At 57.6% G+C, this 68,920-nt stretch overlaps 2 protein-coding genes and 2 long non-coding RNA genes across 5 annotated transcripts; 1 reads left to right on the top strand and 3 right to left on the bottom strand.

The window, feature by feature from the left end:
• Nucleotides 1–18,608: 18,608 nt before the first annotated feature.
• On the bottom strand, nt 18,609–28,655 carry MATN1 (matrilin 1). Its single transcript, XM_070511461.1, has 8 exons — nt 28,153–28,655; nt 25,996–26,342; nt 23,568–23,790; nt 22,236–22,361; nt 21,351–21,767; nt 20,617–20,769; nt 19,778–19,858; nt 18,609–19,118 (listed from the first exon to the last, which is right to left on the bottom strand). Exons 1-8 carry the CDS (start codon nt 28,241–28,243, stop codon nt 19,069–19,071), a joined length of 1,488 nt encoding a protein of 495 aa, XP_070367562.1. The 5' UTR covers nt 28,244–28,655; the 3' UTR covers nt 18,609–19,068.
• Nucleotides 28,656–31,005: 2,350 nt separating this feature from the next.
• On the top strand, nt 31,006–34,342 carry LOC106829077 (uncharacterized). The gene is made up of 5 exons (XR_011503508.1): nt 31,006–31,201; nt 31,957–32,230; nt 32,336–32,486; nt 33,222–33,279; nt 34,148–34,342. It is a non-coding gene; the product is annotated as an uncharacterized lncRNA (long non-coding RNA).
• On the bottom strand, nt 31,854–35,980 carry LOC139045334 (uncharacterized). 2 transcript variants are annotated; one of them, XR_011503509.1, is made up of 4 exons: nt 35,537–35,980; nt 34,219–34,307; nt 32,868–32,968; nt 31,854–32,206 (listed from the first exon to the last, which is right to left on the bottom strand). It is a non-coding gene; the product is annotated as an uncharacterized lncRNA (long non-coding RNA). The 2 variants fall into 2 exon arrangements; XR_011503510.1 differs by having other exon boundaries at nt 31,854–32,465; nt 35,537–35,818.
• A 3,330-nt stretch (nt 35,981–39,310) lies between these two features.
• Nucleotides 39,311–63,325, bottom strand: LAPTM5 (lysosomal protein transmembrane 5). The gene is made up of 8 exons (XM_014837984.3): nt 62,843–63,325; nt 48,353–48,446; nt 47,641–47,717; nt 45,950–46,081; nt 45,124–45,246; nt 43,854–43,949; nt 41,937–42,029; nt 39,311–40,710 (listed from the first exon to the last, which is right to left on the bottom strand). The coding sequence occupies exons 1-8, from the start codon at nt 62,921–62,923 to the stop codon at nt 40,621–40,623; spliced, it is 786 nt and encodes a 261-aa protein (XP_014693470.1). The 5' UTR covers nt 62,924–63,325; the 3' UTR covers nt 39,311–40,620.
• Nucleotides 63,326–68,920: the final 5,595 nt, after the last annotated feature.

Here is a 68,920-nt window from a genome sequence, read left to right as displayed (position 1 = left end):
CAGCCGTGGGGAGGGCAGGGGTTCGAACCTGGGTCTGTGGCTCTCAGGCCCCTGCCCCCTCCCCACCCCCTGCTCCCTGGGAACTTGGGAGGAAAGAGGGAAAGGTGGGCAGAGAAATCAGCCCGATCCAGGCGGATGCCCGCCAGGCTTTGGCTTCAACCCACTCCTCTTTAATTTGCATATATTTGCATGCATCCCTCCAGGGGCCGCAAGTATAAGCGACAATCAATTAATTAGCGCAACCACCAGTGGGCACTTAGCAGCAGAATGCCCTTAGTCCTCTGTATCACACAGAATGCATTTTGAACATGATCCATCTGCTGACCTCCTGGGTCAGCCGAGGTGACTCTGAACTGGGCCCAGGCCCCATCATCAGCCCCTCCTGGTCAGAAGTGAGACACTCAAGGGAAAATGACCCTTTAATTTTCTGGAATAAAGAAAGAATCTGCCATTTTGTGTTCTTACGCTATAATACATATCAATAAAACGCGGGCTGTGACAGGGTGGATGAGGGGCCTCGGTTCTCTGCACAACACAGAACCTTCTCCCAGCCCAGGCATCTTGGTGCTCAGACACCCTCCCCGGGGGTGAAGGGACTTCCCGGGCAGAGCAAGGGCAGGTGGTCTGGCCCAGGTCACACAGAAACCACTCAGAGGCAGCACGTTCCCCTGCAGAGAGGCTGTTCTGACCAGACCTCCAGGTCCACCCATTCACGGGTCACTCTGTCCCTGAATGACCAGGGTGGAGGAGACGAGCCGGGGATCTGGGGCCATGAGACCCAGATGAAGTTACACCCCAGACCCTGACAATTCCCAGCACCTTTAAGTGACCTAGAAGCAATCACAGGTTTTCTACCAGCCCCAAGGCCAGAGTCATTTCCACACCCCAGGCTGTCTGCCCACAAGCTGGAGAAAGGCTGGACAGCCCGCTTGGGTATTCCAGGATGCACAAATGAATTAACGCACTCAGGAGTGGAGGAACCAGTGAACTTGTTGCCTGAATGAATGAATGAATGAATGAGGAGGATGGGTGAGATCAAGAATAAGTGAATGCACTGAGCCGATGACCGTGTGGATTACCGGATGGAAGGAAGCAAGGCTGCCTGAGTGAACCAGAGAGCATCCTGGATGTATTCTCAGATCCTTTCCTCAGAGGAGGGAAAACTGAGGCACAGAGAGGTTAGCAACTTGCCTAAGGTCACACAGCTAGTGTGAGGCAGAGCTGAGACTCCAACCAGGTAGTCTGGCCATAGAGCCGACACTTCAGCTCTGTATCATGGCCTAGGCTAGTCAGAAGAACTGGGCCTTCCCATCGTATCTCGTGCCACCTCACCCCTAGTTGACATTCAAAACAACCTAATGAAATCCAGCTCCACAGTCGGAAGGGTGTTCGGCGTCACCATCAAATCGTGCTGCTTCTTGATGGCTGGGATTGGCTGGGAGCAGATCTTGCCTTTTCCATGATCGTTTCCAGTGGTTTTCGCTTGCTCAACTTTTGCCTCTACAGAGCTTCAGGGGCACCATGAGGGCCGGCAGGCTGCAGATGGCCTGTTCTCACCCAGGCAGGGCACCAAAGGAAGGGGTGAGTGTCATTGCCAGGAGCTGTCGTGGCCTCCGCCTTCCACAGCCCCATTGCCCTGGAAAGGCATTGTTTTTAGCCAGGAGATGGTTTCCGTCTTGTGTCTGTGTCACTTGTTCTGCCCGTTCAGCTCTCCGAGGTGGACAGGGGAAGGCAGGGAGTCGGGCCAGGGAAAGAGAGGTGGATGACTCACACGGGGACAGATTCAGGCTCAGCATGAGCAGCCAAATCTGCTCAACAGTGAGACAAGCTGCCCTTTTGGGTGATGAGCTCCCCGTCCCTAAAAGTGATCAAGTCACTACAGGGCAATGAAGGGAGGGCTTCCTGTATTACAGGAAGGCATTGGACTAAGGCCATTTCCTGTGCTAACCTCCTGATTCCAAGATTTCTACTTCAACTCTCAGTTTCTCGGAATGCTTCGATGTTGTTCCAAGTCTTTTATAGAGATTCTTAAATCCTAGGATTCTGTGGGCCCACGAGTCCAGGATGCATCTGTGATCCCATAATTCCAGGAACCTGGCTGAAGGCAAGATGCTCAGATCCTGCAATTCAAAGACTCTAGAAAACGCATCTGTGAGTCTGTGAAAGATGTTCTGATTCCAAGATTCTGTGCATCTCAGATGCTATGACTGGTACTGGCATATTCCAAAGGGCCCCTGCTGTTGAAGGAAGGGAAGGGAAGGTTCCAAGAGCCTGGCCCTCTTACATTTCAGTGTCCTCACAAGGAGGCGCTTCAGCGGTTTATCTCCAGGGACCTCCCAGCTTTAAAAAGCGGAGCCCCTGGGAGTTCCCACTCCATCCTCCCCTCCCTCTCATCCTCTGCTGGCTCACCCCCGTCTCTCCCTTCAAGGACCCAGAGCCTCAGAGTTGAATGAAATATTCCAGAAGCACCCCCTCAGCCCCCTCCCCACCTCCACCTGGGCTTGGCTAACCTGCCCACAGATGGACCCCGCGCTTAGAACCTGATATTAGTCTACAGTCTGCTTTTTGGGTTCTCCCACACACGCTTCCCCTGGGGACCACCCCCCAAGCTTGGAGATACAGGGCTGGACACACACACACATGCACGCACACACACCCCGGATTCTCTCCTCCTGCCCTCCCCAGCCCCCAGCCCCAGGGTGGCGAGTGTGGGCTGCTGTCCTGCCCTTGGGACCCTCACTGTGGGAGCTGTCACCCGTTATAACCCAGGTAAGGTCACCACAGGGACCCTGCACCGGCTCCCAGGTCTAGAGTGGGCTAAACGGGTCTTGAAGCCCCAGGTTAAAAACCATTAGAAACAGCCCTGGGCAGCCATGGTGGCAGCGGGTCACTTTGGGAATTGTTCCTTTAGGGTTAATTATGACAACAGCAGATGCAGCCATCGGAGGCCAAGGGGATCCTTCTGGTGTGTTTCACTCAAAATAAGCAGCTTAGGGAGCAAGAAGCCAGGAGCCCACTTCCATCTCAGTTGTCTGTTTCTCCCGATCTACGCGCCCCGCCGCCATGGAGGTCTTCTCTACAGTTGCTGTTTAACCTGGGGGGCTCCGGGTGGGCTCAGGCTGGTTTCTCTGGAAAGAAACTGGACCCCTGGGAGGAGAGAAATGGATACCAGGCAGGAGGGGCTGGAATTCTGGAGGAGGCCAGATCTGCAGTCGGTCCCCCAGGACATCCCAGGGCGGCCCTCCCCACCCGCCCAACTGCGGCAGGACGGTGGGGGTCCTGGACACCTGCAGCAGAGAGGGACCCCAAGCCCAGAGCCTGCAGATTTGGCCATGGAGGAGAGGAACAGGGGTAAAGAGGTGAAACATTTCACAGCCAGTGCAAAATCCTGCATGTGAGGGGAGGGGAGTCGCTCGGGCCGGGCAGCCCAGGGCACCCACCAGCCTGCTCCCTGTGGCCTCAGCTTGGTCAGCAGGAGCATCTGGCAGTTGCTGCCCCACCACTCTGGCCAGATATGAACAGAGGGGAGCCCCGCACCCACCCCGGCCGAGGCAGGACGGGCCTTTGGCTCAAGGCCCAGACGCAGGGCCGCCTCGAGGTGGGAAGATGCCTCGCGAAGCTGGAGCTGCCATCGGGGGACAGAGCAGAACCTGCAGCCTTGTGGCTGCTCCAGCTTGTTCCCACTTGGAGCCCGGGCAGTGGTGGCAGCTATAGTAACCGCACAGCCCAACGAGGTGACACAGGCAGTTCCAGGACATGACCCACGTGACCGAGAGGGGGAACCAGGGCCTCAGTGGCCTAAGGGAGGGGCTGGCCTGGGCCGTGGGGTCGGAGGAGACGAGGGAGCTTGTGTGTGGAGGCCCCACCCCTCCCCAGGCCCACGATGGGTGCTCACAGGCTTTGCCTCATGTCATCCTCACAACAACCCTGAGAACCTCTGTTAATGTCCCCATTTTTCAGATGAGAAACCTGCGTGTCTGAGGTGGCATAGCACACCCAAGTCCCCCGCTGCTCAGTGACAGCATTCCCACCCAGACCTGTCCAGCTCCAATGCATATGATTTCCCTTGTGCCCCGATCGACAGAGACGCGGAATAAGCAAGAGGATGGGCTCCACCAGGCACGGGGCGCAGGATGCAGGCCCACAGGCGTCAGCCCAGGGAAGAGCCCTGGACTGCGGGTGGGGAAACTGAGGCTCAAACCGTGGTGCTCTCACTTCTAGATGCACGACTGTGGGCCTCTCTCAGCCGCAGTTTCCTCGTTTGTAAAATAGGAGCAATGCCCCCACCTGTGGACCTGGCAGCCCGGGGGCCATCTGTGAACTTGAGCTGAGGCAGGATCTAAGGTGGCCTCTGAGCTCTCTGCGTGCTCCTGCTTTTCCTGGAGATCTCCTGGCTCCTGACACTGTCCATCCATCCATCCGTCCATCCGTCCATCCATCTGTCCACCCAACCATCCATCTCTCCATCCATCCATCCATCCATCCATCCATCTGTCTATCCGTCCATCTGTCCATCCGTCCATCCATGCGTCCATCTGTCCCTCCATCTCTCCGTCCACCCATGCTTCCACTCACTCTCTAGCTGATGGATCAGACATGAACTTAGATGCTCTGTGCCGGCACCAGAGGGTAACACTGTGAAGAACAAGACACCATCACTGGCATCCTAAGGCCCTTGCAGTCCAGTGAGAGTGGTCGCAGGCAGAGGAATGACTGGTGACTGGGGCCAGGATGGAGATCTGGTGGAGTCCTGAGGGAGCACTGGGGAGGGAGCAGACTCTCCTGGGGAAATCAGGGAAGACAGCAGGAAGGAGGGGCGAGGTTGTCACCAGCCTCAGCAGAGGGGGAAGAGCATTCCAGGCAGGGGCACAGCATGTGCAAAAGAAAGGAGGAGCAGAAGAGCCTGGCTTACTGGAGAAAGAGCTCAGCGTGGCTGGACCCCAGGTACGGCACACAGGTGGGAGTGTCAGGAGGGAGAGAGGGAGCGGGGAGAAGACACAGCCTGAAAGGAGGCAGGGCCAGACTCTGAGAAGCCCTGCATCCCAGACTGAGAAGGGGGAACATGATCCCACAGGCAGCTGGGAGACAGTGAAGCCTCTTGAGCTGGGGCATGGCAGGATAAAGCTCACATGTTAGAGAACGCCCTGGCATCAGCGAGCAGGAAGAGTCGAGGGGACCAGCTGGCAGGTTGGGGTATCTCCTAGGCCCAGGGCTTGAGGGCCCTCCTCTCCCAGCAAGTTCCCTGGCACACGGGACACCCCAAGTTGGTAACATGGGTTCAAGTATTGGGTGGGGGACAGGCTTGGGTCAGTCTAACCCAGAGCCCAGCTTGCGACCCAACGCACAGATACACAACCCACACACCCCCAGAAAGCCCAAAGAGTTCCTGGGGTCAGTGCCCGGACCCCGCCTGCCCCAAGGGCCTCATCCCAAGGGGACGTTTCAGCCTCTGCTCCCCTGCCCCCTCCTGTCCTTCTCAGTGGTTGACATCACTTCCTCTACCCAGAGAGAATCCAAACCTCCTAAGAGGAACCCCCAGACGCCCTGGCACCAAATGTCCAAACCTCCCAGCTCACACAGGGCACTCTGCTTCCTCCCCTCCTGCTGCCTGGGGCCTGGAGACCTGCCCCTCCCGGCCACCACCACAACCTGTCCAGGGGGCGGGCAGGGGCCGGGCTGGATCTCTCTGTCTACCTACGTTTATTTATCTCTAGCTCCATCCCCCCATGCTTCAGCACCTGATGAACCTACGATGGTATTCAAGTCTCTCTCACTTTACAACAAACAGACCTGAACCTGATGCCCCCGCCGGCCGTCACCCTCCCCTTCCCCTCGCAGCTGAATTCCTAAACCAGTCGTCCACACTGGCTGCCTCCTCCACACACACTCTTGTGCCCACTGCAGTCCTCGTGACACTGTCCCTGTCCAGGCCACTCCGCCCTCCGCTGGTTCAGCAGTGGACCGTCCTGCAGCCCAGATGTGGCCTCTGGGCGACACCCAGGCTGTGCTCCTTCCCTCCTTCTCCTCTCGGCCCTGGGACCCTCCTCATTTCCCTCTGGCCCCTCTGGCCCCTCCTCAGCCTCCCTTGCTGGTCCTTATTCCCGTCCCCTAAGCGCAGGGTCCTGGGGCTCTGTCCCACGCTGCCTCCCTACCCTTCCCTCCTGCTTCCCTTCCATCGCCCCCTGAGGCCTCAGTCACCTGCATATTTACCGATGACCCCAAACCTCTACCGGAAGCTCAGGACCTTCCTCCCACCTGCCCCCTGGACACCCACAGCTGCCTCAAGTCCCTCGACACAGCCACACCCAGCATCTCCCCCCACCCAAACCTGCCTCTCTTCCCAGGGACCTCCGTGAAGGTCACCCCATCAGTCACTTGGGCCAGAAACCTGGGCCCCCCTCGCCTGACCTTTGTGTCCCTTGCTGAGCTCACTCCCTTCATAACAGACCAAGACTGAAGCCCCCAGCTCCTCCAGCCGGCAGTGCAGTGCCCCCCCTCCTGACTGGCTTCTTCCCCCTCGGCCCTGTCCACACCCGAGCAGTGCCCAGAGGAACCTTCAGACCCAAGTCTGCTCGGGTCCCTCCCCTGCTCACCCTCTGTCCTCAGGATAACATCCCAACCCCCCACAGGGCTCCCACGGCCACTGCCCTCACCCCAACCACAGCAGCCACAATTCTCTTCTTGGACCTGCCCCACCACCCCATCTGCACCTCCCATGGGAGGCTGAGCCTCCACCAGGACAGTCCCTACCCACCCACCCCCCCTTCACTGGCGAACTCCTCCTGATCCTGCAGGTCTCTGCCCAGATGCCCCTTCCTCCAGGCAGGCTTCCCTGACTATTGCAAGGGGCACCCACAGCAGCTTGTCTCCCCCTCCACAGCCATCCTCACACTTTGGGTTATCAGTGCTTCATGATGGTTTCTCTGCTGAACTGAAGCAATGTGAAGGCAGGACCTCAGCTGTCTATTCAGTGCTGTCTGCTCCATGGCACCTGGCACTCAGCAGGCACTCAAACACCATTTATTGGATGGATGGATGGATGGATAGATGGACGGATGATGAATGATGGATGGATGGTAGATGGATGGAGGATGGATGATGGATGATGGATGGATGGATGATGGATGGATGGATGGATGGATGGCAGATGGATGGATGGATGGATGGATGGATGAATGATGGACAGATGGATGGATGGATGGATGTTAGACGGATGGATGGATGGATAGATGGAGGATGGATGGATGGATGGATGGGGGATGGATGGATGGATGGATGGATGGTGGACAGATGGATGGATGGATGGATGGATGGATGAATGGATGTTAGATGGATGGATGGATGGATGGATGGTGGACAGATGGATGGATGGATGGATGTTAGACGGATGGATGGATGGATAGATGGAGGATGGATGGATGGATGGTAGATGGATGGATGGATGGATGGATGGATGAATGGTGGACAGATGGATGGATGGATGGGGGATGGATGGATGGATGGATGAATGGTGGACAGATGGATGGATGGATGGATGGATGGATGTTGGATGGATGGATGGATAGATGGAGGATGGATGATGGATGGATGGATGGAGGATGGATGATGGATGGATGGATGGATGGGGGATGGATGGATGGAGGATGGATGGATGGATGGGGGATGGATGGATGGAGGATGGATGGATGGAGGATGGATGGATGGATGGATGGATGGAGGATGGATGATGAATGGATGGGTGGATGGAGGATGGATGGATGGAGGATGGATGGAAGGATAGATGATGTTGTCAGGGACAACACACCTAACACTCAGAAGTGGTCCAGAGACGCCTCCACCCCCACAGATTGCACCAAACAGTCCCTGCCTGACCAGCAGAGCTTTACCCCACAGAAAGACAAAACCTCACACAGGATGAAGCCCTACTATTCTGGGGACCTGACCTGCCTTTTCTTGTTGCTCCTCACAGCCACTCCCCCACAAGGTGGGTCTCTTGGTCTCAGTCTACAATCAAAGATGTGGTGGCTCCAAGAAGCTGTCACCACCTAGTGGGTGGCCCAGCTGGACACCCACCCAGGCCTGCGTGGCCCAGGGCTGTGAGGTAGGAGCAAGAAGCCCTGCTGGGGGCTGCTCACGTGGGGCTGTGCTGAGGATCGGGGTGACCAGCTCTCTCCCCCGATGAAAGCCATTGGTACCCTCACGCAGAGTAAGCTTCTGATGACAACAGTGGCACTACTGCTAATAATAATAAACCCCCGACCACTGCTGCCACCCTGGGCGCCGCCCTCCGCCCTCCTCGTCTCATCTCACCCTCACCACAGCCCTGCGAGCTGCTCCTGCTCCCCCTACGTTACAGATGAGGAAACTGAGGCTCACGGAGGTGCGGGAACTGCCCGAGGCCCCTCAGCCACAGGCAGAGCCAGGCTGGACGCCCAGGGGTCTCACTCCGGGCTCATGGGCCTCGTCAGCAGCTCCCAAGTTCCGGTAGTTTCTCTGGCCCTTCCTGCTTTGTGCCGTCTGCAGCCTCCACCCACACGACATTGACTTAGTCGTTCCCTTTAAATTGACTCCAAACAGGCTCCATTTTTCCACTTGCCTCACTCTGAGCAATAATATCCATGAAATCAAGGGTTCAAAGCAGTAATTTCTTGTGGGTTTTTTCTGATACTCGCTAAAATAAATACATGACTGGTAAAATATAAAATATTAATGTTTGTCCATGCACCGCTCACAGTCACCTCTCAGACCCCCAGCGAGCACGTCCCACGCCCTGGGAGGTTCCTGGCTGCTGGAGAGGCCGGGAGGAGGCGGGAGGAGGTGGCATCTGGGCAGGTGGCCATGGCCTGGCCTCTCCCAGCCTGGCCCAGCCCCAGGCAGCAGCGGTTTCTCTTTCTCCCGGGGAGGCCCCACCCTTGCCTGCTGCCCCCAGGCTGGGCCTCAGCCATGGAAACACCTCGGCAGCTGGAGGGGGCCCGGCTGACCCCAGGCCCCGTGAGGGAAGGCCCCAAGGGGAGGGGATCAAAAGGCTGTGGCGGGCCCCGGAGCCCCTGAGAACGGGGTGCATGGTGGGGGTGCTCACCACATGGACTCCCCGCCCGTCCTGGCTCCTGGAGGAGGCCCCAGGCTCGGGACCGGATTCCCAGCTCTGCACCACCCACAGGAGAGAGGCTGGAGGCGCGTGCCGTCCACAGGCCAAGGGCTCCTCCAGGAATAAAGGCAGGAAGCGGCGAGGGAAAATCTGACACCAAGAAAAGGGAAAAATCCTTCCCATGTGGTGGCCACATGCCCAAGCAACAGTGTGGCCAAGCCGGCGAGGACGGGGGCGGCCAGCAGAGAGCCCTTCATGGGCCAGCAGAGGCTGCAGGGGCCGGGCAAGGAGTCTCTACCAGCCAGCTCTGCAGAAAGGATGTGGGCAAGCTGGAGGGGTCCAGGGGCAGGGCCAGCGGGGCCTGGACCCCAACCTATGAACCCCAAAGAGCACTTGGGGCAACAAAGGGGTTTCCCCCTGGAGGAAGGAAGGCTCAGGGGCTGTGCGGGGCAGACAGCGGTCAAGTCCCAGAGCCTCCACTTGCCTCTGCAAGTCCCTTCTGCTCTCTGAGCCTCACTCTACCCCACCAGTAAAATGGGGAGAGCCCCATCTCCCAAAGGAGGTCACCGCTGTCGGGACAACGCCGAGCTTGTGGTAGGCACTGAAATGTTAGCAACTCAGAGATTTACATTCACAAGTTACTACTTATAGTTATGTAATATGCTGTAGGTATATTATATAATAATGTATTTATTAATATTTTCTATTTACATTGATTAGTTGTATGGTTATATTATGAATATATTTTTATTTATATATGTTATGTAATATATAAGTATATAGAATATGCTATCTATACTGTCATATACTATAAATCACTGTTTATCAATTATTTATTATTATGGCTGCTGAAGGGCCACAGAAAGCAGAGGGAGCAGATACATTGTGTGTGGGATGTCCTTCATCCTTTCACACGTTCCTTCAATGCACCTATTGATCCAGGCCCTAGAGGCAGAGCTGAGCTCCTTCTGGGGCGTAACTGAGTGCAGGCCGGGCCCCTCGGGCGGAGACCGTAGAAAGGACGGAGTGGCCGTGCCTGTCCGGGTGCTGGCGCTTCAGGGTCGGCTCATACGGATGAGGCGCCCACTGCGTGCCCGGCACAGACCAAGGCACCGTCAGTGAAATGGGGCTCAGAAAGGTGAAGGAGTCGCCGGGGTCACAGAGGGCCGAGGGTGCGGCCACGCCTGGCTCCCAGGCCTGGGCGCGGGCAGAGAGGCTGCTCTCTAGACCATCACCCTTCAGACCCCAGATTCCTGTCCCCACCACCGAGTAGGGCAGCCACTCGCACTTCACGAGGAGGGGGACAGACAGAAGGACCCCCTTCGGGGACTGTGAACTGAGGGGCAACGGAGGGACAGCCCTGGCCTGTCAGCAGGTCTTCGAGGAGAGAGGAAAGGACAGGGCTTGATCGGGCGGGGGTGCCGTCTCCTCCCGGAAGCCCTGCTGGGAGGCCTGTGACCTGAGGTGGCGCCTGGACCCAGACCCAGCGAGGACGCGGCTCCCGTCCTGAGCATCGTGGGCTCCCCCCCGCGCCCGGCACTGACACACTGTCTCATGTCATAGCCCCTTGCCCCAGCAAGGTGGGGACTGTTCTTCCCATTTGCCAGGTGAGCAGACTGAGACCCAGAGGGGCGGGCATGTGCCCGAAGCCACGCAGCACGTCAGGGTCAGCGCCCGGACTCGCCGCAGCTGTTTGCCTTGCAGAGTCCCTGTTCTCTCCAGGATGCTGGAGTGGGCTTCTTGGGGACCCTCAGTCATCTCTACTTCGGGGTCTCTGATATCCCCCTCCCGCCTCCAGGCTGCAGTTATCTTGGCTCAGAAACACTTATGTCTGAATTTGGGGACATGGGCCTGAGCCGTTTCCCCATAAAAACAAGCGAAGGCAGGGGACAGTAAAATATTTCATTGGGGTGCTCCTACCCAGCTCCCCAGCCAGCCCCAACATTTGGGTCAGAGCTGCCACCCTGGTCCAGCAAAGCCCCTGCACAGGCCCTGGGAGGCAATAGATGCATCCAGCCCAGGCCCCTCCCAGAGCATCTCAGAGCAAGGAATAGGAGAGGGCGGCCCGGCTGGGGAGGGGAGATAACGACCATCCCCAAGGAGACCCATATCCATGGTCTGCCCCAGGAGAGAGGCCACTGCCCCCTTGGGAGCCTGTGTGTGCAAGAGAGAGGGGGCAGTTTATGGGGATTCGATTAGGTGCACCGAGAGCCACAAGTGAGGGAAACTAGCCCAGCTTGTAGAGATAGTGGCTGATCCCGGTCCCCCAGCAGGGCCTGGCCACCCCATTCCTGGGCCAATGGTGCCATCCCGTGGCCAGATTCCTCCATGGCAGCCTCAGGCCTGCGATTCCAGCCCCACTAAGATTGCTACATCCAAGGTCCAAGGCAGTCCTAGAGATCGTCTTGCCCGGTGTCAGGGGTCCATTTCACAGATGGGGAACTGGGCCACCAGGTAGCAGCAAAGGGCAAGTGGGGATAGTGGGAAATTTGGAGTCCAACAGGCCTGGGCATCAGCCAGATCATACACTGCCCATGGTGTCCAGCCAAGTTTGAATTTTATATTGCAGACAATAGGGAGCCAGAGAAAGTTCTTGAGCAGGGATGTGACCTGATCAGATATGTACGGTAGGATCATCACTCTGGTATCAGTGTATAGAATGAACTAAAGAAGCAGACAGGAAGGGGAGTCAACCTGCTATGGTCCCAACCTGCAGAGAAAGGACTAGAACCCCCTTCCAAATTACAGTGAGTCTGAACCTCAGAGAGGCAATGGTCTGGACAGAGCCCTGACTTTCGAGCCAGAGATTCCAGGGTTCAAATCCCAGCTGTCTCACTTGCCGGCTGTGTGACACTTTACAACTGGCAGCCTTGGTTTCCCCATTTGAGAAACAAATTTATGAAAAGTATCCCTGAGACATTTGAATGAAAGATTGTTCACCTGTCACCCAGCATCTAGTGGAGGATAAAAACATGGTAACTCAGCGGGTGGCCTAAATCTGATTCTGACCCCAAACGCTCAAAGGTTGCCGTGCCCCCATGAGCAGAGCTGTCCCCTCCCCATGTCATCATACCCTGATGCCAACCGAGCTCCATGCCCAAGCCTCCCAGCCCCGCGGCAGCTCGGAGAGGAGGCCCGGCCCATCCTCAGGCGGCAGGAAGCCGGGGAGCAGCTCCCCCCTCCTCCCGTATTAATTGCATTCGCATCTGGAACAGATGGGGTCTTGGGAACTCCCCACCCCCGCATTTTTCACAGCGTATTGGTCTAGGAGAAAATCATGTAATTAAAAAGGAGAGATGCAGAACAATCCCCTTAGCAGACTTTGCCATCCTCCCTCCCTTGTAAATCCAGTAATGAACCGTAATTGCGAAGACAAACCCCTTATTGAAACCTGGTAAGCAATTCACTGTGGGGCCAAGAGACTCCCATTGTAGTCCAAGACCTGAGGAAAGAAAGGAGAAAAAAAATCCTAATTAGTTTAGTCCTGTTTATCTAGACAAAAATCAAAAAAAAATATCCATTACAAAGTAACTCGCCTCTGTCCATAGACCATGGCTGCCCGGGGGAGATGCCAGTTTTCCTTCTTTCTGGGACTTGTTTATAACCGTCTGTTAATCAAAGGGAGAGCAGAGAGACGAGGCAATTACACGGAGAGGGTGGATTTCACAGGACCCGTGGCAAACGTGGGCAGAATTGGGATGCGTTAGCAGCGGGAGTTTGGGTTTGACAGACCCCAAGATGCCGGGCCCGCCTTCCTCGGAGCCTGGCAACATGGCCCTTTAAGAGCTCGGTCCCCCAGCCCCAGCCCCCTGCAGAGAAGAATGATCCACAGGATCTATTCCAGACAGGGCTTCCACCCATCTCTGACCCCACCACTGGGGACACCTGTCAGTTCTGCCCACCCCACACCTGGTATCAGATGACCAGCCCTCCTCCTTGAGGAACCACTGCTCAGCCTTCTCAAGCCTCGGGGGTCCCGTGCGGCTGATCCACCCATCACCGAGGGATAGGAAAACCCCCTGGCTCAAGGGTGGGCACAGAACCCAATATGAGCCAGTGAGGCTGAATTCTGCAAACCTGGAGCCGGGAAGGTGCGAGTAGAAGGCTGTGGGGTGGTCTCCAGGAGAGGGCCTGCCTGGGTGTGAGGCTGTTGTGGTGGAGACCAGAGTCAAGCAGGGAGAGAGCCAGAGGCCTGAAGACGAGGCTGAGCACAGCACCTCCCCCAGCACCTTCAGCCACGGGATCCCATCAAGCCCCTTCCTGCGCTGAAGCTGGGCGGTGTGGAGTTCCTCTCCCTTGCAGCCAAGAGCCCCGGCTCACCCATTCTGACCCACGGCTCCTGCGGTCCAGTGTCCGGGTGATTGACTTACCATTTCTCCCGCCAGCTGCGTCTTGCACACTCCTTCCTGCCATGGAATTCCTCCAGCAGGAATGCTGGAAACAGGAAACAGCCCACCCCCCAATGGCTGTGTCCTAGGCAACGCCCCCCTCCATTTGTGACTTTCATGAAAAATCCTGAGGCTCAGCCCACAGGCCCCAGATCCCCAACCCACCTCGGCTCAGCCTGCACTGGGGCCTGAGCCGGCAGGAGGCCCGAGCGCAGCCTCAGGCCCGCCAGTTCTCAGCCTCTGAGCTGCGGCCTCCCCCAGCCTCACTCTGTGGGCTCCTCCCTGGCTCTGGACTCGGATCAGTCTCTCCGTCCAGCACCTTCTCCAACTCCCAGTCTGCTTGGCGGGGCGCTCGCTCCCTGCCTGGCCCCACCAGCCCCCTCCTCTTGGGTCCAACCCTGCCCACTCTGCCCTCAGCCCCCTGGGCTCAGCTCCTCTGGGAGCAGGTTCACCCTCTGCCGAGCTGTGAGCCTGCTGACTGCCTGGAAGGACGATGCGGGAGAGAGAGGACCATGGGAGCTGCGGAGCACCTGCCATGCACCTGGGGCTTGATGTTCACGACCACACGCAGCAAAGCTAAGCCGTGTAATTAGGAAAGGCCTCTGCGTCAGGCAAACCGAGGAATCTGGCTCCTCCACATACTCGGACAAGTCCCATTGCTTGTAACCTGGGTGACGCTAATGCTGCCACACAGTGTCCCTGGAAGGATTCATTGGGGCCCTCAGAGCCACCATCATGAGCAGTTTCCCCAGTCTCCCACAAGTAAGGATTTGAACCCAGCCCGAGCTCTCACTGCCTCGTCCCAACAGGTGGGTCAGGCGCCCTGCCTGTGACCCAGCAGAGCCAGCCTCGGGGTCCCTGCACCTCCCCCGGCGTGTGTTAGGGAGTTCTGGCCCCTGCCCGTCCCAGCTGAGGCCTCTTCACAGCCAACCTCACACCCCATCCAGGTGTTTGTGGGAGAAGCACAAGTCCCATTTGTCATTGGAGAATCTGGTCCCATCATCTTACTTAAAACGCTTCAATGGCTGCACACCACCCTCCCGATGGAGCCCCTGCCCAGGCTGATCTTGGGCCTCCTCCCTGCTCATGGCTGCTCTCCTGCCACATGGAGCCTTCCTGCCTCAGGGCCATCGCACATGCTGCTCCCTCCACTTGACATGCTCTTCCCCACCACCGCCTTTACCTTCCTAACTCCTGAAGAGCCTTTAGATCCACACTTAGGTCCGCCTCTTCCAGGACGTCTCCCCACCTCCCCAGGGCTTGATTGGACCCTCTGTTACATGCCCCTGCAACACACCCTGATCCCTCCATCCTGCTGTCACAGCCAGATTCCCGTGCAACTTCCCGTCTAATGCTGTCTTCCCCACCAGGCTGTGAGTGCCATGGGGCCAGAGACCATCTGGGCATTTTCTATTCTATTCCCAGTGCCTGGTGTACGCTGTGGCTTTTTGCAACGCTTAATAACTGTGGAAGGGGAGAAGACGGAAATCAGACTGGGACTGGCCCTAGAGCCCACAGCCTAATTGCACTGCTTCCTTCCCGCTCCCTCTCTGCCCCTTTTCGGCTCCCCTCTCCCTCCCCACACACCTCACTTTCCAGGTTTCCCCTGCAGGTCTTTGCTCAACCACTGGGCCCCCTCCAGCCCTCACGTTCCCTGCAAATCCACCTCTGTCACCTCCTCCAGGGAGCCCTCCGGGGCTGACTGCCCACACACCAAGTCCTCTGTCTGTCTGGGTGCCCTCAGCGCGACCACTCTGTGAGGAGAATGCTGTTGCTCAGTTTACTGTTGAGAAAGCTGAGGCCAGAGGGTGAAGGAGTTTGTCCAAGGTGAGGGGGCCGTGCGGAGCCACACTCAGGGCCATATGACTCCACAGAAGGGGCTGCGAACCCCTCCACTACCATCACCTCCCGACGAGATGCTTCCTGGAAACTCAGCCTTGGGCTTGGTCTCTGCCAGGCCGGAAGGGTGGCCCCGGCACATCTCCATCCTGTTTGACTTCACAGAAGCAGCACTGGCAGCTTTCGGATTTTGAGGACACACCATACATCCCTTTGGGGATTTTTCTCTTTTCCTCCCTTTCTGGATCATCTCTCCATTTAACAGATGAGGAACTGAGGCCCACAGGGAGAGGGGATGACAGGTCCAGGCTCACACAGCAAGAAGTAAAGTGAGGCGGGAACGTCAGCCCACGAACACAGGGACTTCTGTCTGTTTCTGTTCTCCATTCTCCCCCTGGGGCCTAGAAGAGGGCCTGGCCGGGATGCAGTAGTCGTTTGCTGCGTGACTGAGTGACAGAGGAAGCTGCTGTCCCCGGAAGCTTGCAGGCTTGTACCACCCTCTACACCTCGCCTCCCAGAGCCCTGGCGCACTCAGGCGGTGCTGCTCAAAGCAGAGGCAAGGCTGTCCTCGTCTTTTTCTCCTGGTGGAGCTGGGGGCTCAGGATCCACTAACACGATGCAGGTGAGCCAAGCTCCCCACTGAGGAACAGAAACTGCAGAGAGCCACGGTGCGTACTCTGGGGTGGTCTCCCAGTGGGTTACAGGTGGCCCAGGTGGCATGGCCACTGGAGGTCAGGTGGCCACAGCAGCTCGAGGGACACCGGCACCAGATGGGAGCAAGGGAGGTGTTGAGGAACTGACAGGTGTGGCCTGTCCCTGAGGCCAGGAAACCACCCCCCAGATGGTGACGACGATGCCAACTCCACTTTGGATGTGACATGTGGGTGGCACTGGGCTGATGGCTCCCCACGCATCTCGCTTGCACCCTGCAACCCCCTGTGAGGCCATGCCAGTATCTCTTTTCCACGGATACAGACTGGGGGACTCAGAGAGGAGAAAGACCCCACTGAATCACCATGCAACTGAGGAGAGGTGCTGGAACCTGGGATGATCAGTCACCTCCCGGAATTGAAGGATGAGAACCCAGACTCCAAGGCCACCACGAGGGTGGAAGGAAATGGAGGTGAGAGGACAGCTAAGTCAGGGCTCTCACATTGCATGACTCCACCGTGTTAAACTTTGCTAAGGTTTCCTAGTGTCTTATGAATGGCCAAGGCAGGGAGCGTAGCCAGGCCCACTGAGGGGGACCAGTGAATAACCCCACATGGTGGATTAAAAATGGCCACAATTCTTTGACACGCACCCTCCTGGAAAAGTGGAATTTGTCTCCCCACCCCTTGAATATGGACTGGCCTAGGACTGCTTTGGCCAACAAAATGCAGTGAAATTAATTCAGGGCCAATTTTGGGCCTCAGACTTAAGAAGCTTTTGGAAGCCCTGAGCTGCCATGTAAGAAGTCCAGTTTCCTCCCCCGGAAAGGCCACGTGGAGAAGGTCGGGCCCTGAGACCACACAGAGAGAGAAGGAGAGAGAGAGAGATGTCCAGCCTGGCAGCCCTGTCTACCATGGGAGCAGAAACGTGCATGGGCCACGCTGGATGGTCCAGCCTGGCTGAGACCCGCAGCCCCAGCCAGCACCACAGGGAGCAGAAGAACCACCCAAATGAGCCCAGTCAGCTCACAGAATCACGACAATAAGAGGTGGTGGTTTTAAGTTCCGGGGTAGTTTGTTACACAGCAATAAATAACTGAAACACCCTTGGGCTGGAAAGCCATCAGAGACCCAGCAAATGCAGCCTCCAATCTCTGCCTTTCGGCACACCTGGAAGAAGATAGAGACCTCCCAGCTCCGGCACCAGCAGCCAGGTCACTCTGGTCCTCCCATCCAAATTCCCAGAAGAGAGATGCTGATTGGCTCAGTGGGGGTCAGGTGTCCTCCCATTGACCAATCAGCTGAGTGCAGCAGTCACAGGGCATCGGTGCTGCTGTCCTGCCCTCCCTCTGTGTGTGGGGAGTGAGACAATCTAGAAGAAAGGCAGTGTGGGCTCAGCAATCGCCACAGGTGGAGTGCTGTGACAAGGAGCCTCCTGGGACGGCAGAAAAACTCCCAGCACAGGGCCTGGCACAGAGAAAGGGCTCGGTGAAAGGTGTGTGTGCTGGTGCCCAGGTCCCTGTCCCGGCGGTTGTGTGAGTGCTAGGTTACTCTTGTGAGGTTGTGCTGTTGTGCTGGTGTGGCTCCAGCGTGTTGTTGGTGGTGTTATTCTCCCTCCCTCAACTACCTCACAGGAAGATCCTTCAGGATGATCTGAGCTCCTTGTAAAAAGCCTTTTACACGCTCTCAAGTGTGAATCTAGTAGCAACATTAAAAATGCTCCATTAAACAAGAATGGGTTCAGAAAATCGCCCAAGCTCGCCCTCTGAGAGGTGAGGGACTGAGATTCTGGAGGCGCACTGCTCCAGGGGGCCAGGGAGAGGCTGGCAGACCCCGCGCAGGGCTGAGGGCACAGGGGGTCAGGAGTCTCCCGTTGTGCGGTCCCTGAGGTGAGGGCTGCAGCTGTCCGTGTTGGGGGTGGGGGTGGAGCTGCTGAAGCCCAAGGAAGCCACAGAGAGGACTCTGAGAGGGGCCTGGGGAGATGGCAGAGGGGCACCTAGGGCTCAGCCTGGGACCCTTCCCATCACCTCCCTCGCACGCACACTCACACCCACCAACACACACTCACCCCGGGGGCTCCAGGTACAACCTAAACCCACTGTCTTTTCCTCAGCTGGGGTGTGGGTGACAGGGCACCCTGCTCAACTCTAAGTCCCTCAAGGTCAGGGCCTGAGTCTGTCCCAGAGGCCACCATCTCCCCACTGCCCGACAGCAGCTGTGCACTCTGTAAGTGTTGTCTGCACGCGTGCATGCGTGAATGAATGAATGAGTCCCTCTGGTGCCTCGGCCGTCTTTCTCCGATGCCTTTTTCTTTCACTGTCTTGCAGTCCTGGATTCAAGTTCCCTCTCTCCAACTGGCCCACTGCTGAGCAAGTCACCCCATCCCTCGGAGGCTCAGCTTTCCCATCTGTAAAATGGGGACGACGCAAGTCTCTTCTGGGCAGGGTTACTGGGGGGATGAAGTGAGATCCCATAAATGCATTTGTAATGGAAAAGGCAGGACAAACGCGAACTGGTTTTGGAGTCATTGCTGTCATCGCTGTTACCACCACCGCCACCATCCTGCAATAGCCCCCATCACCCGCCACCCTCATCAGTCCTTCCTCCTGCTCTGCAAATAACCACACCGCCTCTGGCCCCTTTCAGTGCTTAAGTTAAATCACATTTAATTGTTTTTTAAAAGGGAATAGAGAAATCAGAAAAGAGATTCACAGCGTCTCGCAGTCAAGAAAGGGTGAACTAAAAAAATAGGAATATATTAAGCTTTTGATTGAAAAAAATGCAAACGCACTCACTCTTACACTCGCCCGTGTTCTCACTCATGCACACGCGCCCCTGCTCCAGACACACGCCTGCCCTCAGGCACACACGTGCTCCCAAACGCACACATGCTCCCAGCACACGCTCAGACACACACTCCCCGCCAGGGCTCGCAGGATGGCAGGGGTGGGGGGGCCTCATGCCTTCCGGGGGCCCTGCCCCTCCCCAGCCCCCTCACTGAAATGGCAAAGCTTGACTAAACTGGGGCTCTAGGGGACACACGCGGGACTCTGAGCTGCTCTTGGGGCCGGGAGATGGAGAGGCCATAGCCGGACAGGTGGCCTTAGACGATTCTGTTCTCCAGGATGGCCAGCCGCTTACTCACGGCTTCCAGTGGACCCCGAGTTAAGGAGAGGTGCAGGCTGCCCATAGCAGGGCAGTGATGTGGGTGGCCCCTGCACTGGGGACCCCCACTTCCTGTTTCTTCAGAGTGCCCCTCTTCCAGGGCTTTCTCTCATCCCCACCCCCCAGCATGCGTTCTTCCCAATGTCAAAACTCGCCCGTCCCCTGTCCTCAGAATGGTGCGTTCCAAAACACTGAGCCGGTCACAGTGAGCCCTGAATGCCAGCCCCGCCCAGCTGCAGGTTCAGGCTGCTGGTCCCCCACCTAGTCCTGCCTGAGCCAGGGGACCCGATCGAGGCCCAGCCCCATTTCAGTGGGGACTGGTGTTAGTCATGTCGCCGAGAGCCTGAGAAATGGGGAGTCCACGGGGCACCTGAGCGTGTCCAGGACTCTGTGTGTGTCCAGTCTCTAGATCTTGGCTCCTGCCTCAGTTTCTCTGTTTACCCTCTGGGAGCCTCTGCTTTTGACAGAGTCAGTACCAAAACTGGAGCCAACCTATCTGGCCAGAATCCAGCCAGAATTCAGGAGGAAGCAGGCAAGGAGGAGCCTGCCCTGACCCACCGCAGAGGGGGCGTGGCTCCCTCCCCTCTCCCCCCAAGGCCCTGCCCCCTGCCCACCCCTTGTCCCCCAGTGGCCTGACGAAAGGATATGCTTCCTGGTCAGGGCCTGCAGCAGCCCCTCCACTTTGGCCTGGAATTTCACAATGGATTCGCAGGCACACGGGTCTTCCTCTGGAGTGGGCAGGAAGTAAGGAAAGAACAGGGGATGGTGAGTGGTTGCCCAGCGGGGGCCAGGGTGGTCACTGCCCAGGGCCAAGACTAGGGGGTCTCAGGGGAGTCTGGGGCCCAGGAGATCTGAGAAGGCAGAGACATGTAGAGTTCTTGAGACAGTGCTCCCAGGAGTGATGGAGGGGGCGACCCCTGAATGTCGTCTGCTCCCTCCGAGCCCCAAAAAGAGCTCCAGGGACAGCATCTCCACGCTGAGCACCTACTGTGTGCAGGACTACGATGGCAGGGGCCTCTGTGTCATCTGGTGACGCCTCACCCCAACTCTTTGGGTTTGAAGTCATTAATCCCATTTTATAAACAAAGAACTCGAGAAGTGGAACTGGTTCATGACCAACAGCTAGTTAGTGTCAGAGCAAATGTAAGCCAGGACCGCCTGGCCCTGGAGTTCACACCCTTTACCACCGGGAACCAGCTGGCAAGGTCCCCAGGGAGGATCAGGGGAGGTAGCAGGGTTAAGATTTGGTAGGAATTGAATATTAGGAGAGCACTGAGAACAGTGCCATTCGTGCAACGAGCAATCAACATATGCCCGCTGGCAGTGAGAGTTGCACCGGTCAGCCCGCCTCCTGGTGCTGCCAGCTCTTGGTGCCACCCCAGCTCCTGCTTTTCCCCACCCACGCCCAGTTCCAGGATGGCTCCACCCCCACACACACACAGAGCCCCACCTGCTGCTCCATCGTGCCAGCTCTGCCCTCACTCACCCACGCAGATCTTCTTCTGCAACTTCTTGCCAATCTGGTTGATGGTCTTGAAGTCAGCAGTGTAGAAGTAGTGCTCGGCCACAGGCTCGGAGGCAATTTCCCTCAGCTCGTCCTCCACCGCATTGCCCACGCCCACGGCAAACATCTTAAAGCCTGCCAAGAGGAACAAGATGCACAAGGGTAGCCATGGGGACCAGCAGCCCCAGGGGAGCCTCCAGGAGAATGCCCAGGCATGCCTCCCGGTGGCAGTTGCTGGAATTGCAGGCACAGTGCCTGGGAGAAAGACATTGAGGAAATCAACATTTACTGAGATTCTACTGTACGTCAGACCTGTGCTAACTTCCTGTACTGGAAGCTTCGTCATGTCATTCAACTCTCCTAACTGTCCATCTGGTGGTTATTATTATTCCCACTTGATAGGTGATAAAACTGAGGCTCGGGCTTGTCCCAAATTGGGGTTGCCTTCCAATAGTTGGTGTGTTCTTGGGAACATTCAACCGGAAAAGTTCCAAGCCCCACCTAAAAGGACCATCAAAACAAGCCACTTACTCTTCTGGGGCCTGGTTTTGTCATCAGTATAAGAAAGAGATGCATGAACCCGTCCTGTCTGCTTCACATTGAACCTGGGTTTAGGGCGCCAATTAGAAAAGACACTAAGACAAGCTATAGTTGGGCTGTACCCTGTGTACCCCTGGCCATCAGTGGTGTCCGGGGTCCAGGCAGGCAGCACCTACCAAGGTCCTTGGCTTTCTTAGCAGCATCATTAATGTAGTCCTGGCTCCGGCCATCCGTGAAGACGATGCCCACCTTCTGGGCCCCGGGCCGAGCCCCACTGGACACAGTGAAGGAATTGTCAATGAGGTACTTAAGGGCAGCCCCAGTCATGGTGCCCTTCTCCATGTAGGACATGTTCCGCACAGCTGCCTTGATGTCCTTCTTGGTGTGGAAGCGGCCCAGCGGGAACTCCTGGCGCACGGAGCTCGAGTACTGCACCAGCCCCACCTGGGCCAGCTTGTCCGACACATCCAGCGTATCCACGATCTGGTTGATGAACTTCTTCACCAGCTCAAAGTTCTCCGGCCGCACACTCTTGGATCCATCGATAAGGAAGACCAGATCAGTGGCTGAACTGCCACCACCACCGCTGCAGACTAGGGAGGGTGGGGAGGTGAGAGGATGAAGCTTAAGGACAGAGCCATCCGTCCAGATCACAGGCTGGGGACCCCCCACACACGAAGCTCTGTGCCGGGGATCATCCCATTTTGTCCTCAAAACTCCCCCTATAAAGCCAAAGTTCCTGGCCCCATTTTACAGCATCGGAAACTGAAGCCCTAAAGGCTAAGTCACGCAGCCCAGAAGTGGCGGCATCAAGATTTGAACTCAAGACTGTGTGACTCCTTCCACCACACTAAACCTACCACCCATTGTGACAAAAAGAGGCACAGAAGTTGCAAGAGAACTTTCTGCAGACCCCAAACTCCACAAGGCGTCTATCGTTTTTGCCGATTGGTCCAGAGGCAAAGTGTAAGGAGGCTCCCATGGGCTTCCAGGGGTGTGACCGAGGCCCCAACCCGGCCCCTCCACCCTACCCCGGGCTTGCCTGTGTCCAGCCCACTGACCATTGCAGGTCTTGCCATCACTGTTCAAGGTGAAGCCCTCGTGGCAGGCACAGGTGTAGGAGGCGGGGGAGCTGATGCACACTTGCTCACAGTCGTGGTCTCCCGTGGCACACAGGTCTGACACCACTGCAGGGACAGGAGACTCAGAATCTCACAGTCACAGGGCCTTGGAGGTCTCAGCCAGGTGGCCCAGACCCTCAGCCCAGGCCAAAATCACTGCACCAGATCTTATGTCCCTGAAGAAGGTGACAATGCTGATGATAAATTGAAACTTCCCGCTACAAAGGTACAGCCCACAGGAGCAGGACCTTTAATCTGTCTTGTTCCCTGTTGGACCCCAAGAGGCTAGAGCAGCACACGCTGCAATGAACAGCACGCAAAAGATGCTCAGCAAGGATTTGTTCAATCCACACGTTGAGTGTTGTACCGCGCATTATTTCATCGAACCCTCACAATAAAAGGCATGCTCTTCTTAGATCCGTTTTACAAATGGGGAAAAGTTCTGGCCCTGTCCCCCCTCCCACTCTACTCGGGACCCCGCCCCATCTGACTGGTCCCACCCCAAAGACCCCTCACAGGCCCACCTCCCCTCTGCGCTGGACTCTGAAACTGCTCCTGCCCAGTGCCCAGGCCTCTCGGCCTCTCCCTCATCACAGAAGCCTGGCGCCCAAACGCCTGACCAAACGCCTCCTCTTACCGGGTTCGGGACCCTCCTTCGTCCCTGCCAGGACCCTACCACATAGAAACGGCTCTTGGCTGGTCCCTCCCCAACTTCTTTAAGCCTCCAGGCTGGGGACCCGCCCCTGGATCAGGCCCCGACCTCGGCGCTAGTCTTACCCCAATCCGACCCAAATTTCATTTGCCCAAACCCACTTAGGCCCTGTCCCCAGCCCTAGACGGGCCCCTGATGTTGGCTCTCTCCCAGTTCCCGCCCTATATAGGCCACTGCCCCTCCCAGGCCTCGCCCCGGCCCTGGACCCGCCCCAAACATTGACTCCGTCCGGGCTTCAGCGCTGTCCCCTCCCACTAGCTCTAGCCCCGCCCTTACCTTTAGTCTCTCAGCCCTGGCCCCGCCCCGACACTGACTCAGCCCCGCCCCATGCCGTGGCCCCGCCCCGACACCGAGACTCTCGGCCCCGCCCACGTACTGGCCCCGCCCCGACACTGACTCAGCCCCGCCCCACGCCGTGGCCCCGCCCCGACACCGACTCTCTCGGCCCCGCCCACGTACTGGCCCCGCCCCACACCGTGGTCCCGCCCCCTTCCTGGCCCCGCCCCATTCTCTAAGCCCCGCCCCCGTCCCTGCCCTGTCCGTCCCGCCTCCCCGAGCACCGCAGAAGGCCTCCTGGAACTTCTTGGACAGCTTCTCGATGACGCTGTAGCTCTCCACGTAGTCGACGTGCTCGTCCTGCGGCTCGCTGGCGATCTCCCGCAACGTGGCCTTGTCCACGCGGCCCACGCCGATGGCGAACAGCTCGATGCCGCTGGCCCGGGCCCGCGCAGACACGTCGCGCACGCTGTCCTGGGGCCTCCCGTCTGTCACCACGATGACCACCTGCGACACGCGGGGAGCGTGTGAGGCCCGGCCATCCTGCCCGAATGGGCTGGGACGCTTGGCCCTCCGGGGAGCCCCTGCCCGGGGCCCTGGACAGAAGGGGACACTGAGGCCCCCGAAGGGCAGAGCAGCTTGCCCAGTCACGCGGCTAGTCGGTGGCAGGTGTTCGGCCCCGGGGAGGAGAACCTGGCCAGCGGAAGCGGAGACAGGTTTCCTGTGGCAGAAAGACACACCCGACCGGGGCCTCTGGATGTCTCTCCGCTTAGACCGCGGCCACCGAGGACGGAGCCGAGCCCGTGTCCCCAGCGCCGTGCAGTTCTGCCTGTGGCCACCAGAGGGCGGCGGAGGCTAAGGAACAGCGGCTGGGCCTCCAGTCTGGACGTCCTTCCGTCTCGGCCTGGGAAGGGGGCGGTTCCCACATAGATGCCCAAGCACTGGGGGGAAGAGGCCGCCTTCCCCCCTCCCTCCGCGGGATGCTACATGCCCTTTCCGTAGAGGAAAGACTGTCTTCTCCCTCCCACGGGCTCCTCTGTTCTGAACCCTAGAAAGAAGACCGCGGGGGCCGAGCCTGGCCCTCCTCCCTCTCCTGGGAGTGCCCTGAAGTTGGGGTCCCCACAGCTCGGCCCCAATCTGGGGCTCGGATCAGCCCCCTTGGTTGCCTCTCTGCGTCTGACCTGGGTCAGCTTGGACTCCTGGGTCCCCGCCCTTGTCTTGGTGACTGCAGTTGAGACGGGCCTGGGTTAGCAATGCAGCTCCCTGGTGACAACCCCCTTCCTGAGCCTCCGTTCCCTCCTCTGGATCATGGCGGGTGGCCAGGTCCTCCTAAGAGGACTCAGGGTCAGGAGCCTGGAAGGGCAGCTACTAGTTTAGAATCATTGCCCTGGACACCTCCAAAGGCCTGGGCTCCTGGCACTAAAAACCTGGCTGTGACCGTCACTGCCAGATGCTGCCACAGTCCCCATGTGTCCCTGCTGTCCCCCTTCAATCCAGCTTTGGGACTTTCACTCCACCTGGTAGGAGCCCCCACAGCTGAATTCCAGGTTAAACGCCTGATGTCCTGAGCCAGCGCCCCCAGACCCTCAGTGTCACCCGCTGGAGGGTCTCTCCTCTCTCGCCCGCCACAACCATCACCCTCACATCAGAACCTGTGAACGGTCCCCACAGAATAAGACCAGCAGGCTACCCAACAGGTCGTTTCTTGGAGGGCTGTAATGCCTGGGATTATACGCCAGCGTCTGTGGGAACACTTCTACCACTTATTAGCTGGGCAACTTGCTTAAGCTCCCTGTGCCTCAGTTTCCTCATCTGTAAAATGGGGATACCACCTCTGAGCAGGGTTTTATCCGTGTGGCAGTCACGTTAGGCACGTCTGCCTGCCAGAGGGTGGGGCACGGAGGGCGATAAGAAAGAATACCTCCCCTGGGCTGGGGCGCTGGGCAGATGAATAACGACTCCTCAGGCCCACGAGGGCTGCGAGAGGGAGGCGCAGGCCGGTGGGAGGCCCTGTGGGGAGAGGACACTGACCGGCCTCGCAGGCCCCGGGCTGAGTCCTGAAACGTTGCCCCATGGGTGCAAGTTCTGTGCAAACGCTCACGCTCGGCCTGGAGCCCTGGCCAGTGTGACTTGGGGGCATTGCTTTGCGTTTCTGAGCCCCTCCCCTCAAAGGCGTACTAAATACAAACTCAGCTAACGCCTCTATGGGGCCTGTTGGGTCCGAGGCGCTGCGCTGAGCGCCTTCAGCAGATAAACTCGTTTAGTCCTGCCTTGGCCCTCTGAGAAGGCGCTGTGTTGCTCCCATTTTGTAGGTGAGGAAAATGAGGCGCACGGGCTGAAACTCCTGCTCAGGGAGGCACAGCTGGTGTGGTGGAGCCGGGGCTTGAACGTGGACAGGCCGGCGGCAGTGTCCACGCCCCTGACCATCACATAAGCATCTGCACCCTCTCGCTGTGCCTTCGAGGAGCTCAGACGGGCTGGGGAGCCAACGTCAACCACCCTGAAATCATCGTCACCCCATTGTGACTCCTGGGGTCGGAAGGTGGGTAAAGAGGGGTTCGATCCCAGCTCAGCCTCTTCTCTTAGTTGGGTCTGCTCCCCAATAAAACGGCGATCACGGGGGTGTCGGGAGAACCAAAGAGCGTGCCGGCAAAGTTCTTAGCACAAGTGGGAGCCTACAAACAGCGGGAACCCAGCAGGGCAGGCACGCACCTTGCTGATGTCGGGGGACCTGGCGCGACCGCCCTCGGCTTCGCTGAAGGCCCTGGTAATGGCGAACTGGATGGCCAGGCCCGTCATGGTCCCCGTGGACAGTGGCTGGATGCGGCGCACGGCCTGCAGCAGCGCGGCCTTGGAGCCGTGGGCCCGCAGCGGGAACTCCTGCTTCACGGCGCTGGCGTAGTTGACCAGGCCCACGCGGGTGGCATTGGGCCCCACGTCCAGGGACTCGATGACCTGGGACAGGAACACCTTCACCTTCTCAAACTCCACTGGCCGCACGCTGCGCGAGCTGTCCACAACAAACACCAGGTCCGTGGGCCGCGTCCGACAGAGGTGCCCTGGGAGGGGGCAGGAGGGAGAGGGCAATGAGCAGGGGGCAGAGGTCAGGAGGCTGGACCGAAGACGCTCGGAGGCAAAGGAGCCGAGCATCAGGGGCTGCTGCGATCTGGACTCGAGGCCTCAGGCAGAGCAGACGACTTGGGCCCGGCTGGCTGGGTCCTTTCGTCAGCGTGCGAGCAGACACACAGACGAGCGACTTGCCAAAGGCCACACAGCTCAGCCGCGAGGGAAGGACGAGGCTGGAGCCTTGGCCCTTGGTAACTCACTTCACCTCTCTGAGCCTCCGTTTCCTCGTCTGTACCATGAGCTGATGACCCCATCCTTACAGGATCCTTTGAGGATGAGCCAAGGGCACAGATGTGCCGGCACAGGGCTGGGCACACAGTGGGCATTCAGGGAGACAGCCTTTAAAACCCACTTTTCAGGTTTCAGCCCAGAAGGGCTGCCACAAACCAAGGGCGGCTCTTTCTCCTAGCCGGGCAGGAAGGCACTGAGGGTGGGCCGTCCGGGGTGGGCACAGCCTTGAGAGCCACAGCAGTGCCCGTCAACACGGCCTCTTTCATCTGAGCATCAGAGCGAATCACCAAAGTGGACCGAGTCTCCCTCCGCCCGGCGGAGCTGGCCGGCTGGTGTCCAAGGGCAGGGCAAGGGGCAGGAGTTCCTAGTGGCCACCGTGGCAGCCTGACCAGGTGGCCCCGGACACAGCCCGGGGAGCATGTCTTTCCAGACGCCCTGGGAGGCGGCACCGGGTGCTCGAAGTGCATGGAGCGGAAGGAGGCAGACAGGGTTCGAATCCCGGCTCAGCCCCGCTGTGGCCCTGGGGGAGCCTCAGTTTTCTCATCCATCGGGGGGGGGGGAGAACGGAGCTGCCTGCTTGAGGCTTTCACTGGCCTGGGCCCGCAGCGGGTGGGATGTAGTCCCCTCTCCACCCCACACTGGATCCCAGCCACTCCTGAGTGGGGATTCAGGAAGAATCCAAAAAGAGAAGGTGTGCTGGCTGTCCCAGCCCCCAGCCACTGTGCCCTCGACCTGGGTATCAGAGTTCCTCATGGGACCTTAGAAATGACCTCGCAGCCCTTCCCAGGTTCCCACTAGCTGAGGCTACAAATGAGTAAACTGAGGCCCAAAGAGAGAGAGGGAATTGGCCACACACAGAGCAGTGGGTCAAGAAGCAGGAGGCTCTGGGGCTATCTCACTGTGTCGTCTTAGACAGGTCTGCCCCTCTCCAGCCTCAGTTTCCCCATCTGTACAGGAAGAGTTGGGCGTTCTAGGATTCTGTGCTCAAGGCTGAAACTTTGAGAGTGCTGCAGCCTCGTAGGGAGCCCAGTCCAGGATGTGCTTGGAGGGCTACTCAAAGAGGGGATGGAGTCCTGGCCCCCCCCAGCTGCCCTCCTGAAAGAGCCGTGAGCTTGGCCCTGGGCTCGGTGCAGCTGCAGACGTCAGCAGACGCTCTGGGCAGCTTCTGCCCTCCATGATCCAGAGGACCACGGGCCCTGCAGTGTACATGGTCCCTAAGGGCAGCCTGGGGGCTCAGAAGCCCCAGGGAAGGCTCAGGGTCTCCAGAGAAAGGCCTCGAGCGACCCCTCATGTCCCTCAGCAGAACAGACCGAGGGTCACCCCTGCCCTGGGCCTTAGGGATGTCACCATCTCTGCCTGCTCCTGTACCAGCCTGCTGGCACCCCTGCCTCCCTGCCCCTCTCCCCATCCTGCATCCCATTTAGCCTCTGCCCATCTCAGTGACCGACCCCCCCAGACTACTGGTCAGGGGCCGCTCGCCCAGTGTCCCCCACCTCCCACAGGCCCCCTCACCTCTGGACGGGGGTGCGAGGCCAAGTGTGCATGGGGCATGGAGCAGCAGCAGGCCACACAGCACGAGGCTGGTGCCAGAGATGACCTTCATGTTTCTGGCAGCGTGGACAGCAGCCGGCACAGTTGCGGGGGCCCGTGGGGGCCGGGTCTTATCAACCTCGCTGCCCAGCCTCCCAGCCAGGCGGCCCCCCACTGACGTGGGGGTGGCTGCCCTGGCCCCCAGCCCCCTGGAGGGGCGGGGCCCCCGCTGAATGGAGGTGTGTGTGCCTGGAGAGGAAGGGAGCAGCCTGGCCTGGGTCCGAGAGGCCCCTGCAACCACAAGGGCTCCTTTGCCTGCAGAAGCAACCAGAGCTGCGCTGGAATTCAGGAAATCTCAGGTGGGCGGAGGGCGGCTCCTCCAGGCTTGGAGCCTGCGCCGTCGCGAAGCCGCCACGCCAAGCCCGGGAAACCAGAGTCTGGTGGCCTCGTGCCCCAGCCCGGCACCCTCGTCCCACACCCAGATCCTCCTCCACCTGCAGTTCAACCCCAGTTTCCTCCCTGAACACACTTCCCCTTCTCCAGCCCTGGCTGTCCCCTGCCTCTGCACACACAGCCCGCTCTCCAGCTGCTCCTGGATTCTCGAGTTCTCCTCCAGGCCTTTGCACAGGCAGAGCCATCTGCCCAGAATGCCCTTTCCTCCCGCTAGCTCTCTGCCTGACAGAATCTTTCAAGATCGGAATCAGAATCGTGTATGTTAGCAGTTAGTATGCACAAGGCAGTGGAGAAGATGGTTGAGAGCGCAGACTCGGGAGGCAAATGACCTGGGTATGCTGTATACTGCCTGTGTGACCATGGGTAAGCTACTTCCCCTCTCTGTGCCTTGGATTCCTCATCTGGAAACTGGGGACGCTGACAGTGCCTACCTCCCAGGGTTGACTGCAGGAGCAGACTTCTATGAACTGTCTCATTTAATTTTCTTGACAACCCTGCAAGGCAGCTACTATTATTACCCTCATTTCCCAGATGAGGAACTGAAAACAGAGCTGTGAAGTAACTTGTCTAACATCACACAGCTGAGAAGTGTCATTGCCAGGACAGGGCCCCAGGCCAGTGCTCTCAGCCACCCTGCTTGCTTGGATGTGGCCATGGTGGAGGCACCTTCTGCATGCCCACCTCTCCCCCAGCCCCCTGGGATAGGCCCCCTCCCTGTGCTTCTGGGCATTGTCTGTCTCACCCACAAGCGGGGAGCTCTGATTGATTCATCTCTGTACCCAGGCCAGCCCAGGCTCTGCACAGAGAAGGCAACAATAAAGGCTTGTGAATAAAGGACCATCACCAGGACTGGTCCCTGCCACTGCATCCAGGTCTAGTCGTTGATGGGAGCAGAAAGAGCATGGGCTTGGCCGCCTGAAAGACCCAGGTTCAAATGTACTTCTGCTGCTCACTGGCTGTGTGACCTGGAGCCGCTGACTTAACATCTCTGAGCCTCAGCTTGACATCACGCAGAATGACAAGGAAATGGTGGCTCTCAGCTTGCCTGCCTCACTGGGAGGAGGCTACGAGAGGACAGAGGTAGCTGTAGGGGTTGAAGGACAATCATCCTTCCAGGGGGTGTAATCACTAACACTTCTCTCTGTGTAGATTATTCCTCAATAAAGAGAAATGTACATGCAGCATTTTTTGTTTTTCTTTTGTGGTGAGGAAGATTGGCCCTGAGCTAATGTCTGTGCCCATCTTCCTCTATTTTGTGTGTGGGACGCCTCCACAATGTAGTTTGATGAGCAGCGTGTAGGTCCGCCAACTCTGGGCTGCCAAAGCAGAGCACGCAAACTTAACCACTACACCACCAGGCCCGTCACATGGACAGTTTTTAAAAAGTGATTGCTGGACACAGCAGACCCAACCAGCATTCTCACAATCTTCAACAATAAAGGTAACAGTCCCTCCACACGTGACGTGGCAGTCCCTCACTCCATCACCGTGTCACCTTCCTTCTCCCAACAAACCGGTGAGGCCAGCAGATCCAAGGACCTTAGCCCATTTGTCAGAGAGGACACTGAGGCCCAGAGAGGTACATGACTTGCCTAAAGCTGTCCAGCCGGTTTAGGGGCAGAGCCAAGCCTGGAACTCAGGCCTCTTCCCCTTTGCCCCAGTTTTAGAGAACAAGGAGGCAAAAAGCCTTTCTCTCTGACTTCTCCCATTTCAGTTTCATTTATGTGTATAATTCCCAAACCAGCTGAAGCTGCTGCTTTCTTTTCTCTCTATGACCTGTAAGTCAAAGTTTCTTCTCCAGAGCTGCTGTATGGCATGGGCACCGTGGTGCTTACCATTTCCCAAAATTGTGTTATAAATGTGCTACCCCGGGGGCTGGCCCAGTGGCGCAGCGGTTAAGTTCGCACGTTCCGCTTCGGTGGCCAGAGTTCACAGGTTTCAATCCCGGGTGCGGACATGGCACTGCTTGGCAAGCCATGCTGTGGTAGGCGTCCCACATATAAAGTAGAGGAAGATGGGCACGGATATTAGCTCAGGGCCAGTCTTCCTCACCAAAAAGAGGAGGATTGGTGGCAGATGTTAGCTCAGGGCTAATCTTCCTCAAAAAAAAAAAAAAAGTGTTACCCCCCCCCCACCGACCCCCCAGAGGATGCCAGCTCCCTCCAAGCGGGGGCATTGCCCATCTCAATCATCACTGTATCCCTAGGACCACACATGCTTCCTGGCACACGGCATCTGGTGAGCAAATGAAGAAATGAATTAAAAGAAGGAACTAATGATGATCCGCTTCCATTTCCATGTTAACCGACAGGGGTCAGCCTGGGGTCCCGCTGGTGGTGGACGAGGAGGACGTGAGCTGGAGTCCCCTCCCCGCCCCCCACCGCTCTCTCCCCGATGGACAGGGCTGCGTCCGGAGCTCAGGGACAAAGCCCTCTTGGCAGGGGCTGCAGCTGGGCCCGTGAAACAGCCCTTTCAGCTCCGGCTCTGAATGGCGGTTCTGTGGCCTCGTTGGAGGAACACAGGCGCCTTTTCTGTGTCACTTCCCCCTCACCAGCGGAGCTCCAGAAATATGCCACAGGTAAGCTTTCAGGAACAGAGATGGGGACCCAAAAAGGGGGTTAAAGAACATTCCACAGCGGGAGCGCGGGCTGCGGGGGGAGCGGAGCTGGAGGTTCAGCCTATACCTTGAGGAAAGAAAATAAATATTTGTGTTTGTAAGATGTGAAACATTTTTCCCAGGGAATCAAAATCGGGAACAGTGCGTCCGGTATGGGTCCGAGAAAAAAATGCGTGGAGGGGCCTTCTTCGATTGGGACCGGCCGCCATGAAGGGTTCCCGCTGTTCCCTGGCCTTGTTTTCACACACCTCAGGTTTCCAGAAACTTAAAGCCTTTAGTGTTTTATCCAAGAGAGAGCGTTTGTGATAAAGTGAGCGGCCGTGAGCAGAGCGTGGTTCAGCGGAAGGCACACAGCGCCCGCCCCTGTGCCCCCCGCCCAGTCTTTTCCTCAAGAGCAGACCTGGTGAGCTCGCGCTCCTGGGACGAGAGGTGCCACCTGGTCTAGGGCCGGGTGCCCCCTTCATCCTTCGCCCACCGTCATCACGGTTTTGCTGGATCCACCTACAGCTTTACTGTTATCAATTTAATCCTTCTCTTCAATTCACTCTAAATCAACGCACTTTTTGAAAAAATTTCTCCTCCTCCTACGAAATAATAGCCGTGAAATCACTGGTTTGATGTACAGTTTATATATTTATTACAATGTGCCTTCAAATAAATTCAAAGTTAATTAAATTTAACTTTTTCATCCACATACCCCTTCCCCCCCAAATTAGCTCACATTCCGCCAGGGGCTTGCATGCAGACAGGGAGGAAACTCGTGAAATGAAAAACCCCCGCAACCAGACAGAGCGGAGTTTGAGTCCCTCTTCTGTCACCTGCCAGCTGACTTCAGGTGAATCCTTCACTTGGCTGCTGTCCTGTCCCATGTCTGTAAAGTCGGGATCTCAACACCAATATCACAGGATGGAGGAGGATGAGGTGTATTGAATGCTGCATCCGTGTTTATTGTTTCTCCAGCACCTTCTTGTATCGGTCAGGACAGGATAGGTGAGTTGCAGTAACAAACAAGCCCTCAGATCACAATGGCTTAACACGGGGATTGTTTCTCTCTGGTGATGCAGACCCGGGCTAGACAGGTGCCTCCCTGCACAGGCCCTCCCCAAGGCTGCCTGCACGCTGCTGTCCTGCCATTTCCAAGTCCTGGGTCAGCCACACGGTCAAGAGAGAGACAGCATGTGTCTCTCCGAACAGCCTCAGACGAGGAGCACACGGCCGACTCTGCCTAGCAGCCCAGGGGGAGGAGGTGGGTATTCAGGAGCAGTGACACTCTCTGTCACTCTTCCCAAGAGAAAAAGAAAGCTCCCATTGGCCCTACATCACCTCTAGATGAAAAGTCAAACTCAGCTGGGCATTTCAGACTCCTCAGGCTCTTTCTCGCCACCTTCCCCAGGCCATTGCCTGTCTCTCTGCCTCCCCCTCTACCCCCCCATCCCTCTCTCTTCTCTGCCACAGAATGAGTCACTCCCTCCTCATAGCACATTTTTCCCCTTAATTGCAGCAGATTCTGTTTCAGATTTTCCTTACTGGTTTGGGTGACTCTCCCCTACGAGACCATGAGCGCCTCCGATGCTGCCCTTGGCGCAGGCACCTTATCTGAGTTTGTGCTCGATAAACAGTGACTCACCTTGTTTTAGGGGAAACATGAAACCTTGAATGTCAGGCTCTGCAGGAAACTCAAAGGTCATCTAAAACAGGAAATCCAGCGTGGCCACCCCTTGTGCTCACCTGGAGAGGGTGTTAAAAATACAGAGGCCACCGCGTTGGATGCGTCCTTGGGGCCAGAGGGTGAGCCCACGCCCCCAGGGGCAGCTGGTGGAGCTTTCCCTGGGGAGTGGCTCCCAGTGTCAATCATGCTGGAAGAGGGAGTGGGCACTGGGGGGCGGCAGGGGGCAGGCCTGGGTTTAGCGCTGGGAACCCTAGTGGACCTGGCGGATGCCCGCCCCATGGCCCTGCAGCCCACCTGTGGCTTTCCCTACAGCTGCACACTGACAGTGAGGAGGGCAGCGGGGGATCAAGCAGCAGTGAGCCCCACAGAGGTGACCCTTTTATTTATGCATTTTTTACTGGCTTTTATCCCTCCTCTGTCTCACTTCCCCTCTTTCCCGGGACCTCTGTCTTTCCTGAGACCACCTCCCCAAAGAAACTTCCTGTGCAAGTCTCTGTCTCAGGGTCTATTTTGGGGGCAACTTAGGAGAAGCTAAGGCAAAGCTTTCGCAAGGGTGGGGGTCCAAGACCAGGACGTGTTTGGGGCCCTCCCGGGGGTCAGGGAGAGCAGGCCCCTGACAGGCGGGGCAGGTGAGGGCAAGGAAGGGAGGGTCCGAACAGGACCCCGGAGCCAGCTGGGAGCTGCGGGCTCTGAGCAGACGCCTCACCTTGATGTGTTTGCAAGTTATTCCTTATTTTGTACTTCCTTCAGTTATCTCTAAATTGTCGACAAAGTTTGGTTTTAGGTTTTTCCAAAGAAAAATGCAGATTCCTAGGCTCCACCCCAGAGCTGGCGGATCCGTATTTCTAAGCTCTCTAGGTGGCTCTGATGTAACTCAACCACCGGTCACATCCAACCTTCCAGAAGCAGCACAAGTTCTCTCCTGTCTCGGGAAAGCTGCTGTCCAGCCTATGTCAGAGCGCCTCTCGGACGGGGAGCCCTCTGACCCCCCGAGGGTTCCATCTGGCTCTGAGAGCGAGCAGGTCTCCTGGTGATCCATGCTCAGCGACCGGAAGATCATGGTCATGCCCCCACTGAGTCCACTCTTCCCTTATGAAAACATCCTCGCTTCCTACAACCATCCTTTATGACACACGGGTTTCAGCCCCTTACCAGCCCGGTTCCAGCCCCCAGTGGCATTTCAATTTGTCTCCTTCCCTCTCAAAGATCTGAGCCCTGAATTTAATATAATCCCCCAGCCAGCCTCCGAACTGAGCCTCTGGAGAGCTGAGAAGAGCAGATGAAGATGTGTCAACAGTGGTCAGCTCACCCGTTTCATCCTTCAGCTTCAAAACTCTGGAGCCACACAGACCAGGTCTGCAGATTTTCAGGATTCTTGCTGCTGCTGCCGCTTAGAAGCTTAGGAGAGAAAAATAAAATTCCGCCAAATTGGGAAGGAGTGGTGTATTTGTTTCTGATTGCTGTGTAACAAATGACCACAAATTTAGTGACCTAAAACAGCATAGACGTCTGACCTCAGTTTCTGTCGATCAGAAGTCTGAGCACAACTAAGCTGGGCTCTCTGCTCAGGGCCTCACAAGGCTGCAACCACCACTTCAGCCGGGCTGCATCCCTTTCTGGAGCCCGGATCCTCTTTCAGGCTCACGTGATGGTTGGCAGAATTCAGTGCCCAGAGGCTGTCACACTGAGGCTCCCCCTTGCCCCAGTCCCTTTGATTGACCAGGGCCACTCTCAGCTCCTAGACGCCACCACAGTTCCTTGTCATCTGCCCCCTCCAAGGCCCTCTCAGGCTTCAAATCGCTGCCATACCGAGTCCCTCTCTTCAGGAAGAGCCCAGCCCCTGTAAGGGGTCACCTGATCAGGTCAGGCTCACCCAGGATGATTTCCCTTGCTTAAAGCCAACGGTACCCTGTGACATAACCTAATCACAGGAATGACTGTCCCATCAGATTCACAGGCTCTGCCCATATTCAAGGGGAGAGACTGATCAGGGTCACGGGTCACTGAGGGCCATCTGGAATTCTGCCCCCGCAGGTGGTATACATGGGGTAGAACCAGGGAGGGTGGGGGAGGGGAGGGGATTGACAAGGAAACACAGCATTTCTCAATTTGAAGAAAGTGGCTTCAGGGTCCGTAAGAGAAGGACCAGGTGCTAATTAACATATCAAAACTACAGCCCGGTGGTCACTCTCCTAATTTAGTCTCCAGGCCCCTCCCTTTGTGGTGCCGTCAGCGATGAAGGCTGGTGGGAAAGCACCCTGTGGAAGTCGGCGACCTGGAAGCAAGGCCTGGCCCCGTCTGACTCACGGAGTGACTACGGGCAACCAAGGACCGTCAGTGTCCAGGCCCTTCTACCCACAGCCTTCAGAAGGATGGCCAACCGCAGAGACGTTTACACCTCCCTTCCCACACGAGCCCTGAGGTCCCTGACATCATCTCCCCAGGGCAGAGGAGCTGGGCAGGTGCCCAGGGATGTCCCTGGCGTGTCCCTCGTTCCTCCATCGCCCCAGCTGAAGTGCATTAGAACACCGCCGCTCTTCCCCAGCCCTCTGAAAGGATTCCAGCTCCACCGACATACAAAGGTTCAGCAGCATGGCCCTGTCAAGGTCAAGGCTGGACGTACTCACAGCGTTGCACGTTGTGAGCTGTCAGAGGTGAGACGGCGGCACCCAGGCTGGAGTCTCCCTCTGCCGTGTGGTCGCGTCTCCAGACCTTTGCCTGTGCTGTCCCCCGGCCTGGACGGTTCCCCGGCGTATGGAGCAGAGGAAGCTGCAAGGCCAGGGTCCTCCTGAACCACCTGGGCCTCTGAGGTGGCAGCAGAACTTTCCCAGAGAGACTGTTTATTTCGGGCTGTGGCTCCCTGTGGCCGGCCGGCCGGCCCTGCCAGCCTGCTGCCCATCGCAACACTCTTGGCAGCTGATTAGGGAGGCGTCCTTCTGGAGGCCCAGGAGAGAGGCTGGCACTGAGCACTGGCCCCAGGGGAGCCCGTCCGGGCGGGTAGCGGGCAGGGGCCTGTGGCTGCAGAGACCCACGGTAGCTGCTTCTTATAGCCTGATGCCACCCAGAAACCCAAGGATGGGTCTTCCCCTCGACTTCCCTTAACCTGGAAACTGCTTTTCTTGACACTTACAACTATTTCATGGCAAATTGGAGGCGTTCCCAGGATGCTTGATTGGACATGAATCTCTGGTCTCCCCAGAAGTCAGGCAGAGGTTCTGCAAAGTGGGACAGCATGCCCACCAGCTCGGGGCAACTTTTCCTCACCTGCACAGTGGGTGGACTCACCCGCCCGCCCCCAGATGTTGCTGTATGACTGGGTCGCCCATCCTGTCCTTGGCCCCTTCCGGCCGCAGCCTCTGTGTATGAGGTGTCTCTTGGGGCTGGCACGCCTCACCGTGCTGTCTTGCTCTCAGGCCCTACAAGGGGTCAAGCAGGCTGGAAGCCAGAGGCTGGACAGGGCGAGGAGGCGTCTTCATCTGGGGCCGTGTACAGGAGGCCACGGGCCAGCCTCGTGACCAGCGGACGGGTTAGCACCTCCAGGAACCTGGCTGACGTCCCACCCACAGGACATCTCACCCACACATCCACAGATGACACTCATATCCCAACCACCTTCCTCCTCTCTCTCCTGACCTCCAGACCTATAGACACAGCTGCGTCCTGAGTTCCACAGCTCTTCCCATCCTGTGTCCCCCCGAGCTAGCTCAAATGCAACACCCCCAAAACTCAGCACACCCTCTTCCATCCCGCGTCCTGTGTCCTCAGCTCAGAGCTGGGCACCACCATCCCAAATGCTCTCCAAACCTGGGCACCACCATCCCAAATGCTCTCCAAACCTGGGCACCACCATCCCAAATGCTCTCCAAACCTGGGCACCACCATCCCAAATGCTCTCCAAACCTGGGCGCCAGCCTGGACCCTCCCTTTCCCTCACTTTGATGTCCAGGCCCTGCAGGTCCTTCTTCCCAAATGCCTCCTGAGTCCCTGCCGCATGGCCACTGCTGAGTTCACGCCCCCAGCATGCCTCGCCTGCACCACTTCCCCATCAGCCTTGGTCTAGGACCCACAGTGGATGCCGTCCTCCATCACAAGCAGTGCCAGGCTCTGAGCCGGGCCTGTCCTCCCACCAGGCACACAGCAACGGTTACAACTCAGGCCTTATCTTAAGGGCTTTCCAAGGTTCTCGAATGATGCCCTCACTCTGTTCGCCTTGTGAGGTGCACAAGGTGGGCCAGAGAGGACCAGAGGGACAAGCTCAGGCTCCAGTCAGGCCTGTTAGAGTCAACCCCAGCTCTGCCCCTCAATGGATCATGACTATAGGCAAGAGGCTTGCCCACACTGAGCCTCAGGAATAATCATCACACAGCGCCTGCAGCATGGGGCACAGAGAGGATGCATGCAGGGTCCACTCAATTATGGGGGACCGTTCCTGCTACCATCACAGTCCTGGGGAACTGAGGTGCTCTGGCTTGGTGACCTGGGCTCGATTTGGCCAACTCTCCTTCCCTCGAAGGGCGAGACGGTCCCGGCGGCCCTCACCTGCCCAGCCCAACCCTTTCCGAGCATCCAGCTCAAATAGGCCCTCTCAGTGGGTGCAAAGCCAGCCCTGTCAAAGGACTCCTGTGTGAGCCTCAAATGGGGCATTGATAGGGCCGCAGCAAGGGCTGCCCAGCACATTGCGGGCTGGCTTGGCTTGGCCAAGCCACGCGACTTCCCCAAACCCAGCTATTTCCTGTTCCTCGGGCCAGCCCCTCCGGGCGCCCAGCCACAGAGCACAAACCTGCCATACATCGAAGCCCGCTCCTTGGCTCGGTGCCAGGGCTGGGGGCAGGGGAGGGTGGCAGTGTCCCCCTGGCTGGTCCTCAGGACACACAGCCGTGGCCCCTTGGTGTCCTCTTGACGAGGATTCAAGACTGGAGACATGGCCAACCCCCTCCTCTCGTGACTTCTGCCCCAATCCCCATTCGCTGCTGTTTCCTGGGGACCTCGTCACATGGATCTTCACGAGAAGCAACAGCTCACCCACACTGGGGCCCAAGCCCCTCTCAACAGCCTCCACTTAGAGTAGGAAAAAAAATGGCACTTGGTCTAATCCCTGACCACTCTGTGGCCTCAGGAAGGTCATTTGATATCTCTGGGCTTCAGTTTCCCCAGGTGTGGATGGGAGCTCGCTGTCCATGCCTGTCCGCTCCTCACTTTTCCAGTGGCTTGGGGATGTGACAAAGAGCAGACAAAATCCATGGAGAAATCTGGATCCCGGAGAAAAGCCGACCAGCCCTGAAGGTCAACACCACCTCTGGAATCCGCTTGTCCGCTTCTCCGGGACGACCTCACCAGCCTTCCTAGGGGTCCCAGGGTTTGGTCTCTTCCTTCCCAAAAGCCAAACCCGGCCCTCTAACTCCCGTGCCCAAAGCCCCTCAAAGACGCCCCTGTGCCAGGATAAGTCCGTGCTGTGGGGTGCGCCATCTAGCTCCGTTAGGCCTCTTTTGGTGCTGGCCACAGGCCCAGCTCCACCGGCCTCCGGCTCACTGCTGACCTAACCAGGGAGGGGGAAGGCGAGAGAAAGGTGGAGAAAGAGAGAAAGAGATCACTGAAAAATTTGATTCCCAGGTCCAACCAAGAAGCCAGAAACCCCTGGACTTTTCACTTAACGTCAGCCAAGAAACATCACAACCCCATTTTTTTCTTTAAATAAACTTGGTCCACTAAGGTTTCTGTTGCTTGCCACCGTCGCCCTCCTGGAAATGCCCTTCTTGGCTGAAGTACCAGCGTGGGCTTGCAGCAAAGAACCTAACGCTGCGAAGGCCTTTCTCGATCCAGGCCCCAAGGCCCTGCCGGCCTCCGCCCCTCCCCAGCGCCAGCCGCTGGAGCCGCCTGTCCCAGCTGCTCTCCCCCACCTTCCACATCCTGCTACTTTCACCCAGAACACCCTTCCCCACTTGCTGACTGCTGCCCACTCATCTTTCAGGTTCAACTGGGTGTGACCTCCTCCAGGAAGCCTCCTCTGGTTGTCTGAGGTCCCTCAGACTTTCCCCGTCGTGGTGTTGGCCATGGGCTGTTGTCGTCATTCACAGATCTGTCTTCCCCTCCCCCAGACTGGTGGGTAACTGGAGGCAAGTCTGGCCCATTGCCATCCCCCCCAGTGCCCAGTGTGGGACCAAGTGAGCGGAGTTCACCTGTCCCCTGTGCCCTGGGAGACATAGGGGTGCTTACGTGGCCCGTGATTCGTGGTCAGAAATAGTGCCAGGTCATGACACTCTCTAGCCAGACATGGCCCCCTTTGAGTTTCTGGACTGGATGGACAGGGGTGTGTGTATGTGTGTGTGTTTGTGTGTGTCGGGGTGATGGTTGGGGCCCCAGCCCCGCCTGCACCATCTTGTAGGGACCACATCAGCCAGAGAGAAGCGTGTTGCTGCTTTATTGAAAATTCTTCCCCGTCGCACACAAAGCAATTACACAAGGGGGTGCCGGTGGGGAGCCCCTAGCACAGCCCTCTCCCTCCGTACCCCCCACAGACCCCGGAGAACCTGCCTCCGTGGCCCCGTCTCCGCCTGTGGGTCAGCCCCCTGGGGAACCCTGGCCACAGGGAGCAGGCAGAGCAGCGGGTGTTGGGGCTCAAAGCTTCCCCTCCCCCACCACCAGCACGGCCCCTGGGCGGCATCTGCGCCCACTCAGGGTTTGCCTGTTTTGACTGAACTGACCTGTGGATTTAGTCCAACAAATGAATTTGCCTGATTTCAGGGCTGAATTTCTGCTTGACCACAGGCATCGGGCAGAACTGAGGCCCCTCCACCGAGTCGGCGGCAAACCGGCTGGCCTGAGGGATGGCCTGACTGCTCCTTACCAGGGGTGAGCGTGGCGAGGAGAGCCCACTGCCGTGTGCTCACACTGACCACGTGCGAGTGATGGTTGATCATGACCACTCGTTAGCAAAGCAGTTGTGTATTCGAAGGGACTGTTTGATGATTGAAACAATTATTATTTCCCGGAACTAGACATTGAATGCCAGTTTGGCAACAGTGTGACTGAATCCTCATTTGAATTAACAGTGATTCGGCCCCTTAGAAGGGATGGATTGACCAGAGTGGGCAGCTGGTTTTCGGATTAGATTGAATTGTATGGTTTGGGGATTAATTTGATTTTTTTTTTATTATTGAACTTTATCACTATTCTATATTGACTGATGGGTGCTGACTCGATCAGTGTTTAAAGCAAGCCATTTCAAGAAATCGGATATACGTTTCCGGTAGGAGAACTCACTGCTGATTACTTGGCTAAACTGCTCTGTGAACAGGCAACTATTTATAAACCAGCGCAACAGACTGTTGCTGTTGGACCGGATTACTTTACTGAACTGACAAGTGTGTCTGGTTTGTCAGCCACTTGGTTAAACTGGTCAAGTGGGGGTTGTTTAACCAAATTCCCTGAGTTTAGGATGACCAATCCTTTAAACAAATGTCAGAGCTGCTCAAAATAAGCTGAGTGTGGGACTGAATTTTTGAGACCCAAGGAGTCATTCAGCCGAAAGGGTTGACCCAATGGCGAGCATCTCCCAGGTCCCGCAGGAAAAGCAGGCCAGCGAGGGGGACACAAGCAGATGGTCCTGAAGTCAGCCGGGCGGTGCACCCAGGCCGCAGGGGCCCCAAAGCAAAGAAGCGGATTGCAAGGCAGCTCCGCCCCTCACAGCGCCAGGGCTGGGGCCTGGCGGGCGTCACACTTCTGAGTATGGCGGTGGCGCTGGGTCCCCTTCCGGAGTCTTGCATGGCAGGGCCACAGCTTCCTCGTAAGATGGCAGGACCACCTGGGAGGGACAGAGAGATGAGGGATGAGGATTGGCCAGAAGGAACCATGGTCCCATCCTGGAGCCAAGGGGCTCCAACCCCCACATCTGCCACAATGATGACAACGAGGACGACCAGCACGCATAACACACACATGAGGCAGGTGCAGTTTCTCTTCCTGGAGCAGACGGACTTGCCTCTGCCTGTTCAGCATCAAACCCCTTATTTTGATAACAACATTCTTAGTTCATGTGCTTCAGGAGAATCGGTCCCATCCATCACATGCAGGGAGTGTACAGGCAACCCTGGGCGTGGCCACTCAAAGTAGAATTTCATCCCCCTGGCTATCATCATTGGTTTGGGGATAAGCTTGTGACCCAAGCTGGTCCAATGAGACATACTCCTGGAACTTTCTTTCTACTGGAGTTGCTGAGAGGGTGGGACGTCAGCCTAGGGATTTTGGCAGCCATTTTGCCACCATGAGGAAAGGGATACCTGAAAATAGAGCCAACACTGAGGAAAGCAGAGTCAAGAGATGGAGAGGATGAGATCACGTCCAGATGTCAGGACTCAGCCAGGCCCAAGCCAGACCCACTCGGACTTTCAAGTTCTGTGAGCTCATAAGTTCCCTTTTTTTACTTACGTCAGATTGAGTTGGGTTTCTGCTACTTGCAACCAAAAAGGTCTTGACTAATACAATCCCCATTTTACAGATGAGGAAAGTGAGCCAATAGTCATTTAAACAGGCTGCACTTTCCTCTCACTTCTCCAATCAGCTGCTCCTCGGAGCCCCTCATCCCTGTCTGGAAGGCCCCTTCCCCTTTCCCAGATAACCTGTACCAATTGAAAGTCTAAGACTTGCTCAAGTGTCACCTCCTCCAGGAAGCCTTCCCTGACACCCCAGATGAGGCCAGGTGCCTCCCTGTGCTTCCATGGTCCCCGTGCTTCACCCTGAGTTGTAAGTGGGGCTCTGTGTCTGGATTCCCTCTGGACTATACGCTCCTGTAGGACGGGCAGCATCTCAGTTTTCTCTGCACCCCCAGGGGTGGGTATGAGGCCAACCAAGAGAGAGGCAGAAAATGTTGAATGTGTGACTAGAATCCTAGACTATCCGAGCTGGAAGAGATCTTCTCATTTCTTCCGATCCACCCCTCCTCTCACAAGTGGGGAAACTGAGGCCCAGCAAGAGAAAGAGACTTGCCCCAAAGGACACAGTGAGTGGGACCCGCCCCCCAGCCAGGCTCACCTTCTGGGGCGTCTTGGAGCTGCTCCTCTCCTCGGTCGAATTCGTGCACTTGATGAATCTGTAGCATCGCCACACACACTTGAACATGTACACCTGGAAGGAGGCCCGGCTCAGGCTGTGCTCTGTGCCCCCCGTCCTCACCGCCCCAGGGGGCCTGGGACCAATGCCAGGCGCCTCCTGGGGGCCCCAGCTCACCCAAGAAGGCAGCGGCCAGCTGCTGCTACTCAGCCCCCTATTCTGGTTGGGGGGCGCCCCACCTGCCGGTCCCAGGTCCAGCCAGTGTCTCCCTTCTCACTGCCCCACACACTGCAGGGAGGGACTTTCTGGAGGCTTCTGGGCCACCCTGCAGCCCCCTCTGGCAATAGTCCTGCAGATTCTGCCTCTCACCCCCCGGGGACTGGAAGCTCACTACCCGCCGAAATGGCCCCACCCATCCTGAGACAGAGCTGACGGCGGGAGAGGCTTTCTTCAAAATTGCTCAGGAAATGTTGTTTCTTAAAGCAGATCACGTATGCAGTGCATGCAGCAGTGTCCCATCTTGAGAAACACAGAAAAACTGCACGTACAGATGTCTGTGCGTGTCAGATGGCGGAGGCAGCTGCTCTCTCCTAGCAGGTGGTGTAGGAGCTGGGCGAGGACTCCCAAGGTGGGAGTGAAGTCCCCAGGGGCGCAGCAGCCAACAGTTCTTGCTCTGCCCCCGAACTGCCTCCTGAGGAAGGAGAGCAGGTCCTGTCGTCTGGAAAATCCCTGGTTTTCCCCAGGTTCCCCACGTTGCCCCCGCCGGCCTTCAGGAAGGTTCTGATGGCACACCACGCACTTGGGCCGGGTCGGTTCTTGGAGGGCAGCGTGAGAGGCGTCAAGCTGTTTCCAGGCTGGCGTCAGGCGAGGGCCGCGACCGCTCCCAGAAAGAAGCGGGTGATGCCTGGTGGCAGCCGCCCATGCAGAAAGGCAGAGGACGCGCACACGGAGGTCACGGAGCTGGGCTTAGAGTGAGGGGACGGTGGGCTTCTTGTCTTCTTTCTGCCCGTGGGTAGTTTCCAAATTTCTACAGGGTCGTTTGTCAATTTCACAGTCAGAAAAGAACACTTTTTAAAAGCCCTTCATTCTGTTGAGGCGACATCAGCCTCCCCGTGGCTTCAGGCTGCAGGTCACGGCTGTGGCGTCTAGAGTCCCCATGAGAGCCCTTCGGGTGGGTATCTGGAGTCGGCGATCCTGTCCCCCCGAGTCATCTCTTTTCCAAGCTGAATTGTTCTGGTTTCCTTAACTCCCTCAGACGGCCGAGTTTTCTGGCCTCTTCATCCTCCAGGTTGTGCTGTGCTGCTATTAACACACTCCAGTGTGTCACCATCTCTCTAGGAACTGGGACCTGAAACTGAACGCTACCCTCTGGGCCTACCACCCCAGAGAAAAAACCATTCTCCTCCCTCCTTCTTATCACCCAACCTCTAGTAATATGACCTCAGGACCCATCTACATTTTGGTGCCTGAATCACATAAAATTGTGACATGAACAAAGCAAGACTTACTACATCCCTTTCGCAGAGGAGACCCGAGGCCCAGGGAGAAGTGACTTGAAAACCAACCACACAGCTAGTGAGGGGAGAGCTAGGATTCAAACCTGGGTCTTTCTGAATCTGATTCCAGACAGAACAGCTCCTCCTTCCCCTGGATCAGGCCCTCTCTGGGTTACACACTAAGTCCCTGACACCGGAACACAGCTGGTCTTCACAGAGCCACTTCCTCTAAATGGGGTGTCCCTGAGGGCCCCACGTGGGGAGGGTGGAGTAAGGAGCCAAGAGCAGGGAGGGGAGCAGCAGAAGATAACACTTCTCTGCCTCCTCACCATCTGGCATGGGTGGGCCTGCGGCAGCACAGCCTCTCCGCCCCTCCCGGAGCCGTGGGGCGGGGACCACTCACCTTCAGAATGAGGACGGTGATGAAGGCGACGGAGAAGATGACCATCATCTTGACAAACTGGCTATGAGCCATGCCCTCCTGGCTGGGGAGGTAATTCTGCAACAGATTTGGGGGCCACGTCAGTGCCTCTGGCCACGAGGAGCTTGAACAGCGCCCTCACGTTGAGGAATAACAAGCCGCCCACCACGTACGCGGGAACGTGGGTGGCATGGCCGTAATCGCACCTGAACCCCTGCAACAGCCCCGGGAGGCAGGTGCCACCTACCATCAGCCCCATCTGACAGGTGAGCAAATCAGGGAAGCAGATGCAGTGGAAGCCCACCCAGACGGCCTCACCTGGCTGGTGCACCCATCCCCCAGTTGGCGGTGGGCATGCCTGCACCCTTCCAGAGAGGCTCCTCTTGGGGGCTAGAACCACCTAGTCCTGAAGCACCTGGGAGGCTGCGCCCCTCCCCTGGGGGGAGCTCGCCACAGAGACTGAGGGATGCAGGCTGCTGCCCTGGGGGTCGACCTCGGCGGTGTCTGCAAATCTGTGCACACATCCTTCGACCCTCCTCCCTTCAGAGAGTAGAGCTCATTTCCCACTCTTGAGCGTGAGCAGACTCAACGCCTCACTTCTCCCAAATGACAGAACATGGCAGAGGTGAGTGCGACCTCCCAGATGAGCCTGGAAAGACCGGCCGTTTGCTCCGTGCTCTCTCGGCTACTCCCTCAGGGAAGCCAGCAGCCGCGACACGAGGATGCTCAAGCAGCCTTTTTAAAGGTCCGCGTGGTGAGGAACTGAGGCAGCACCATGCCAGCGAGCTCCCTTGGGAGTGGATCCCGCAGACCTAGCCAAGCCCTCGGCGTCCGCAGCTCCATCCAGATCTCGGGAGAGACCCTGAGTCTGAACAAGCCAGCTAAGCCCCTGTCAAACGCCCAATCCTCAAAAACTGTGCGAGAGGACAATCATTTATTCATTAGACTGAAATAAACAACGAACACTATTTCCGCGGTGCAATTCACACTGCAGGGCTCTCTCTGTGCTCAGGCGGGGCTGCTCCTGAAGCCACATGTCCACCTGGCTTCTACCCTTTGTCTAACCTGCCTCCCTCCCTCCTCTCAAGTTTCTTCCTGAGAGCCGTCTCTCCATAAACAACTCACACAAGAATCCTCCTCCCAGGCTCCACTTCTAGGGAACCCAGCCTAGGCACGGAGGCACAGAGAGCGGAAGCAACTTGCTCAAGGCCACACAGCCAGGGATGGGAGCGGACCGCCGGCCCAGACTCACCATGTGGTTCATGGACTTGAAGTTGAGATAGGTGGGCACTTCCATGTAGGAGCTGCAGAGGGTCAGGATGCTCAGGCAGAAATCCAGCAGCTTCAGGGTCATCAGTGGGACCTTGGAGGGGCCCTTTAGAGGGCAGAAACGAGGATGAAGGAGACAGATCAGCAATGAAGCCCCAACCCAGAGGCCCTGGTACCTGGGGCACACGGTGGGCTCTCAACTTGAGAGACTGTCTCAGCCAGAGACGTCGGCAACTCTCTAGCCCACCGTATCCAGAGAGAAACAGACTCCTGGACGTTCACACCGAGGGCTGGTGGCAGACCAAGGACTAGAACCAGGGTTCCCTGGCTCCCAGCCCTGGATCCTTCTGCAACACAGCACCTCAGCCTCTTGGAGGACCATTGTCAGGGGAAGTGTGAACAGTAACTTTTGGGGAGCTGCATCAGTGATGGGCGCCAGCCATCACCCACATTCCCACTGCAGACGCTCGTCACTGCTTTAATCATCTTTATCTCCCTTCCCTCAGCTTGGTTACAAAGGAGGGACAAAGCAGGGGCTGGGGACTGACCAAGGCCTGTGTCCTTTCCTCTGGGGTAAATTCACACGGGGCTGGCATCTGACGAGGGTGTCCCACGAGCTGGGCACCCTACGTGCATCTCATCTTTAATGCTCCTGAGATGCAATCATAGACACGTCTCACAGAGGAAGAAACGTGGCGTGATGTGGAGGGACTCAGGGACTTGCTGAAGGTCACCAAGTAGGGTGGGCCTTGGGAGGCCCCCTCTCCGCTGGCCTGAGCCCCTCCCGCCTCCCCAGGCTGGGTACTCACGGCCCGGCTGCTGCGGGAGGCGAACTTGAGGTAGGCGGGCAGCTCAATGTAGGAGCCCAGCAGGGTGAGCAGGCACAGGAGGAAGTCCATGATTTGGAGGGACAGGAAGGGCAGCAGGTACTTCTCCCGGTTCTGAAAGGCAGGCCCGGCCCCGTTAGGGGGTCCCTTGCACAACAACCCCCCACGCAGCCTGATCTCCCTGTGCGCCCCCTCGCTGGCAGCCCCCTTCCCTCCCAAGTCATCCCCGCTGGGCTCCGCTGAGGTCACCCCTTGCGGATCCACACGCCTTCCTCCGAGGGAGCCTCTGAGGATGGGGAGAAGGTAAGACCCAGGCCCTGAGCGCGAGGAGTCCTGCTGTCGCAGGAGACACAGGGACGGTCCCCATTTATAGAGACAAGTGCTCCAAGGGCTCCAGGAGCAGGGTGTGACTTGATTCGCTTTCAAGAACCCAACTAGGAAGGGCCATTTTACAGATGAGAACGGATCAGAGAGGACTTCCTGGAGGCGGGGACACCGGGGCAGATCTGGAAAGAAGCAGGAGGGAAAGGGGGAGGGGAATGGAGGCAGAGGGCAGCCTGAGCAAAGGCCTGGAGGCGGGAAAAAGCCTGCGCCGCTTGAACAGCCGGACCTTCCTCCATGCGGGCATCCCCGGGGGTGGTCAGTTGCAGTAAGAGGCCCCGCGAGGCCAAGGCCGTAGTGCCCCTCCTTCAACGGAGAACGAGTGACCACTGTGACCGGTATCGATGCGTATGAACCCACAGAGGGGCCCAGTCACAGGAGTGGTTTTGTGGTTTCTCATGTGGTTGTCTAAAATCACTCAGGAGGCGGCCAAAACAGCCCAGCCTGACTCTCAGAGCCGGCAGGGACGCCCGTGTCCCCTTTCCTTGCTGGACCATTTGTGTTTCTGCACAAGGACCCGGGAGCCACCCACACAAGGTGAAGTCATTCCCTGGGGTGCAGGGCTTCCCAGAGGGCGGCGTTAGCTGGGGTGCTGGTGGCATTTCAGGCAAGGTGGAGACATCCCTGCCTGGAGACATCCTGTGAGGACCAGGCCCCTGTCTGCCCAGGCGGCCCTCTTTGTGGGTCCTGCTCCCGAGGCCGTGTGGCAAAGGCCCTGACTTCCCAGGGGGCCGAGGGATGGGCAGGCTCCTCTTCCGCAGGAGGCCAAGCACAGACTGTCTCGAGCTGCTCAGCCGCTCCCCAGTGGACTGAGCTGCACCATCCACGCTCCCTCTGCTGCGGCTCCTCCCACGGATGGTCAAACCCACTGCTTTCTCCCTCTCCCCGTACCACAAAACGATTCTTCCTCTTTCTTCTAGCAAAATCCCCTGCCTCCATTTGCAGTTTCAAAGGATGTGGGTCCCCAGCTAGTTCTCTCTAAAGTGTCCATGATCCGCGGCGGCCCACCGTGCAGCCCCCTCTCCCCACCCCTGGGAGGGACATTTTAACAGGGAACCCAGGCCTCTGGCCCAAGGAGTCAGGTGTGGCCACGAGGCACTGCAAAAGGTGAGCTTGGAGATCTCTAGGGTGCAGGTGAGGCTTCCCAAAATACCCGCCTCCCGCCCCCTCAGCAGCCAGCGCTGCCCACCGAGCAGGAGGGAATTTGGGGCATGAGGGCAGCTGGGCCGCCTTCCACCCCCCCCCCCACCCACGTCCTGGCCCCCTTCTCCCTCCCCCAGCCAGGCCCTTACCTTGACCACACCGATCAGCAGGCTCAAGCTGATGACAAAGAGCATGATGATGAGCAGGAAGCTGGAGGTTAGGTCGGCTGAAAGGCAAAGGAGAGCAGTGAGGACCAGAGGTGCCCCGGTACCCCCACCCGGGCTCCGGGGACCACACTTTGGGAACCACCCGTGTGGGGGCTAGGACAGCAAAGAAGAAGGCCTGGGCCCCGCTCCCTGCAGTTCTCAGCCTTGATGGGCCACAAAGGCAGCAGACAAGATCTTGGGTAACACAGGATTGTGCAACAGAGGGTACCAGGGGGTAGGCGGGCTGGGGTCTGCGTTAGCCAGGCTGAGGTCCAGGAAGGCCTCTGAGGAGTGGCCTGTGAGCTGAGTGACCAGGAGGCCAAGCAGGGGACCCGAGCCAGGGCCGATCGTGGTGCGGTCAGCGCAGCCAGATCGTGGGGGACGGGGGGCCTGGAGAGAGAGCCGAATGTGGCTGATCCCGCCGTGAGGAGTTTCCATCTCATCCTGGCGTGGGCGGAAGCTGGGACCGGGGTGGGCGGGGGTCCGCTCTCACCTTTCTAACCTGGTGAGGTTGGCAAAGCTCCTCATCCTACCTGCTCTCTCTCCTAGAGCCCCACGTGGGGCCAAGTGGAAGGTCCCATTTGCAGCTGAAGGATCTGAGGCGTCTAATCCATCCCCCCCCCCGCCAGCCCTGCCGAGGCACCCCCTCACCCACCGATCCTGAGGTAGCCTGTCTGCGAGAGCTTGCAGGAGGCCTTGCCGTGGGCCACCTCCACCGAGTGCTCGATGAACAGCAACACGCTCATGATCTGGGGGCAGAACGGAGCGTCCGTCAGCCAGGGCCTGCACAGCTCCACCACCGGCCCTCCCACCCCGCTGGTATGCATCAGGGGCCTGTTTGGGCACGGGGTGGGGGGGGCGGTCCTGGAGGAGATGCAGGAGTGGAGCATGCTGGATAAGTGTGGCCTGTACGGATAGACAGCTCAGCCTGGTTCTTCCTCTTCCCAGCTGTGTGAGCTTGGGCAAGTTACTTGACCTCTCGGTGCCTCAGTTTCCCCCTCTGTAAAGTGAAGATAATCTAGAAGCTACTTTAGGAGGCTATCATAAAGAGTAAAGGACAACTTCCCGGGAGGGCATTAGGACTATGTCCACATCTCAGTAAAGCAGTAAATGTGACTACCGAGATCAGGCTCGAGGAGAAGACGGGGCGGGACTGCACCCCCTTTCATAACGACAGGCTCGGGGCATTGTGGGACCTCAGTTGCAGCATCTGAGCATCATAGGGCTTCAAGTTCTTGGAATCATCAGCACAGGCCTGGGAGCATCTGACCCAGGACTCCCTGGGGTGCCCTGTCAACCCCATCCTCCAGCCCCCTCAATTTCCCCATCTGCAAAGCAAGGATGGTAATAACACCTGCCTCATAGGGTCGTAGAGGGGCAGATGGGATATAATCCACCTAAAGCACCTGGCAGATAGTAAGCACTCAATCCATGCTCACTGTTATTATCACTGTTACCCCACTGGACTGTAGGGTCCAGGCAGGAAAGGCCTGTGTGTCTCTTGTTCACTGCCCTAGCTATTGTATTTGGTGGATGGATGGATGGATGATGGATGGATGGATGGATGGATAGACAGATGGATGGGCAGATGGATGGATGGATGGATAGACAGATGTATGGATAGATGATGGATGGATAGATGGATGGATGGATGATGGATAGGTGGATGGATGGATGGATGAATGAACCCCATTCCCTCAGGGGACCCTTGCTAGGAATGATGGAGAAGGGAAAATCTGACAGGCCTGAGTATTGGGGTGGCCTTGGCAACAGCTGAAGGCCGGCCACAAATCTGCAGTTTGAAAGGACCTTGGAGGTCCCCTTGCCCATGCCCTCCACCTTCCAATGCAGGAATTCTGTGCTATGCAACCTCCACCTAAATGCTCCCAGCCATGGGGAACTCACAGTCTTCATGTGTCCATGTCCTTGCGACACACCTTCTTCTCTTCACCCACCACACACACACAATTCTCCAGGTACCATTCGCCCACACTGAGAACAACCAGACTATCTCCTTCCTCATAGCATGCGCCCTACCTCTATTAATATGGCCTAAGTTTACATTGGCTTTCTAGGCAGCCCTGCTCTGGTAACTCATGCCCAGGTGACAGGCAACCAGACATCCACCATCTGTTTCCCCCTTGCTGACTGCGTGGGTTTTTTTAACTTAGACTCAGGTCTCAATCTGTCTTCCTGCCATGTTATATCCTGTGCAGGGCGTGCAGAAAGGGACAGTACGGAAGAGTGATGAGGAGCCGGGCTCCAGAACCAGACAGAGAGGGACTTGAATCCAGGTCACTATGTGACCTTGGACAAGTCACTTCACTTCTCAATAGACTCATCTGGAAAATGGCACTCGCTGGATTTCGTAAGGAAGACACTGCATGGTATTTGCAGAGCGCCAAGCGTGGGCCCGGCAGTGGGTGCTCACAGACACAGTCTGCTGTTGGCTGGTGTGAGCTCACAAGGGGGCCAAGCAGGACTAGGAGCAGAGGCCAGGGGCTGACTGAGAGCTTGCTCTAGCTGCCCCCGCCCCAGGTGCAGGGTGAACACAAAGGGCTTCACTTCTCCAGAAAGATCAAGAGGAGGCGAGAGCGGAAGGCGGGTGGGGGGCTGGCGCTGCGGCTGGCGCCCACAGGAAGCAGCCCTGAGGGAGAGAAGCTGCTTTGCCGGGCCCTTCCCCTCCCAGCTTCACCCCGAATGAGCGAAAGAGAAAGGATGCAGGTGACATTCAATCCAGGCCAGAACAGGACACCCTGTGAGATGGTGAGCTCCCCGTCCCTGGGGGTGTGCGAGCACACCACAGATGGGTCGCAGCTGAGCTTAGAAAGGCACACGAGCACCTGCCAGGGTGGCACAAGAAGACTTTTAAAGTCCTAAGAATCCAGGATTGTCTGAGATCTGGAACAAAGCTCAGAATCAGACAATCCCAACCTCCGATTGCTAGAAAGAGCCTCCATCTACTTATTTTGCAAGCTCCTTCTGCTTGTTTTATGAGCTCAGAGAGGTTAGGTGGCTTGCCCAGGGACACACAGAAAGTCGGGGACAGAGTGGAGATTGGAGTCTATGCCTCCCGGTGCTGTCCTGATTCCTTCCCATGCACCCCGCCCCCGAGACAACTCAGAGCCCCTGCAGGCCCCAACCCCAGGGGGCTCGGATGTCTTGGTCACGCCCCTGTGTCAGTGAAACCTTCTGAATACTCTCTTCCGTATTTCTTTATTTCCAAATCACATGCATGTGCTACAGTCTTGGTTTACCATGAACATCCCACGAAACATACACACACACATCCGGACATTAATCAAGAATATGATCGAAAAGTTTAGAAATTCTAATATTTATTGCCATCCTGAGCCCCCAGCAGTCCCTTGGGCATCACCCCACTGTAGAGACCACTGTCACCCACAGCCCCCAGCTCCTCCATTCTGGCCCTAACTGTCTCTCACGGCCCTGCCATCACGCCTGCAATCTCACCATTAGCATCCCAACCACAGCTCTCCAGGAACCGCTCCTAAACGTGCTGTGGCCCCAGGAAGGAGAAGGAAGGGAAGGGACGTCCGTACAGCCCGAGTCCATGCCAGGGGCGCCCCCGCACCGTCCCAATGATCCTCCTGCAACCCAGCTAAGGGCCTGCTCTCACTACCCCCTCCCTCATCTCACAGATGAGGAAAGCGAGGCACAGAGAGGCCCAAGGCCTCCCAGCTGGTCATTTGTAGGCCTGGGATTCAAACCCAGGCCAATGGGCCCTCGATCTGATTCTCTTCCCCGACACTGTCCTCCCAGGGTCTCCCAGCCTCCTGGCTTGGCCTGAGGCCCACTCTCCTTCCCCACTCACACGCACGTGGGCGCTGTCTCCTCTTCGCTCTGCAGCCTCCCTCTCCCTCCCCTGTGCCGGCAGCAGCAGCGACACCAGAAGCAGCTCAACTTTTGTAAAAACCACCTGTGTTTAAGAACAGGCCCCCCGCCTTCACCCCATTTCGCCTTCTCCACGGTCCTGCAGGGGGGCAGGAGATGATTCTGCCCCATTTGCCGGATGAGAACCCGGAGGCTCAGAGAAGGCAGGGAGCAGCCCCAGGTCACAGTCTGAGGCAACCTCAGAGCCTGACTCGGACCCTCCGCTGGACCCTAACCTTCCACAGAAGACCCCCGTCCCCGATCCAGGAGAAGGAGAGGCGGCTGGGCTCCCTAGAGATGAGATGGAGAGGAACTGACCGTTACCGAGCGCCTGCTGTGCACTCAGATCTGCACAGACAGGCCCGCACCACAGCTTCCCAAAAACCCCAAGAGAGGCGACCTTCACTCCACGTGACAGGAGAGGAAGCCGAGGCTCAGAGAGAACTCCTGTGCCCTGCGGCACGTGGCCTGGCTGGATCCGAACCCTGAGGCCTGTTCTCCCGGACTCCAGGGCTGAGGGGTTGCCCTGGGGCCCAGCCCCGGTCTCTCCAATCCTCAGCCCACCCTCCCCCAGCCCTGGACACCAGGAGCTCTGGGGACGGCAGCTGGGGCCTGGGGGGCCTCCCCCACTGCCTCGCCGCTGGCTGACCCTGGCCCGGTCCTGGCTCCTCCCTGGCCTCAGTTTCCCCCTCCAGTCAATGCACAGAGTCACCCCATCTATACCCAGTCCCACGGGGATGATTAGACACGGGAGAAGCAGGGAACAGGACTCCTGCAAACTGTGGCGTGTCACCCGGGCTGCCCGCGTCTCTTACCCCAGAGTCCATGCTGCTCATCCGGAGGCCCTCCCTGTCCTCAGCCAAGAGCCCTCTGTAGCTCCTGGAAAGTCCCTCTTACCTACAATGTATGCCAGGGAGACCCAGAAACCCCAGAGTCCAGATACCCAGGACGCCTGGCCCTCACCTCCCCCTCGTGCCCCTGGTATCCACCTAGACACGGCGCGACCCCTCCCCACGATCTGGGGGCCTGGCAGGGCTGGACAGGAACGGGGCCGCTCCCCCCAGACGCCCGGCTGGACGGCGTTCACTCACCACCTGCTCCTCCCACAGAGCATCTTCGCACGTTCTGTCCTTAATCCCGCGCTGGGGAGACCAGGCGGTTAAGAGCCAGGGAGCTAGGGTCAGATGGTCCTGGCCCCACAGAGCTCTGTGCCCTCGAGCCAGGCAGTCATCTCTCTGAGCCTCAGTCTCCTCGTGCGGGAAATGAGGATAATAACCAGACCCGCCTCGTGGGCTGCTGTGAGGTCAAGTGGCACGAGAGCAGGGAGCCAGGCTAACAGCAAGCGCTCCATAAATAGCGCTGTGGCAGCGTTCGTGAATCTGTGTGGAGATTCATTCGCTGCCTGGATTGTTCATCCGGCAAACACTCTCTAAGCACAAACCGCCCCCATGCCCTGTCTGGATAGGCCCCTGGCCTGCAGGTGTCACAGTCCCCCAGGGAACCCAACGGGTGACAATGTGTTCAGTGCCGTGATGGGGGACACGCAGGGAGCTTAGAGGAATCCCCAATGTCTCGGAGACTCAGGGAGGGTTTCACAAGTGGGAAATGCTTGCGTGCAGCTTTGAAGGATAAGCAGGAGTTTTCCAACAGAGAAAAGAGAAAACTCTTCCAGGAAGAGGGGACGTCACGTGCAAAGGCCCGGAGGCTGGCAGTGCAGATCCAGGGAAACTCGGGGACAGGAATACCTCTTCTCTGAGAGAGGGCATGTTACCAATGGGGAACTGAGGCTCAGAGAGAGGCAGGGACCAGCTCAAGGTCACACAGCAAGGCTGCTGCAGAGCCAGAATCAGCCTCAGTCCTCCTGACACCAAGGTCTCAGGCCATGTGACCCCATCAGTCCTGGCCATGGTCAGCCTGCCCACTGCCTCCCCAGCTTTCCATTCTCCTTTTGTGCCTCTTCTCTCCGCTCCCCCCTGGTCTCAGTTCCCATTCCCATCCCCATCCTGCCCCTTCTTTCACAATAACGAATACGACTTCCCTAAGCTGAGCAGACGGGAAAGTGGCCAGGAGGCCAGGGGAGTTTCTACCTGTTTTCCTGCTGGCTCCGAGGAGCAGCCAGTGGCTCAAGCTGAAATACAGGGGGCAGCGGCTGTCCTGGAGAGGGAAAACCTGGGAGGACGGGGGTCCTGGGGGCACCACTGCATACGGCCCAGGCCAGCACGGCGGTGATGCCACAGCTGGCTGGAGTGGAGGACATGTGCTGACAGTGGTGACTGTGGTGGGAAGCGGGACTGGCTTTCACATCACTGGGTCTGGCGTGGTGGTGACAGTTACGATCATGCGTGCAGTGATAACAGAGGATGTGGATGTGGCAGGCGGGTGGTGAGGGAGGTGACACCAGCAGGCATGCTGGGAAGTGGTAATTAACTGCAATGATCATATGGCCACGATGCTGCTGCTGATGTTGGTGATGGTGATGACATCACCATATGAAGGTGGTGATGAAGATCGGGGAGATGCTGATGGTGACACCAGACCCCCCCATTCTGGGGTTCAAACACCAGTTCCCCACCCAGGAAGCTGGGACCACTCTCTCAGAACTCCTGGGGGCTCCTAGGAGCTCAAGACCCACCCTCTCAGAAGCAGGCAGGCAGAGATCCCCCCCCACCAAGACTTCAGGGGGTAAAATCTGCGAAGAGACCCAACCCTCAGCAAGCACCTGCACTGCACCAGCTGACTGGCGCGCACTTTCCCACCCGTTAACTTCGTCTGCTCCTCCTGACAGGTTGGCGAGGTCAGGACTGTTCCCCCACTTAGATATGAGGAGAGCAGGGGCCTGGGCGTGACTTGGCTGAGGTTGCACAAGGAGCCAGGCCCGGGCTTGTCCCTAACAGATAACGCAGTTTGCAGAATGGGTCCCAAGTGCACAGCCTTCCTGTCCCCCTCCCCTCTCAGGGCTGCTCCGCCCTCACCCCGTGTCCTGCCACCCAGGGGCTCCTGCACACTTAGGCCATTATTATTATTGTTATTATTATCACTGTCTCCCTGGAGCTCAGTCCCGGAAACCCCTCCGGCCCGCCTGTGCTCCTTGGGCCCCTGCGGCTGTCTGGGATGAGGACGGGCCGGAGAACCAGATGCGTCAGCATCAAGAGGAAGCGCCCTCCCCCACCCCCACCTCCTGCTTCCTGTCTGACTTATCAGGGGGCCACCGGGTGGGGGCCCTTATCCCCACAGAGCTATCTGCCCAACCACCTCCCCAGCCAGCCCCGATCCCACTGCGAGGCCCCGTCCCCGAGCCCCAGCCACGCTCCCTCCCCTCCCCGAGAGCCTGCTTCTCCCCAGGCTGCTGCTCTGCTGTCCCCTCTCCCTTCCCCATGCCCTCGAGCTCCTAACTGTCCCCTCCGCCTGCCACTTTACTCCTCTGTGCCTCAGTTTCCTTGTCCGTAGAACAGAGAGAAGGACCCACCCACCAGGAGGGCAGCTTCGAGGAGGAGCTGAAGGGACGTGGTAGCTCCTGAAGATGAAGATGCAGAAAGATGAACCAACCAGAAGTGCTTGTGTGGGGACCCCAAACTGCAGGTCCCCTGGCCACGGCCCCTCGATTTGTGACAGCCTCCAAGCCGAAACAACCCTAATGTCCTCTCGCAGCAGGACAGGCAAATACGGTGTGACATGCAGCCAAACACGACGCAGCAAGGGGACAGTGAGCTGGCCACACAGAGCAACACGGATGAAGCTCACAAACGTAACGTTGAGAGAAAGAAGCCAGATGCGAAAGGGCATGCTGGGCGTGACCTCACCCCTCTGTTGTTCCAGAACCACCTGTGCTGGACAAGGCCAGTGGGGCAGGATCCAGGGGCCTCGGGTGCTGGTCCTGCCCTATGTCTTAATCTGCGTGGAGATTACACGGCTGTGTTCACTCCATAACCATTCAAGATGTGCACTTATGATATGTGAGTTATACAGCAATAAACGTTCACAAAACTCAGATAAAAGAGATTGGCTGGCACCCGCTATGTGTCAGACCCTGGGGACTACAAAGATGAGTGAGGCCGGGCCAAGCCCTGGGTGAGTGTCCGGGCCAGAGGACACAATCCACAGGGTCCCAGCAGTTGGGGTGGGGAACCGTCCTGGAACGGGGCCACTGGGAACTCAGGGTCCAGGAGCACGGGGCTCCAGAAAGTCTTCTGAGAGGCGGGAAGTCTTAAAGAAGATTTCTCCCAAAGGGCAGTGGGAAAGGTGTTCCAGGACGAGGGAACAGCATGAGAAAAAGCAAAAGTGGAGGAGACGCATTCAGGGAACTGCAAGAGGTTTCTCTTGTGAATTGTGACCTCGGGTCATCTGTGCTGGGCACACAATGAGCCCCGAGGAAATGGTAGCCGCCATGCAGCTGGGCTGGTGGAGGGATGGAGGAGAAATCAGGAAAGACATGGTTTTACAGGGGTGGTGCCTGGGGGGCTGGCAGAGACGGGACAAGGAATGCTCCAGGCAGAAGGGACAGATGGCGTACAGGCCAGGAGCCCACAGAGAGCGCAGAGAGCTCCTCAAAGTTACCACCCTGCAGCGTAGGAAGGGGAGCACTGCGTGGGGAGCAGCCAGCTCGGGCCTCCTCTGCCTTTGCCTGCATGTGGCAGCCTGGCCAGGCCCTCCCTGCCACCCTCTGCCCTCTGACCTTCCAGACCAGCCCCTATGGAAGAAGGCAGAATGGCGAGGCTTCCCCCGCGGGGGCAGGCGCCAAAGGGGAAATTTCTGGCCCAGCAAATCCCAGCGGCCTCTGCCATTCTTGCGGGGTGGGGGGGTCATCAAGTCTCCCTTTAGGGGCCAAATCTGGGGTCTCAGAGTCAGCCTCTGGGCTCGGCCCAAGCCCCCCCACCATCCTCCACTTCCTGAGTATCTGGGGAAGCACTGTGCACCCCGCAAACTGCCCCCATCAACCATCACTTCCCTATTAACCTTTGGAGCAGAGGCCCCCACGTGAGAGTAAGCAGCACTGTTCCTCCTGAGGCTTCAGGAGAGGCCGGGCCCCCAGCCAACACGCCCATCCCTTCACCCGCACCCCCGCCTCGTGAGGCAGGCTGTTAACATTCTCATTTTCTCCCCATTTCTCAGGTGAAATCGAGACTGCGTCTGTACATGCGGGCTCCGTGTTTCTAAGAACAGGGCTCCCCGGATATTACAGCTGACCCCCCCCCAGCGTGGCCCTTCCCCCGTCACGGTCTGCAGCTGCGGGGCCCCGGGCCAGCAGGCCACCTGGGCTATTGTTCTTTATCTAGCACAGGCGGCAAGGTTGCTCAGGCTCGCTGAGCCTCAGTTTCCTCTTCTGTCAAGCGGGGGCTCCAGTGGAGGCTGCCATTTGTGGGGTGCTCACTAGCTGCCAGGTGCATCTCCCACCTGGTTTCCTTCAAGTCTCCTGCAGGTCAGGCTCATTGACTCCCATTTGACAGAGGAGGAAACTGAGGCTGGGGGAGAAGGGGAGGTACCTTGGCCTGGGGCCCTGGGCCCCGGAGCAGGGCCGAGGACTCGAAGGGCAGGGAGCCAGCGCCCTTGCCCTGCACAGCTCTTTGCTCAGCTTCCTGCCCCATCGGGGGTTCTGTGCCATCCCCTCCCCGTTCCCGCAGCAGGGTGGGGTCCCCTGGGAGAACAATGCAGGCCTCACAGTGAGCTCAGAGTAAAGTCCTGGTTCCAGGCCGCTGCCCTGGGCTCAAAATAAAAACCTCACTTCCTGGGGGGCTCAGGCCCACCCCGCCTCTGCCCTCCAGCCACGAGGCCCCATCTGAGCGGGGCCCCAGCCCCTCCAATCAAGGTGGCCCCCAACAACGGGGACCACCACCCACCTCCCAGTGCCAGAAGCCCCTTCCTTCCTTTCTCTTGGGCCTGAGAACAAAGATGCAGGGAGGGGATGAGGTCCAGCCTGCGGTCCGGCTTGTCCTGGCACACCTGACATGGACGACTGACCACCGTCGCTCGGCCCACCAGGCCTGGGACAGCAGAGCCCAACCTTGCCCCTAGAAGGCTCTCATGCCACCCCCATCAGCCCGGTGAGGCTGTGTGGGCCTCAACGTTTTATCAGCTGGTGAGTGGGGCACACACCCCAGAGATGAGGAGCCCAACTCTGTTCCAACAACAGCCCCCACCCTACCTACCAGCCTCCCTGCCCCTCCAGGAAGAGCACCAGGCAGGCCTCTCTGCGCCACACGGGGGCACCAGGCGTGACGGTGGAGGCTCTAACAGACTCGCCTCCGGGGCTTTCCCACCTGGCAGATGGGGCCTATTTTTAGACCCCAAAGATATGAGCTTTCAAACGGGGAGTGGTCTCTGCGGTCTGCTCCCCCTCTAGGCACTCGCCTGCCACCCCCCACTCCAATGCGGCCATGTCACCTCAATACCTTGAAACAATCATCCTTGAGACAGGGACCACTGGCGCCATTCAACAGATGGGGAAACTGAGGTCCAGACAGGAAAGGTACCTGCCTGCTCAAGGTCACGTCACCAGTGAGTGAAGGAGACAGGCCTGGGATCTTTTCCATCCCAAAGCGGAGCAGTGAGGGGAGTCCCTGGAATCTGAGGAGGACAAATCAGGAGGGCTTCCTGGAGGAGGAAGCTTCCTATGTGCTGGATGATAAAGAAGAAATGAAGACTGAGTGAAGGAAGGGCCTCCCAGACAGACTTGGGCCAGGTAAGGAATTCACTTATTCACTCACTGGCTCAGTCTATACACCTGTGTGCCAGTACCGGAGGCCTGGAGCAAGCCCCCGCCCCACCTCCCTATGTGGCGTGGAGTAAGTCGAGGACCCTCTTGAACCTCTTTTTTCTCATCATTAATAAGAGGATTGAGCCGAGCAGAGATCCGTCCTTTCAGCTATGAAGCCCGTCATCCATCAAAGACGTCATCACAGCTTTTCCTCGGCAGACTGGAACCCCGGGAGGGCAGAGGCCAGGAAGGCGTGGGCCTGCGTCCCAGCCTGGGGCTGGGCGTGTGAAATAAAGACAGGCTGAGGACGTATCTGCATTCTCGAGAGACACCTTGACGTAACAGAGGCCGCTTTACTGCTTTTCTGTTTCCAGTTTAAAAAGTAGTGCATTGGAGCAACCCAATCAAGGAGCTTTGGCTTAGAAGGCAGAGTACGAAATAAACATCCGTGAGTCCCTGCCAATCAGTCAGTCCCTTCTGTGTGTAATAAAGGAGGAGAGCAGACAAGCCTCCCGTGAGGGATCCCACGTTGCTTACATCGCTCCTCTGTGGAGGCGAGCACAGCTCCCCGCCGCTCAGGGGTGGGCTGTGCAGAGTGACTTCCTGTCAAAAGGACCGTGATGAAGAGAGGGACGTTTCAGGAGAAACCTGGCACACACAACCTCAGCCGGGGGCTCCAGGTCAACATCAAGAGGGACAGGACGTGTGGGCTGTGCGTACGCCTGATACGATGCCCTGAGTGGGGCACTTCACCCCTGCACTCTCCCTCCCAAACACGTTCCCCGAGTCCAACCACGAGAAAACCAGCAGACGAGCCCTGTCTAAAGAATGTGCCACAAAACGCATCGCCAGTACTCTCAAAACTACCAAGGTCATCCAAAACACGGAAAATCTGAGCTACCGTCCCAGCCATGAGGAACGGGAGGCAGGACAACCAAATGTAACGTGGGATCCTGGAACAGAAAAAGGGCATTAGGGAAAGCTGAGGAAATCCAAATAAAGTACGGACCGCGGTTAATAATCATGTATCATCATCGACTCATGCGTTGTGACAACTGTGTCACACTAACGTAAGATGTTAACAACAGGGACACCAGGTGTGGGGGAGACAGGAACTCTGGACTATGTTCGCCATTTTTCTGTAAATCCAAAACCGTCCTAAAATAAAAAGTTTACTTTAAAAAGTACTACGTGCTCCCTGTACCAAATATGGAGAATCCAGAAAAGTCGGACAAGTCAGAGCTTTCACAATCCTGTAACCCAGAGACAGCCAAGGCTGGCATCGGCCTCACTTCCTCCTGGCCTTGTTTCGCTGCATACTGTTGCTCGTAGCTGAAATCACAGAATTGTAAGCTTGTCATCAGACGAGGCGTTTCTATAGGGTTCCAGGCACTTTGGAGTGGAGATGTCAGGGCCAGAGAGGTTTCTGGGCCAAAGGGTCTTCTAGGGGTCCCCACCCACTGCCGTTGACTTAGGATGGGCTTTGCATTGCCAGACAGGCCAGGACCAAAGAGGCCACTTTGAGAAAGTTCTCTGACTCCCGTCTGGGTGCAAGTTTGGGTAAGAAAGCACCCTCAACCCAGAAAATCTTCTACCCAAACCCAGTGACATCCTGAGGCAGGCTCTCCAGCCAGAAGCCGAGAACCCAGCTTCCCCCATTGGACGCAGGAGGCTCCTCCCGTAATAACGCCCCTGGTGGCTCAGTAGGCACTGTCTCGGGACATCAAGGGCCCGATTTAACCCCCCCTAGAGGAGCCAAGTCCACAAATAGCTCTCAGTGTGCAGGGCTGTCACCCATGACTGGCTCCAGATGACGGCCAATTTGAGTGATCAACACATCTGGACAGCAGCTTCTCTTTTTCATCCAGATGTTGGAGGCCCTGACAGCACACCTGCCACCCGATTGCTGGGCCCCAGGAAAGCCCCCAGCCCCTGCCCTTTCTGGGAAAGAGCAGAGGTTTCTCCCAGAGGGGGCAGGAGAATGGTCCACCCCGGGAATCAGGCGAGGACGCCAGCCCAGAGATGACTGCCTGGGCCAGGCCTCCAGCTTCCAGGCTTCTCCTCTGTTCTCACACCTTCTCCTGCTCTAGGACATGCCATGGCTCCCATTATAGGCAGTGGTTCTCAACTAGGAGCGATTTTGCTCCCCAGGGGACATTTGGCAATGTTTGGAGGTATTTTTGCTTGTCCCAACGGCTGGGTGCTACTGGCACCTTGTAGGCAGTGGCCAGGGATGTGGCTACACATCCTACAATGTGCAGTTCGGTCCCCACAGCAAAGAATTCTCCAGCCCGAAGTGCCACTAGTGCAGTATGGTGGGGGTCCAGACTCTTGAGGTTACCTCTCCGAGCCCCACCACCCCCTGCTCCCCAACCTGCAGGCGCCAGGCTGGTCCCTGTAGTGCCCCCTGCACAAGCCACTGTCCTTCAGCCTCCACACCATTGCACATCTCTTCCTCCCCATCCGTACACCCCACGCCCAAACGCTACCAGGGGCACCACCTCCAAGAAGACTTCCCTGGTCTTGCTCGCACATTCTCCAGCTCTGTGGGCGGGCACTGACGTCACTTAACCACGTACGAGAGAGGGCCTCAGATGGCGCGATCAAGAAGAAACCTCAAGAGTCACCAAGTCTGAGGTTTGCAGGGCAGACCCGGGCCCAGACAGCCTGCAGACCGACTCGGCCACGCCTGCACAGGGCTTTCTTCTCTACCGTGAATCCGTCACCAACATGAAGATATCAGAAGATGTGGCGTGAAAACCTGAGTTTCCTGCTTCTCTGAACAGTGGAGCAGCGCCCACAGCCACCTTCCTTCGTGACAACAGTCAGCAGAAAGAGCAGTTGCCAGAGGGGACCCAGCGCAGGCTCCCCAGGTGCCTGCAGGTCCACCGGCCCCCGCACTCACTCACATGACCTGTGTGGCCCCTGGAGGCGTGGCAGTTTGAGGCCTCTGAGCCAGTCCGTATCCCCCTCACCCCTCATTTTATAAAGGGGAAACTGAGGCCCAAGAGAGAAGCTTGTCTAAGGCCACACAGCCAGTTAGTGGCAGAGCTGGGCCCCGGCTTCCCACAGGGACCACACTGTCCTTCGGAGAACACAGCACAATCTCAGAGCCTGGAGACGCCCTGAGGACTTGTGTGGGGCAGCCAAGCTGCCATTTGCTCGTCTCAGGATCCATCTTGCATTGGCAGGTGCAGCCTCTGAGCGCACCCCCCAAATCAGCGTCCTGGGGTCTGACAGCTTGACTCCAGGTGTGCTGGCAGCAGGCTCCAGGTCTGAGGCGCTACCGATAACAAAGCCCTCAACCACGTGTCAGGCACGGCCTCGTAGGGATCAACCCCCTTGGTCCTCACAACAGCCCCATCAGAGAAGTATTATGATTCTCAAGCCCATTTTTCAGATGAGGAAACTGAGGTTCAGAGAGGCTAAGTAAGTGGCCCGAGGCTGCACAGCTAGGAAGTGGCAAGGCCAGAATTTGCACACAGGAGTCTGGATCCAGAGGCTATGCACTGGCCACTGAAGAGCGCCACCGCTCCGAAGGGAAAGCTGGACTCTTGCCGCAGCCCTGCCCGCTCTGCCTGTGGCAGGAAACAGATGCAGCCAGGTCTGAGCAGTTGACAGTAGCCCACCGCAGCAGGCCGCGTTTAGGCTGAATTTGAGGAAGCCCTTCCAGGCTCATAAGAGAACTGCTAACCACAGGCCCTGAGTCACCGAGGAGGAAGGCGCCTGGGTCAAGGGGAGCTGGGTGTGGCTCGGGGATGTGGGGCGGGGGGATGGATCTGGACAGGACAGAGCAGAGGTCCCAGCCCTCAGCCACTGAGACGGGAGCAGCCTCTGGCCCTGGGGGCTGTGACTTGCCCACAGTTGCCTGTGAGTAACAGGAGACGAAGGCTGTGCACCCACACCACCCTCCGAAGGGGAGCTGCAGGCTCCCTCCTCCGCAGGCCGCCCCATGGGAGCTTGGGCGGGCGAGTCCCCCCACTTCTGAGCACAAGGCCTCCAGTTTGCTTTGGTGGGGAGAAGGCAGTGGTTGGCCCAAGTGGAAGCTCAGAGGACTCAGCCCTCTCCCTCCCCTCTGGAGGCACAGAAGGGACAGTCCCGCCTCTGTCCCCTGCAGCAGCCCGAGCCCCACGGGAGGAGTGAAAGCTGCGCCTGAGGCCTGACCCCATATCCTGGCAAGATCGCAGCCCACCTTTCTCCTGAGATCCCGGCTCCCGAGGCGCTTTCCCAGCTCTGTTCCATTCGCACCCGGTGCCCTTGTGGCTGCTATTCTGTCCATTTCCCGGAGGCAGAAACTGAGCCTCAGAGTGAACGCGAGTCCCATCCACTCGGGACGAAGACCCCGCTCCCGCCGCTGCTCTGCTCCAGGCCGCTGCAGGCCCCTTCCCCCGTTTGATAGATTGGCCACTGAGGCCCAGAGCAGGGAAAGGATTTGTCCAGGGTCCCACGGAGAGGCGGTGAGCAGCGTGCTCCCGTTGGAGGGGGCTCAGCGGATCAGGGACCCTCTTCCACCCCCTCACACACACACACCCCCGTCTCCCTGCGCCTGCCTGCACTCACCACATGGTAGATGGCCAGGGCGGTGGTGGCGATGCGGACGTTGAAGCAGCAGCAGGTCTGGCGGACGCTGCTGGGGGCCATGGTGTTGCCGTCCCCTCCTCCGAGGCACTGAGGGGGAAGGAGCCAGCGCCCGGAGCAGGACAGAAAAGGGGAAGCTGCCGGCTGCTCTCCTCACTTCCTTCCTGCCCCTTCACACAGGCAGAGGCAAGATTGTCACAACTGGGGCGGGGCAGCTGGGAAGGGCCACTGGCCTGCCTCCGAGCACACGCCCAGGAGGGGCTTCCCTGGGGAGTGCAGACCCTCGCGCCGTCAGCACTGGCCATTCGCTGTCCTTCCTGGATGCTTGCCGCCACCCTTGGAAGCAGCAACTGTTACCAGACCCATTTCCAGTTAGAGAAACAGAGGTCCAGAGAGATCAAGGCATTCGCCCAAGATCACACAGCAGTTAGTGCTGGTGGCAGGATTCAAACTCAGGTCTGCCCCTGCAAGAATAGCTTTGTCTCATATTTCTTGCATGTTCTAAGCATGCTGCTGGATTAATCCTTTAATCCTCACCTCAACCCTTTGAAGAAGATACTGTTATTATCCCCATTTTACAGCTGAAGAAACTGGGGCACAGAGAGGGGAAGTGATTTGTTCAAGGTCCCACAGCTAGCCCGTGGAGGAATGAGGACTTGAACCGAGGCTGACTGGTTCTAGAAGCCACCCCCCCAGAGCCAGTGTTCTCTTCCCTCTACTGCCAGCCTCAGAGAGGCATGCTCTTCCTGAGCTCTGTCCAAAGCAGGACAGAAGAATAATTACTAAGCAAATCCATCAACCATGTGTCAGGCCCTGGGCTTGGCTCGTCCCATGGCCGGGTCATTAATGCCTCACAGCATGCTGGGAAACTCTCAGTCAACCTTTGTGGGCCTCAAGGCCCCCTGATGCTCACATGCAATCAGGGATTTTTTCCCCTGATTTTTTTCACTCTTGGGGAAAGTTGGAATTAATAAACCGTGACTATTAAGCAAGGTGCACTGGGATCTATGCTCCCTTCTCAGATGATAAATCATCCATATGGTAATCAAAGAAGAGAACAGGAGACACCTGCAAAATCCCCATAGGAAGTCTGCTCTGTACAGATGCTGAGCTCACTTGCAATGGAGAACACAGCTGAAGTCCTGCCCTCACGTGAGATCTTGGAGTTAGGATTGGCCACTACAGCTGCCCATCATTTCTGCCCCAGGCAAGGTTATAAAAGGGCTCTACGCTCCTCCCCCGTGGCAGGAGTTGCTCTCTTGGACCCACAAAACTAGACTGGTGGACTTAATCAGAACTTTCTCTGTTTGCCAATGAACCAAGGGGGTTCTGCAAGCTTGGGGCTCCTGAGCAACCCAGCCAATCTCTTTCCTCCTTCACTTCCAGGCCTGTTTATTTTTGATCACAGGCCTTGCTGAGACCAGACGTCATGAAAAGGTGGTATAGTGTGGTAGTTCAGTGTTTGGGCTCCAAGGCTCACGGCCTGGGTTCAAATCCTGGCACCTTCTGGCTGGGTCACCCCACAGCAAGAAAAGTCCCACTTTGCCCCAGAGCAGCAGGACCAGAGTGGCTGATGATGAGGAAAGCAGGGGCCAGGAGGGCTCTGAGGCCACGCTGGGGAGTCTGGATTTAACTGTGCTAGGAAGCCATTTGGAAATGTAATCCCACAGTAAATGACAGCCATTAATAACATTCTGATGGGTGAAACCAAAGCCGGAGTGGAGACAGCTTCCAAAGAGGAGGCTGAAACCCACCACTGGCATGTGAAATCGTTTTCCATGGTGCACGGGTGAACACTTTTCATTTTCATGATGATAAATTCGTTTTAATGTGCATTATAAAAACATACATAACTAGCCCATGAATTCTGTGATTTTCCATTTGTGGGAATTATATAAAGTCTCATTTAAAAACATTTAAATAAAAAAGCAATAAGTAGATTTAAAGAAAAATATCAAGGCAGCCACAGGCCAGGAGCCAGACAGATGTGGCAAACGGCCAGAGTGGTGTGGGCACCACCAGTTTGAGAATCCTGGTGAGTGGGAAATCCCACAGTAGCTGTGTGATTTCAGAGAAGGCACTTGATGTCTCTGAGCTATTGTTTCCACATCTGCAAGACAGAGGCAGAGGCTCCACCTTGGTAAACATGAAACGAGGTCACGTGTCAACGTGTCTGTTGGTTTCCTCCCTTCTTGGTCCCCCTCAGGCTGCTGGGAGGAGGCAGAGCTGGGATGTGAACCCTGGTCTGCCTGATGCTGAGTCCTGGGCCACATCCCCAGGAGGGACCAGTGACCTCCGGGGGCAGCCCCCTCCTGGGCAAGTGGCATCTCCCAGGTACTGTCTCCCAGTGGGAAGCACGGGCGTTACGATGGATCATGTGTTCCTCGCTGGGCCGCCAGTCTCCAGCACATGCTGGTCCCTTGCTGAGGCCTCCGTCACTCCCTCTGGGCTGGAAGCTTGATCCTCTTTATGTTCATCCCCTCCAAACCTCCTGAGGAAGGGGTGGCTGTTATCCCAAATGCCAGGCTCCTTGGCCAAAGCCACTGGGGTAGGCAGACTAAAGGTTCCCCCCGCAAAGATACCCCCATCCTGATCCCTGGAACCCGAGAATATATGTTACCAAAAATGGCAAAGGGACTCTGCAGGTATGATTAAGTTAAGGATCTTGAGATTAATTTGGATTATCCGCCTGGGCCCAATGTAATCAAAAGGGTCCCCATACGTGAAAGAGGGAGGCAGGAATATCAGAGTCAGACAAAGACTGGAAGATGCTAACCTGCTGGCTCTGAGGATGGAGGAAGGGGCCACAAGCCAAGGACTGCAGGCGGCTTCTAGAAGCCAGAAGGGGCAGGGGACAGATTTCCCCCGTGCAAAAGGAATGCAGCCCTGCTGACACCTTGATTTTAGCCCAGAGAAACCCATTTTGGACTTCTGACCTCCAGCACTATAAGATCATAAATTTGTGTCATTGTATGTTACTGAGTTGATGGTCATTTGTCACAGCAGCGACAGGAAACTCATCCAGCTCCTCAGCACAGGCCACAGTGGAACCTGGGTCTCTCTGACACTGGAGCCCAAGCACACTTCACAGAAGCTACCCTGGACTTCCTTGCTGTGCGGTCTTGGGCAAGTCGTGGACCTCTCTGAGCTTCAGGTTCCTCCTGCTTAGGGTCAGGATACTGACAACACCCATCTCATTGTTTGTGAGGATTAAATAAGAAAACGCACATGCTAATGCCCCTTCTCCTCTTCTGCCCCTCTCTGTTACAAATGACAAGCTTTGAGCAGAACACATTTTAAACTCACTTTGTCACATAGTGGAACCCTTGAAAACTTCAGATCTTCTGAATTCCTTAAGACAAAGAGGAGGAAATGGTCCACACGTCCACGGTCACAGCAAGATGGAGACCACCTGCTTATGAACCTGTCCCCCTCAGTGTTCCTTCGACAAAGTCATCTTCCCTGCTCCCTGACTTCAGGGGCGATTCCCACAGCCTGGAAAGTCATCTTGAATCTGTAATTCTGGCTGTTCGTCTTACTTAATAATTCGCTGCTGCGTTGTATTAACATTTAGACAGACCTCTCTGTTTCCTCAAAGGCAGAGTCTCTCTGAGTTTTCTTTGTTAAGCTGGGAGGACACAATTGGAACTTCCCTCTTCACCCACGTGCCTGGAGGTAAAAATAAAACCCGCGACTCTGCCAGGTTTCGTATTCAAACAAAGAGTTGGAGAGTCCGGTGTCCTTTCAATTAACCCGGGAAAAGCTCTTAGGAGTGTCTGGCTCCGAGTAGCAACTCAATCGTGGGAGGTACTTTGATTGTGATTGTTGCTATGATTATCTCTGTCCTTAGCTAGGCCCTTTCCCGGCTCCTAGCTCGTCTGAGACTCCCCAGGCCCAGTCCGGAGAGGAAGGCAGCAAAGAGGAGCTGATCCGCGCCTGGCAGGCCCGAGGGGGCAGCAGCCTGCCGCAGGACACACAGTAGGTCTGCAGCAGAATCAGAATGCAGGTCCTGCGTAAGGACAGCCGCTTGGGAAGCATGAGAGTTGTGGCAGCCAAGGGTGGCTCTGGGTCTCTCCTCCCTGGGAGGGCCCCTGAGTGCCCTCTGCAGCTCGCCCAGGCCAAGGGTCAAGCTTCCTGCCAGACCACTGGTCTGCAGTTCCCCCTGGGTGCCCTCACCACCTCCCTCCCACTTCGGGGATTTGGAGCTGGGACCTGCAGGGCCAAGGCCAGTGGTCTGGAATATAGGAGACAGCACAGCGCTTCTTTCCTCCTCCTGCCCCCAGCCCAGCGTGCTTGCCTGGGACGGGGACCTGCACGTGCCACCTCAGGGACCCCCCATACTCCCCTGTCCTGCAGAGGGGAGCCAGGCCTTGAGCTCAGAGGGTCAGCCTGGCAAAGACAGCCCACAGGCCCGGGCTTGGGGACAGCAGGCCCTCCAGGGACCAGTCGGTCAGTCCCGTGGGCAGGAAGAGTTGTGCCAGTGCCCTCTGACTGCATATCAGCTCTGGGTGTTCCCCAAAGTTCAGCGTCTCGGACTGCAGATGCAGCTGGTGCCATCTGTGGGGAGCAGAGCACTGACCCGGAGCTGGGAACCCCACTCCCCTCCCAGCTCTGGTCTCCACCCAGCATCTGCCTCACTCGGCAGCTAGAGAGTGGGCATTGCCACGCTGCGTTCAGGGCTGCTGCAAGGACTAGAGGGTCATCCCTGGGAAGTCGCGGTCTCCCGCTGCACCTCCCTCCTCCCAGCTCTTCACGCCGCCCTTGGAAAGAACCTCGCCGATCCAGGTCCCTGGAAAGCTGGCGGCTAGGCAGTGCACCTGCTGTTCACGCCGCAGTCAGAATGATCTCACTGGGGCATTTCCCCAGATAGGGGATTTTTACTTAATCAAATAAAAACAACAACAAGCAAACAACGAAAGCGAGAAACCCTCCTAAGGGCCAAGTCCCTGGAAGAGGTTCAAAAAAAGGAAAGGTGGAGAACTGCCCTTTATGGTTCCGGCCAGTGCACTATGAAGGGACTTCTAGGAAACTGATGGCTATCCTGATTAAAAAGGGCCAGACTACATAAGCACAGGCCTTCGCCCCCTTATCCTAACCCCACTATTCCTGCCAGGAATGCAGACACAATGCCCGGAAGAACAGCAGCCGTTTTGGAAGCACGAGGACAAAAACCATACCCTAAGAATACTGGAGGGGAGAGAGAGAAAGAGCCTGGGGCCCTGATGGCACCATGAAGCCTCTGTACCAGCTCTGAACCCCCTTCCTCTAGATGTCTTGTAATGTGAGAAAAAGAAACTCTATGCACGTCTTCTGACTTCATTCATCCATTCAACAGGAGGCTTGTGTTAGGTGCTTGGGCTGCAGCAGTGAGCAAAACAGACAGGGTCCCTGCTCTCATGGGGTGAACATTCTAGTGGGGAGACAGTAAAAAAAGGACACACATCAACAAGGTCATTTCGGCAAGTGATAATTCTCAGTAGATTTGGACTGTGTCCACGAGCCTGGTTTCTCGTCCTAACTGGAGAACAGACTTGCTGTGGGACTTTGGGATGATCACTTCCCCCCTCTAACCTCTGTTTCCCTGTCTGTGACACCGGGGAGGGGTCAAAAGCCATACTCTCTGAGGCCTGGCCCACCATGGCCCTGGGACCAGCCAGGCAGGTTGTACTAGGCAGGTTCTTAGCAACAGCAACAGCGCCCGGACACCCTCCAGCCCGCCTGGGCCGTTTCCCTCGAATTCCTTGGCGAGGGGTAAACAGCCGAGGGGCCCCAATCAGCCAGCCCAGGGCTGCTGACTGCAACCCTTTCAGCGGCGCCAGTAAATCTCCAGCCACTGCCGAAAGATCTGTCTGGGGCCGGCCGTGGGCTGAGAAGCCCAATTGTGGCCGAGGCCTCCCCTTTGCCAGCACCGGGCGTGGCCCTGGACAGGTTGGGAAGCCGGGCCATGAGGCGGCCAGGCTGTAGTCTGCAGCCACCTCTGCCACGTCCCGGGGCCACTGTCCCTGCTCTGGGTAGCCCAGCTGCTGCCAGCCCCTGCCCAGGTCAGCCGCTGAGACTCAG

The sequence above is a fragment of the Equus asinus genome, chromosome 5 (assembly GCF_041296235.1).
Source record: "Equus asinus isolate D_3611 breed Donkey chromosome 5, EquAss-T2T_v2, whole genome shotgun sequence".
NCBI classification, from domain to species: domain Eukaryota; kingdom Metazoa; phylum Chordata; class Mammalia; order Perissodactyla; family Equidae; genus Equus; species Equus asinus.
The sequence above is the reverse complement of the archived record's forward strand: the minus strand, read 5'-3'. Positions and strand labels throughout refer to the sequence as shown.

Coding starts and splice junctions, on each gene's coding strand:
- MATN1 (XM_070511461.1), bottom strand. CDS start 28,243: ATGAAGGTCATCTCTGGCACCAGCCTCGTGCTGTGTGGCCTGCTGCTG. Junction 20,770..21,350: donor TAAGAAAGCCAAGGACCTTG/GTAGGTGCTGCC, acceptor TCCTCTTGGCAG/GCTTTAAGATGTTTGCCGTG. Junction 19,859..20,616: donor GCAGAAGAAGATCTGCGTGG/GTGAGTGAGGGC, acceptor TGCCCACTCCAG/AGGAAGACCCGTGTGCCTGC.
- LAPTM5 (XM_014837984.3), bottom strand. CDS start 62,923: ATGGCCCCCAGCAGCGTCCGCCAGACCTGCTGCTGCTTCAACGTCCGC. Junction 46,082..47,640: donor TGCTGATCGGTGTGGTCAAG/GTAAGGGCCTGG, acceptor CCTGCCTTTCAG/AACCGGGAGAAGTACCTGCT. Junction 43,950..45,123: donor TCAAGTCCATGAACCACATG/GTGAGTCTGGGC, acceptor AATCTGTTGCAG/AATTACCTCCCCAGCCAGGA.